Source organism: Mobula hypostoma, chromosome 6 (assembly GCF_963921235.1).
Source record: "Mobula hypostoma chromosome 6, sMobHyp1.1, whole genome shotgun sequence".
In the NCBI taxonomy this organism is placed as follows: Eukaryota; Metazoa; Chordata; class Chondrichthyes; order Myliobatiformes; family Myliobatidae; genus Mobula; species Mobula hypostoma.
Genome location: NC_086102.1, coordinates 92,755,591 through 92,827,679, shown reverse-complemented (window position 1 = coordinate 92,827,679; position 72,089 = coordinate 92,755,591). Strand labels below are relative to the sequence as shown.

The window sequence follows — 72,089 nt, the reverse complement described above, 5'->3', positions numbered from 1 at the left end:
TTCTTACTTCTTAACCTTAAAGCTCTTGCAATAGGTTTCAAAGATACATTTAATGTCAGAAATGTATACAATATACATCCTGAAATTCTTTTTCTTCACAAGTATCCACGAAAACAGAGGAGTGCCCCAAAGAATGAATGACAGTTAAATGTTAGAACCCTAAAGCCCCCCCCAGCTCCCCCCTTCCATACACAAGCAACTGCAAAGCAACGACACCCCCATCCACCAGCAAAAAAGCATCGGCACCCCCACTGAGCACTCAAGTGTGCAGCAAAGCATCAATAAAGACACAGAGTTGCAGTACCCCAAAGGCTACTTGTTCATTCAGTAATTTGACATACCACAGGCTTTCTCTCTCCCTAATAAGGGAAAAGGAGGTGTCCCCGTTTCAAAGCGAGAGGGGAGACATAACGAAACAACTCGCTGATTTATGGTGTTAAAAGTCTGTTGCGTCGCTTCCAAGTTCTGTGCCCAAAGAACTCGAGTTTCTGGGCACACAGCCAGCAGCCAGCTCACTACTTACGATTTTCCGTCTCTCACGACACATCACGCGGCGGCACCAGCCTCGAATCCGCCCGCCTCCAGAGCCACAAAAATCCGGCACCCTGAAGGCATGCTGGTCATCCAGGCCACATCCTTGGGAGGTCAAAAAGCAGCCAGTCGTGAAGCCCTGACAGCGAGTCCCACTTCCACAAAGAACCGAAGTCAGAGTGTAACTCCAGGTCAGGGTCTTCAAAAGAACCTTGAAAGGGAAAAATAGAGATATCAAAGGTAGAAATAGAGCTGCTTCCGAAGATGCGAACAAAGGAGTCACTGTTAGGCACCATCGTCCCCCTAAATTATCGTACATTTGCCTTGCTAATGCTTTCTCTGCCTGTATGATTATTCTGGAGACAGAAGAGATTGCAGATGCTGAAATCTGAAGCAACAAATAATCTGCTAGAGGAACTCAGTAGATCAAGGAGTATCTGTGGGAAGAAAGGAGCTGTTGTTCCAGATCAAAACATTTTGTATGAATAATAGATGAAGGCAGACAAAGAAAAAAAGGAGGGGCAGATGGAGCGAGGTGGGGGGGAGGGAGGTTGGTGAATGTTGGAAACAGCTGATGGAGGAAGATAACTGGGAACACAAAGGGCTATTGGTTCTGGAATCTGATAATAAATGATAATGGAAACCATTGGGGGAGTGATGGGTAGCAGATGGAATCAGAGGTTTCAACCTGAAACATCAATATCTCCTATTTTCCCACCAGATGCTTCTCAAACCTTTGAGTTCCGCCAACAGATTACTTGTTATGTGTTTACTTGCTCTGGCTAATAAATCGGTGTACCATCCTAAACATACAGATTTTGTATTCTGTATACCAAAGCACATAACCTTACATTCTCCCATATCAAGTGTGCATACACTTTGCATAATCATTCCATCTGTCTCTATCCGTTAATATTATTGCAGACTTCCACATCATCAACATCTCAGGGTCACTGAACATCTGAATACATTAAAATAAAGACATCATCTAAATGGTTAAGAGATATGGGGTAATTTATTAAGTACTTCAAAGGTCAGCCATTAGTCAGTTGCTGGCAACTTACTCTCTGAGTCAAAAGGTCGTCAATTATCAATTGACGGTTATCAATTTACATTGCGTTATCCTGCAACCTTGAAGATTTTTTTGCCTGGTGGAGAAAAAAGATTTTTTGATGACTACCGGAAAGCGGAGCAGTTTGTGCGAGATTCTCTGAATATTCACCAGATACAAGAACAAATCCAGGGGAGTGAGATAGATTGAAGATGAAGATTGGGTCAAAGAAAGGACTTGTTGGATTTTTGAAGGTGGATGAATGTATAAATATATTATTAATTATATGGGGGGGTAAGAAAGATTAAAATTGGAGTAATATTAGTTGGGAATAGTAACATTAATTTTGTCTATATATATATAATTTTTTTTTGTTACGGGGGAGCTGGAAGAAGCACTGATCAATTGCTACGCTAGTCATGTGTGCAAGCGTGGCTTTTGCCACGACCCGTACAATGGAGGGGGGTAGTGTTGTGTATCTTTTCATTCACAACATTAGTGGGGGGGTATTTTGTTTTTTCTTTTTTTGTATCCTTTCTATCTTTTTTTTTCTTTTTGCCTGGAGGGTTGGGAGGGAAACACATAGCAACATGGTGAAGTTCAAAGAGATTCCCCAAGGCTATGAGAGTTGAGAAGATAAGTAATGTTTTAGATTGGAGTAACTTTGTTAAGAATAATGACTAATTTTTTGAATTTTTTGAGTTTTAATGTTAACGGGCTTAATGGACCAGTGAAAAGAAAAAGAGTCTTAACACCTATTAAAAAAATGAAGATAGATTTAGATTTTTTACAGGAAACGTATTTAACAGAAACAGAACATCAGAAACTAAAGAGAGATTGGGTGGGTAGTGTTGTTGCGGCTTCATTTAATTCAAAAGTGAGGGGAGTAGCAATTTTGATCAATAAAACATTACCAATTAGAATACAAAATGTAATAACTGATTCTGCGGGGAGATACGTGATTATACATTGTCAACTTTTCTCTGAATTATGGACTTTTATGAATATTTATGCACCAAATGAAAACGATGCAAAATTCATACAAGAAGCTTTTCTGAATTTGGCGGATGCACATGAAAAAATATTAATTGGAGGAGACTTTAATTTTTGCTTAGACCCAGTCTTAGATAGATCAACCAAGGTTGTTATAAAATCGAAGGTAGTAAATTTAACTTTATCATTGATGAAAGATTTAAATTTGATTGATATGTGGAGAAGAATCAATCCTAAAGAAAGAGACTATTCGTTCTATTCTCATAGACATAAAACTTACTCAAGGATAGATTTTTTCTATTATCAATGCATATTCAACATAAAGTGAAAAATATGGAATATAAAGCAAGAATATTATCAGATCATTCTCCTTTATTAATGACAATAATAATGGCTGATAAGGAAGAAGTGGCTTATAGATGGAGATTTAATTCAACATTATTAAAACGTCAAGATTTTTGTGATTTTATGAAAAAGCAGATTCAATTGTTTTTGGATACAAATTTTCATTCAGTGGATGATAAATTTATATTATGGGATGCGATGAAAGCATATCTTAGGGGCCAGATAATAAGTTATACGTCTAAAATTAAGAAAGAATATATGGCAGAACTAGATCAATTGGAAAAAGAGATTACAAAATTAGAGAAAGAATCTCAAAGATATATGTCAGAAGAAAAACGAAGGCAACTTGTCAATAAGAAGTTACAATATAATACGCTTCAGACATATAGAATGGAAAAAGCAATTATAAGAACTAAACAAAGGTATTATGAGTTAGGTGAGAGAGCACATAAAATTCTTGCCTGACAGTTGAAAACAGAACAAGCTTCCAAACCAATAAATGCAATTAGAACAAGGGCAAATAAAATATCTTATAAACCTCTTGAAATAAATGAAACTTTTAAAAGTTTCTATTCTGAATTATATCAATCAGAATCACAAAATGATGTTAATGTGATAGAAAGGTTTTTATCACAAGTATCTCTTCCAAAATTGAATTTGGAAGAACAGAAGGGATTAGATATGCCTTTTACATTAAAAGAAGTTGAAGAAGCTTTAGGATCACTCCAAAGTAATAAATCTCCAGGAGAAGATGGTTTTCCACCTGAATTTTATAAAAAATTTAAAGATTTATTATTTCCTCTCTTTATGGAACTAATACGTCAAGCAGAAAAAACACATAAACTCCCAGAATCTTTTTCAACAGCGATTGTAATAGTATTGCCAAAAAAAGACAGAGACCCTATGAAACCAACATCATATAGGCCTATTTCTTTATTGAATACGGATTATAAAATAATAGCAAAAATTTTATCGAATAGATTATCTAAATATTTACCAAAATTAATACATATGGATCAAACAGGATTTACTAAAAATAGACAATTGGCAGATAATGTAACTCGGCTACTCAGTATAATTCATTTGGCACAAAAAAGGGACGAGGAGAGTATAGTAGTAGCCTTGGATGCAGAAAAAGCATTTGATAGATTAGAATGGGATTTTTTATTTAAAGTATTAGAAAAATATGGGTTAGGAACATCTTTTATAAATTGGATTAAAACTTCAAATTCTAATCCTAAGGCTAAAGTAGTGACAAGCTCTCAAATTTCAACACCATTCCAGTTAAAAAGGTCAACTAGACAAGGTTGTCCATTATCACCTGCTTTATTTGTACTGGCGATAGAGCCATTAGCAGAACTAATCAGAATTGATCCAGATATTATGGGTTTTAGAGTTAATCAGGAGGAATATAAAATTAATCTTTTTGCCGATGATGTTTTGATCTACTTAACAAACCCACAACATTTATTACATAAATTATCTTCTAGATTGGATGAATATGGGAAGGTATCAGGTTACAAAATAAATTGGGATAAAAGTGAAATTTTACCTCTTACTAAAGGAGACTATAGTCAATGTCGATTAGTAACCCAATTTAGATGGTCGGTAAATGGTATAAACTATTTAGGTATAAGACTTGATAATGATGTAAAGAATTTATATAAATTTAATTATTTACCACTATTGAAAAAAATTCAAGAAGATCTTGACAAATGGATGATACTACCAATAACATTAGTAGGTAGAGTCAATGTTGTAAAAATGAATATATTTCCTAGATTACAGTATTTGTTTCAAACATTACCAATACAACTGCCACAGAAATTTTTTCAAGACTTAAATAAATGTGTGAGAAAATTTCTTTGGAAAGGTAAAATGTCAAGAATATCATTGAAAAAATTGACATGTAAATTTGGGTTAGGAGGGTTACAACTTCCAAACTTTAAAAACTATTATAAAGCAAATCAACTTAGGTTTATTGCATCTTTCTTCGATGATCGAAAACCAGCATGGATTAGAATAGAATTAGACAAGATAGGAGAAAATAGACCTGAAGATTTTATATATAAATGGGAATCTAAATGGATACGGGAAAAGAAAGAATCTCCTATATTAACACATTTGATAGATCTATGGAATAAGATAAATGTTGATAATGAAATACAGAAATCTCTATTAGCAAGGAGACCTTTGTTCCAACAGACTTATTCCTTTTACAATGGACAATCAACTTTTATATAATTGGTACCAAAAAGCGATTAAATTTATAGGAGATTGTTATGAATGAGGTATATTGATGTCATTTGAACAATTAAAGGATAAATATAAAATATCAAATAATACTTTCTTTTAACAACATACATTAAAGTTGCTGGTGAACGCAGCAGGCCAAGCAGCATCTATAGGAAGAGGTGCAGTCGACGTTTCAGGCTGAGACCCTTCGTCAGGACTAACTTTTGTTACTTTCAATTAAGGGCTTACTTAAAAGGTAAACTGGGTCAAACAATGTTTTTGCCAAAACCTAATGAAATTGAAATTTTAATTCAAAAAGGGAAAATTAAAAAATTTATTTCTTGCATGTATAATTTGATTCAAGAACAGACAATTAAACAAGTAACCCATAAGTCAAAGCAAAAATGGGAAACAGATCTGAATATTAATATTGATGAAACAAATTGGTCAAGACTCTGTCTTGACAGTATGACAAATACAATAAATGTTCGACTTAAATTAGTACAATATAATTTTTTACACCAATTATATATTACACAACAAAAAATAAATAGATTAAATTCAAATCTATCCGATAAATGCTTTCGGTGTAATCAAGAAATTGGTACTTTTTTACATTCTACTTGGTCTTGTTTTAAAATTCGACCCTTTTGGATAAATTTAAGAGTGTTATTGGAACAAATTACTGGAACTCAACTTCCACATAACCCTGTATTATTTCTATTAGGTGATATTGAAGGGATAAAACCGAAACTTAAATTGAATAAATATCAGAAAGAATTTATAAAAATTGCATTGGCAGTAGCTAAGAAGACTATAGCAGTTACTTGGAAATCGGATTCGTATTTAAGTATGGATCGTTGGAATAATGAAATGGCTAGTTCTATTCCACTCGAAAAAATTACTTATAATTTAAGAGATAAATATGTAACATTTTTGAATATTTGGCGCCCTTATTTACAAAAGGTAGGATGGCATATTTAAATGCTCCGATAAAGATCTTAGTCCCTTGGGGAAAGTAACGAATAATTATACCAAATTTATTTTGAATCCCATGGAGCATGTGGAAACCTTCCAATACCCAGGCGGCTCTTTTTTTTTCTCTTCTTCCTTTTAGGTAGGACTATATATGGTGGGGGAGGAGGGTTAAGGGGAGTGGGGAGGGTAGATTTTATCTTTCATGTATTCTTTTTGAAAACTCAATAAAAATTATATTATAAAAAAAAAAGGTCGTCAGTTTCATTCTGGAAATTTGATTTCATAATTGAGGCATTTCAATGTAATATTCAATGAAACTAAGATCAGTTAAGCCTGTCCTCAGGACAGTCAGGAGATGGACCAACGAGTCAAAGCTGGAACTTCAGGCCTGTTTCGACTGCACGGATTGAAGTGTCTTTGAGGCTGCAGCTACAAATCTTCATGATCTGTCTGACATCGTGACCTCGTACATCAGTTTTTGTGAAGACATGTGCATTCCAACAAAAACCTTCTGCACAACAACAACAACAAGCCCTGGTTCACATCACAACTCGGGCAGCTTCGTCGGGAGAAGGAGGAGGTGTACAGAAGAGGGGACAGGATTCTGTACGAGCGAGCCAGGAACACACTGACAAGGGAGAATAAGGCAGCGAAGAAGCGCTACGTTGGAAAACTGCAAAACAGGTTTTCAGACAACCACCCAGTGTCAGTGTGGAAGGGGCTCCAAGAGATCACCAACTACAAGAAACGATTCCCCCAGGCTGTGGAGAACCATCAACTGGCTGACGATCTGAATAAGTTTTATTGTAGATTCGACACCTTCATTCCCCCCAGCCAAAACACAGAACTACCTGCAACCCCCATCATCCATCACCCCGACATCTCAGTATCTGTTTTCTCACCCCACATTACAAAAACTGCTCCCCTTACCCCGCTTCACTTCAACCCTCTTGTACCTGCACTCAGGATCTGTGAGAGGGAGGTGAGTCAGCTGATCCGGAGGTAGAAGACCAGGAAAGCGCCAGGCCCAGACGACGTGTCGCCCTCCTGCCTGAAGACCTGCGCTGATCAGCTGGCCCCCATCCACACACGGATCTTCAATAGATCACTGGAGTTGTGTGAGGTCTCTCATTGCTTCAAGCACTCCATTATCATTCCAGTCCCTAAGAAACTCACTATCAAGGGACTAAATGACTACAGGCCTGTTGCCTTGACATCTGTGGTCATGAAGTCCTTTGAGACACGAGTGTTGGGAGTTTGCTTATCGGGCAAATAGGTCAGTGGATGATGCCATCAACATGGGACTGCATTACATACTACAACACCTCGACAACCCAGGAACTTCTGCGAGGGTCCTGTTTGTTGATTTCAGCTTGGCGTTCAACACCATCGTCCCAGAAATTCTCCACTCCAAACTCACCCAGCTCACTGTCTCCCCCGCCATCTGTCAGTGGATCACAAGCTCCCTGACTGACAGGGTGCAGCAGGTGAGGCTGGGGAGCATCATTTCTAGCACCCAGACAATCAGTACTGGTGCCCCCCAGGGATGTGTGCTCTCCCCACTGCTCTTCTCCCTTTATACTAATGACTGCACCTCACAGGATCCATCTGTTAAACTCCTGAAGTTTGCAGACGACACAACTGTCATTGGCCTTATCCAAGACGGTGATGAGTCTGCATACAGACGGGTGGTGGAATGGCCGGCCCTCTGGTGTGGTCAGAACAATCTGGAGCTAAATACGCTCAAGACTGTGGAGTTCAGGAGGAGCCCCCCAATACTCCCCCCACTCACTATACGCAACAGTATTGTGTCTGCTGTGGAGACCTTCAGGTTTCTGAGTGGCACAATCTCCCAGGACCTGAAGTAGACGCCCAACGCAGACACTCTTATCAAAAAGGCTCAGCAGGGGTTGTATTGAGGAAGTACAACCTGCCTCAGGAGCTGCTGATTCAATTCCATTCAGGAATAATTCAGTCTGTTCTCTGTTCGTCCATCACTGTCTGGTTTGGGTCAGCTACCAAACAAGACAAGAACAGACTCCAAAGAACCGTCAGGGCTGCGGAAAGGATTATTAGTGTGAAGCTGCCCTCGATCTAGGACTTATGTGCATCTAGAGTCAGGAAGCGAGCAAGCAGCATCATTGTAGACCCATCACACCCTGGACATCACCTGTTCCAACTCTTTCCTTCTGGTAGGCGCTTTAGATCACTGTATGCCAGGACAAATAGGTAAAAGAATAGTTTCTTTCCGTATGCCATCAGTCTTATGAACACTTGAATTTTAGTCTATTATAAACCAAGTCCACCTGTACATACACAGGTATACCTCATTGTATATAGTTCACGATTATTTGCACTATTGTTTTGTTTGCTTTTTGATTCTGTACAGCGAGAGCTCAGGGAAACCGGCATCAAATTCCCTGTATGTGTCCACGTACTTGGCGATAATAAAGGATTCTGATTCTGAATCTGATATTGAGGAAATGTTGCACTTTCAGTTCAGACATTAACCCAAGGCCCTTAGTGGGTGCTATCTATTGATTTATTTGTTTAATCACAAACAAGAGAAAATCTGCAGATGCTGGAAATCCAAGCAACACACATAAAATGCTGGAGGATCTCAGCAGGCCAGGCAACATCTATGGAAAAGAGTAAACAATCGACGCTTCAGGCCAAGACCCTTCATCAGGACTGTTTGTTTGTTTGTTTGTTTATTGAGATTCAGTACAGAACAGGCCCTTTTGTCCCTTCAAATCACACTACCCAGAAAAGATCTCTTCAAGCAGTTGCAGAACATTGTCATGAAGGAAATCGCTGTACACATTGAGACCAATACCATAGACAGAAAAAGCTATGAGGTCCTGCAGACTGAATGTAGGGATTAGATAGAAGAATAAAAAGCAGGACCTCAAGTTTCGTAGTCTTTGGATTACCGCTGGTGCTCGTGAGAGTAGGAACAGGAAGATAGGACAAGCAAATATCTGGCTAAGGAGCTGGTGCAGAAGAAAGGGGTTCAGTTTCTTGTAACATTGGGAACTCTTCTGGGGCATGAGGGACCCACACAAGAGTGTCCAGGTTCAACTTGAACTGGAGAAGAACCAATGTCCCAGTAGGGGAATTTACTGGAGTTACTCTGAACGGTTTAAACTAGTCTGGTAGGGGTGGCGGTTGAGAGAGCTGAGGCAAATGTAGAAGTTAAACAAGCCAAGTTCAGTAGGCAGAACAGAAAGGAACAGGTCAGGAAGCAAGGTAGGTCTGACAGACCAACCTGTATTTATTTTAATGCAAAAAGCCTTACAGGTAAAGTAGGTGAACTTAGGGCACGCATAGGTATTTGGAACTAGGATACTATAGCTATGAAAGTCACCGTAATTCTAGTAGTTTTAAAATAGTTATGGAAAATAGTATAACAATTCCAAAGGTTAAAGACTAATTTTGACGGCATTGGACATGAACTTTCAAAGATTGATTGGGGGAGGCTGTTTGCATTTAAAGGGATGTCTGGCAATTGTGATGCTTTTAAAATTGAGATAGGAAGAGATCAGGGACAGTATGTTTCTGTTACAGTGAAGGACAAGGCTGGCAGGATTATGAAATCGTGGTTGATGAGGGATATTGAGGCTCTGGTCAGAAAAAGAAGGGGTATTTGCAGCTGGGATCAAGTAAGTCCTTTGAGGAATTAAAAAGAATGCTGGAGTATGCGGGAAGGAAATCATTATGGCAAAAACAGACATAAAATAGCTTTGACAGATATGACAAAGGAGAATCTAAAGAGATTCTAGAAGTATTTTAAGATCAAAAGGATAATGAGGGAGAGAATAAGGATCATTTTATTCCCATTTCCCAAATATGTATGGGTAGGGTTGGTAGGCTAATTGCCCCTAATGGGACAGTGAGTGGTAGAATCTGGGGAAATTCGTGAGAATGGAGAAGAATAAAAATTGGGATTAGTGTAGTTGAGCAGATGATGATCAGTATGTATGTGATGGGCTGAAGGGCATGTTTCCATACTGTATCTCTCCATGACTTTAATCCCAAACACTAAATTCATCTCTTGCTACATAGAGGGAGATAATAAACCATCAAAATATAGGTGCTAAGTCACTGTTTGCATTTAATGAACGAGAAGACCATGTCATACTGAAGCATAATACTGATTATTTAATTTTGGAATATTTCAATGCATGCACAAAGTTAGCTAATCTTAGATGTTAGGTCTCAGGATATTGTAATATTGATCTCTCTCTGCAGGACTTCTCACATGTATACTTGCAGAGATCCAGTAACAAATTTTACTTCATGTCAGACAACAGAAATTGAAATTTCAGCCTGCTGAGTGCAGCCAGTCAAAGTATCTACAAAATTTCATGTACTGTTGTGGTACCCACTGGCAGCTGGAGAATGCACAGCAGGTCTGGTGCCAGGTAATACTCCCTACCCTCCAATATTCATGCAAGGGGACAATTTGCCCTGAGAGATGCCCGGCAGTTCTGACTGCCTTTCACTGAAGCTGCCAGGGTCTCAGGTCACCCAGCATTGACCACGTAGGAGTTACTTTCTTGGCTGACTACAATCTGAAAGTCGAAACAGAGGACCTTTCAACTCAAAGAACTCCGGCTACTAATCGGTGCAGCACATAATGTGCTGTCTGATAGCCTTCAGCTGTTTGGGTTCAATCATGACCACCACTGCCCTCTCTGTAAGGTTTGCATGTGACCACGTTGGTGCCTCCATTACTCCTCTGGGGACTCCAGTCTCCTACTACATCCCAAAGAGAGGCTAGATGGAAGATTAATTGGCCACGGTATAGGTACAGTAGTTACAAGAGAATCCGGGATAGTTGGGGTGGGGGGGTGGCAGGTTGGTGTTGGATCTGACGAGCATGTGAGGAAGTAAATCGGGGATTGGGACTGATGGTATTGCTCTTGACAAGACAAGTAGCCTCCTTTTTGAGCTGTAAAAAATATATATGAAACGCTGAGGGGGAGCGTGAACCTCGAACTTTGAGACTGAGGTCATTGAATCATTGAAACATTGCTGGAATTACAGTGCCTATAAAAAAGTATTCCCCCCCTCTTGGAGGTTTTCATGTTTTGTTGTTTTACAATATTGAATCCCAGTGGATTTAATTTGCCTTTTTTGACACTGATCAACAGAAAAAGACTCTTCAGTGTCAAAGTGAAAATAGATCTCTACAAAGAAATCTAAATTAATTACAAATATAAAACACAAAATAATTGATTGCATAAGTATTCACTTCCCTTAATATGAGCCACGAAATCATCACTGGTGCAGCCAATTGGTTTAGAAGTCACATAATTAGTTAAATGGAGATCACCTGTGTACAGTCAAGGTGTTTCAATTGGTTGTAGTAAAAATACACCTGGATCTGGAAGGTCCAACTGCTGGTGAGTCAGTATCCCGGCAAAAACTACACCATGAAGGCAAAAAGAACATGCCAAGCAACTCTGTGAAAAGGTTATTGAAAAGCACAATACAGGGAATGGATACAAGAAATTTTCAAAATCACTGAATATCCCTTTGAGTACAGTTAAGTCAATCATCAAGAAATGGAAAGAATATAGCACAGCTGTAAATCTGCCCAGAACAGGTTGTCCTCAAGAACTGAGTGACTGTGCAAGAAGGGGACTAGTGAGGGAGGCCACCAAGAGACCTATGACAACTCTGGAGGAGTTGTGTGCTTCAGTGGCTGAGATGGGAGAGACTGTGCATACAACAACTGTTGCCCGGGTGCTTCACCAGTTGCAGCTTAATGGGAGAGTGGCAAAGGGAAAGCCACTGTCGAAAAAGCTCTCATGAAATCTTGGCTAGATTTTGCCAGAAGGCATGTGGGAGACTTGAAGTCAGCTGGAAGAAGGTTCTATGGTCTGAAGAAACCAAAATTGAGCTTTTTGGCCATCAGACTAAGCACAGTTTGGCATAAGCCAAGCACTGCATATCATCAAAAACACCCATCCTGACCATACAGCATGGTGGTGGCTGCATCATGCTGTGGGGATGCTTCACTGCAGCAGGCCCTGGAAGGCTTATGAAGGTAGAGGGTAAAATGAATGCAGCTAAATACAGGGAAATCCTGGAGGAAAACCTGATGCAGTCTGCAAAGGAGCTGTAACTTGGGAGAAGATTTGGAGTGCACACTGGAGTGTGCCAAGACAGAAACTAATTATGAATTTGTGGCTGGACTTGAAAAGGGCTGTTCACTCACAATTCCCATGCAATCTAACAGAGCTTGAGCAGTTTTGTAAAGAAGAATTGGGGGAAATTGCAGTGTCCAGATGTGCAAAGCTGATAGTCCTATCCATACAGACTCAATTACTGCCAAAGGTGCATCTACCAAATGCTGACTTGAAGGGGTGAGTAATTATCCAATCAATTATTTAATAATTAGTTTAATAATTTTAGACTAAATTGTACAAATTTGTTTTCACTTTGACACGCAAGTCTTTTCTGTTTATCAATGTCAAAAAAGCCAAATTAAATCCACTATGATTCAGTGTTGTAAAGCAATAAAACATGAAAACTTCCAGGGGAGGGGTGAATACTTTTTATAGGCACCGTATTTTGAAATTTTGATTCTGTTCTTAATGATGTATAGTATGACCCCAGCTGTGAACTGACCATATAAAACCTTTTTTCTTGTTTACATTTGCTCTGTGCCACGTATTTATCATGGGGAAAGGGCTCCAATCAAGGTTGCCAGATTAGAATTTTCACCTTCTGTCAGAATCAAAATTCAAACCAGAGTGCAAGATGACAGGGAGAAAGGTGAAGTCTTTCAGATATGGCTTGCCTGTTGAGTAGTGAGTTCAGGGTGAACGTTGGCATCGATTGGTCGCAGATTGGAAGCTGAGACAGAACACCAATGACAATGAGTTACTTGTAGCAAATTAACATGCTGGTGATTGTGGGCATTGCCTCATTGCTATCCATTAACAGTTCATGTTCCTTGCAGAATCAAATTTCCTTCTGCCTCTGGATCCCCTCTACAGTCAAATCCTTGCCCTCGCATTCACTCTCTGCCCTCTCCTCTACACATTTCCCTCTTCCTTCCTCCTTTTACACCCCTCAGTCCTTCACCATCCACTCTACAACCCTCGATCCTGTTTCTCTGAATCTGCTGCAGTTCAACCCCTTCAAAGTTTCACTCCCTCTAATCACCCTCAGAACTCCTCTAAGCTTCTTCTCCTCCCATTGTGCACTGTGCCCCGGACTCTACTTCCTTTCCTCATCTTTCCCACACCGTCCTCCCCTCACGAACACTCTCCACTCACGTATCTCACAAGGTTTTCCTTGGCCTTGCCTCCGTCCACCCCAGCTTGCCCTTGCGGTACACCTCTACTCCAGTCACCCCCTTTCAATTTCCCATTCCCCACCTCTCATATTCCCTTCTGCCTTCACCTCTCCCCTTGCATTGCTCTTTCTGTTTCTCCCTCCTGTCGAGTTCCTCTCTCCGCTCTCCTCTCCCCTGGTGTTCCTCTTTTCTTTCACATTGCTCTGCAGGTCCCCTCTCTCTGCTTGGACACCTCCAGCCCGGTTCTCACTCCTGTTTCAATCTTGCCCTGAGTTTGCCGCTCTTGCTCTCTCCAGGTTGCACCATCACTGACTGTAGTGAGTGGTGCATACATGAAAGGAAATCTGCCTTTATCCTCACCAACGGCAGATGCATCTCCTCCTGCCAACATTGCTTGCCAAGACCACCACACAGTCCTCATGGAGACTAATTCCCTGAAATGGTGAACTGCCCTGAGATACAATTGTACAAAATTGGATAAATTCGGAACATGAGGCTCTGTAGACCCTCAGCTACAGAAATGTACACCAGCACAATCTGTAATCTGAAATACAATGAGGTTCTGCAGCTGCTGGAAATCCAGGGCAACACAGACAAAATGCTGGAGGAACTCAGCAGGTCAGGCAGCATCGAAGGAGGGGAATAAACGGTCATTGGCACTGGAAAGGAAGGGGGAAGAAGACAGAATAAGAAGGTGGTGGGGGAAGGGGAAAGGTCACTAACTGGCAGGTGATTGGTGAAACCATGGCCGGTGGGGAGGTGTTTGGGTGGGTGTGGAAGAAAATTCTGAATAAAGGATTAAAATATCTGAGTCATTAACATCCTGCACCTTCCTTTAACAAACCATCTACCTAGTGCTAGCCTTAGTGTATAACACACTGTGTAAACAAGATGAAGACGGTGAAGGTCCTAATTTGTGGGGCGGACGCTGGACTGTCAAGTCTCTGACCATTAAGGGCTGTCCTGGTTTTCCTTTACATATCAGGTACTAACACGTAAAACAAATTATATCTTTGTACCTTAAAGAACTTACTGGATTTAAGGATTTAATGACGTTTCTATAATTATCATAAATAAAGATTCACCATTTGGCCTTGGGTTCTCAGCAAGCTTAGTTTCAAGGATGAATAACAACTTGTCTCTGAGTATAGATTGTGGAACAAGACAGGTTGTCTCTAACATTTTGTGGAATGCAATTAAATTACATAGGATTGATCTTTTATTTGAATTTGGCTGATGTAATTGGGAGAGGGGAGGAGAAGATGGCGGTGTGACACAGTGCGCGCGGCTGCTCCAAAATGATATCGTATTTGTAAGTAGGGTACTGTGCACGATCCTGATTTGATGGAGACAGACGTGAGAAGCATGGAGGAACATCTGGAGAAACTTCTGAAATGTCCGCTTCGCTGCCGCTGCTACTGTGTGATTGAGAATCTCCGGAGGGGAAGGCCCCAAATCCTCGGCTTTGCCTATTGCCTGTTGCCAGGGCCGCGGTCGAAGCGCCCTGCAGAGATGGTGATTGGTGCCGGAGGGCTGGCCGGAGGCTCGAAGTTTTCAGACGGACTGAGAGTCGACTGTGGTCGGGTGCTTCCAGGATACTGCATCGGCAAGTTTGCGGCGCTGGAAGCTCATGGCAGGGAGAGTTTTTCTTCCTCCTACCATCTGCGTGAGATGATGGGACTTTCGAGAGACTTTGAGACTTTTTTTTACTGTGCCCATGGTCTGTTCTTAACAAATTACGGCATTGCTTTGCACTGTTGTAACTATATGTTATAATTATGTGGTTTTTGTCAGTTTTTCAGTCTTGGTTTGTCTTGTGTTTCTGTGATATCATTCTGGAGGAACATTGTATCATTTCTTAATGCATGCATTACTAAATGACAATAAAGGAGGACTGCGTGTCTTCATAATCTAATTGACTTTGTGAGCATGTATTTAAAAAAGGCTATGACTATTGCTTTTTGGAAGACCAGGCGACTGCACTGTTAAGAAGCCCCTCTTCCCTTCTTGAATAAAGGTATTCTCTAGCCACTTTGAAAGTCCCTGTCCACTTTAATGGTGACTAACTTTAATTGAATTTTCTTTGCAAAGGGACAGGGAGGGGATGAAGTGAAAAGCTAGGAAGTGATTGGTGGAAGAGGCGAACGGCTGAATAAGAAGGTATTTGATAGGAGAGGTCAGCGGACCATGGAAGAAAGTGAAGGGGGGGCCTCCAGTAGGAGGTGATGGGCAGGGAAGGAGAAGAAAAAGGGGTAAGAGGGGAGCCAGAATGGGGAATGAAAATAGAGAGAAAGGGGAGGGGGAAGAAATCACCAGATGTTAGAGAAATCAATGTCCTTGCCATCATGTTGGAAGCTAGCTAAACAGAATGAGGTTTTGCACCTCCAACCTGAAGGTGGCCTCATCATGACCATAGAGGAGACCAAGACTGACATATCAGAAAGGGAATGAGCGGCCACCAGGAAATCCCGTCTTCTGTGCGGGTGGAATGCAAGTGCTCAACGAAGCAGATCCCCCATCTACATTGGGTCTCCACCAGCACCAGATACAGTAGATGACTCTGACAGACACTCGGTGAAGTGTTCTCTCACCTGGCTGGACTGGTTTGGAGCCCGAAATGATGGAGGTGGTGGAGAGGCAGATGTAGCATTGGACACAATGTGTTGGAGGAGCTCAGCAGGTCAGGCAGCATCTACTGCCATGATGAGGCCAAACTCAGGTTGGAGGAGCAATACCTCATATACCTTCCGGGTAGTCTCTAGCCCCTTGGCATGAACATTGCATTTTCCAACTTCTGGTAATTCCCTTCCCCCATCCCAGTTTCACTCTGCCCCCTCGTCCAGCTGCCTATCACCTCCCTCATGGTTCCCCCTCTTTCTATTACCCATTGTATTTTCCCCTATTCCTTCACATTTCCTGCCTATCACCTCCCCCACTCCTTTATCTTTCCCCTTACTGGTTTTTCGCCTGGCAACTACCAGCCTTCTCCTTCCCACCCTCCCCCCACCTTCTTTATAGGGCCTCTGCCCCTTCCCCCTACAGTCCTGATGAAGGGTTCCGGCCCGAAACGTTGACTGTTCACTTCCACAGATGCTGCCCGACCTGCTGAGTTCCTCCAGCGTGTTGCTTTGCCCCCAGCATCTGCAGAGTATTTTGTGTTCTCCTACCTATCTCATTGGAACGATACAGACCACATCCTTTGGTTGTGTTGCCTCTCTTTGCAGAATGTCCTGTACCTGTTGTGAGACATCCTTGACCCTGGTGTCAGGGAGGCAACATACCATCCTGAAGTCTCGAATGCCGCCACAGAAATGTCTGTTTGCGCCCCTTACCATTGGGGGGGGGGGGAGAAAATTACCTGTGGTCTTACTGCTGACCCTACGGTCATAATTCTTCTTACTTGCGATTAAGGTCTTTCCTCAAATACAGTTCCTGGAACTGAAGGCATTATTGGACTGGAAGCCTTTAGTTCCAAGAGATCAGGGTGACAAGAGGCTGAGATACTGCATATGGGCAGCATTGTTTGGTTGATCTTGGGTTTACACAGGGGGTGGGGGGGAGGGGAGCAGTGGGATGGTCAGATTTCTCGCAAAAGATTTTATTGAGCTGAGTTACATGGAAATGCTACCGATGCATAAATAATCAGTCTTAGCGATGAGGGCATAAGGAAGCAGTGCCTTGGCTCAAGTTCAAATACATTACAACTGTTCCCACCTGTTCCAACTTTTAAAATACTAAAGTAAGTTTGCCGTGTCATCCGCTACAACAGTTTACTGTTTCTAAGGTAGCACTTATCCAGAGTTCCGATCTGCTAACTGTTGATCAACGATGACAGTTCACTTCAGGGGGCTGTAGGTTGAAGTGCTGCCCCCTTATTGGAGTTGGGGGCTTTTGCATGATGTTACTCCAAGGCCCATCAGCTCTGTGTGGTGCATCTATAAGATTCCACAGCATAAACTCAGAGGAACACAATATTTCTCCTTTTATTTGTTATCCATCAGAACAGGTTAGTGCAGGGGAGTTGATCTGGCATTTGAAAATAGCTGGGACAAATGCACATGCATAACTTTGCATTTTATCCTTTAAGTGATTGCTGGTGGAGCCTTGACCAACCCAACCACCTCTCCATGTATGCATCATACCATTTACTCAGTCTTCATGGTACAGAAGGTGAAGAAACAAGAGACTAGATGCTGGAGTCTAGAGCAACAATCTTCTGGGGAAACTCAGCAGGTCAAGCAGCATCTGTGGGGGCAAAATAAATGAAATTTTGAGTTGAAACCTGCATCAGGATTGAGAGTGGAAAAGGGACATGGGCCAGTATAATGAGGAGAAGGAGAGACGGAGGTTAGAACTGATTTGTAGACTGAGGGAGGAGGGGTTGTTGATGGATGGTGGACAGATCAAGGCAGGTGGGGATGAGCATGAAAGAAGGAAGTAGACAAAACAAAAATGGAGGAGGATGGAGCCAGAAGGGAGAGGGGAGGGCTGGTGGAAACAGCTGCTGCAGGGTGATAAGCAGGAAGACACAGGGCTTCCATTGCTGTAATCCGATGAGTACAGATGCTGATAATAAGAACCATTAGGGTAGATGGAACCTGGACCACCCAAAGTTAGAGGAGTGGAGTGTGCGGGAGGGGGAAGAGCCTGTTTCCTCTCTCCACTCAGTTTTGACCTGAAGCATCAACATTATTGACAATTCTTTCCTCCACAGATGCTGCTCAACTCTCCAAGTTCTTCCTGCCAACCGTTTGTTGATCAAGTGATGTCGCTAACACGATCAAGCAGCGCACATTTGTCTCCAATGTTCAGTTTGAGTTTCAACAGAGTACCAATGACCCCTGTTTCCAACCAGGGGATCAGTGTGGACATGGTGGAGGATTACAAATACCTGGGGATACGAATTGACAATAAACTGGACTGGTCAAAGAACACTGAGGCTGTCTACAAGAAGGGTCAGAGCCGTCTCTATTTCCTGAGGAGACTGAGGTCCTTTAACATCTGCCGGACGATGCTGAGGATGTTCTACGAGTCTGTGGTGGCCAGTGCTATCATGTTTGCTGTTGTGTGCTGGGGCAGCGGGCTGAGGGTAACAGACACCAACAGAATCAACAAACTCATTCGTAAGGCCAGTGATGTTGTGGGGATGGAACTGGACTCTCTCACGGTGGTGTCTGAAAAGAGGATGCTGTCCAAGTTGCATGCCATCTTGGTCAATGTCTCCCATCCACTACATAATGTACTGGGTGGGCACAGGAGTACATTCAGCCAGAAACTCATTCCACCGAGATGCAACACAGAGTGTCATAGGAAGTCATTCCTGTCTGTGGCCATCAAACTTTACAAATCCTCCCTTGGAGGGTTAGACATTCTGAGCCAATAGGCTGGTGCTGGACTTATTTCATAATTTACTGGCATAATTTACATATTACTATTTAACTATTTATGGTTCTATTACTATTTTTTATGGAGCAACTGTAATGAAAACCAATTTCCCCCGGGATCAATTAAGTATGATTATGACTATAACATGACTGTTCTGTCGCAGATATTGGGACCAAAGGACAAAATTCCAAGATGACTGTCCTGATATCAAACAGGGCAGCCAGCCAATTGATGTCAATTAAGTCAGTATTGGACTGAGCATGGCATTGAAAGGTCTGGTGCAGCTGAGGTCAATGGATATCAAGAAAAGTGATGGCAATTGTTTGAGTCATATGGCGCACAAAGGTCATTCGCCCCCCCCAGCCCCTTCATCCCAGGGCATCATTGTAGGAGATCCTCCGAGCAGCATGCTAGTCCTGACAAGCTCACTGCTTTATTAACGAGATACTCATTGATGACTGTATGATATTTAGTTCCATTTTATATATGTAATATATTTGCACTAATTTTAACTGTTTAATATACATATGTACTTATTGTAGTTTTTTCATCAAATTGCATTGTACTGCTGCTGCAAAGTTAACAACTTTCACGACGTATGTCAGTGATATTAAGCCTTATTCTGATAAGTGACAGTACCACTTGCAGCATAAAAGTGCAAGGTAAAGTAAATCAGAATGAGACATCAACCTGAAACATGTCACTATCCATTTCCCTCCGTAGAAGTTGCCTGGCCCACAGCGTTCCTCCAGATCCTTTATTAACTGTAATGTAAATACCATTTCAAATAAAAGCGAGCGTTAACTTCCAGTCCCTCATAAAAGTTATCAAATCCCAAACTATTAATATTCTGGAGGTCATCATATACCAGACTGGAACTATTATGTAAATATAGTGGCGAAAATAGCTGCTCACGGGCTTGGCATCCTGCAGTGAGTGACTTCTGCCGTCCCGAATACTTGTCACACGGTACGCAGGGTTTACAAGGCACAAGTTGGGTGGGGGGGCGTAACCTCTCCTCGTTCGTGAGAACAAAGCAGCCCACTTGTTTGGTATCCCATCCACCATCATTCTGTATGATAGCACTGAGTGTCATCTACAAAAGATGTAAAAAAAATTTTTAAACTGGCTGGCTTTTTATTACGTTTTTCTAATCGATGCATTGCAAACAGGGTCATCCCTAGCTCTGTCCTGGATGATAGGTCGCGGTTATTGAATGCATCATCCAGGCAAGCTGCGAGTCTTCCCGCAGAACGCTGGTTTTGCGTTGCATAGGTGGGCTGTAGAGTTTTCACAGTCAGTTGCCCGGTTCCTCGGCACTTCCAGCCCCGGATCTCTCCGGGTGATTGGCAGCTGACGCCCCGCCCCCCCGTGACGTAATCAGTCACATGAGTGCGTGGTGGCCCGGCTGGCATCAGGCTGTCTGTCTGTCTGAGAGGGGAGAGGGATTTTCATTCCGACGCCATGAGTCCTGTCGTCCACTATCGCCTCTTGACGCCTCTGCTCCTGCTCGGTAAGACACGCAGGCGCTGGAGGCCGCTTTTCGGCTTCGTGTAGACGGCAGGCCGCGTTATCGGCGATGCCTGCGGTATTGGAGGAAGGCGACCACTCGCTGGGGGAGGGGACGGAGGATGGCCGGGAGCCGGGGGGGGGGGGGTTAGAGAGAACAGAGAAAGAAAGAGGGAGAGGGGAGGGGTGGGGGAGAAAGAGGGGAGGGGAAATTTTTTTAAGTCACGTGTGCGTCCATCACGTGAGGCGTGGAATGATCGAGAACTGTGAGGGAACAATGACGTCATTTGAGGTCGGGGGGTGGGTAAAGGGTGGCAATGTTATGAGAAGGGGTGATGGACCCCGGATCATGGAGGGAGGGGTCAGGATCTTCCACACTCTTCCTTTGTCATGAAAGGAGGAGTACAGTACACCCCGTCCCCCATGCGCCTCATGGAGGGAGGGCTACAGAACACCCTCAAACTGTGTTATGAAGGAAAGAGTAGAAGTCAGACACCACCCTTGTCATGCAGGGAGGGGTAGAGAACACCTACCTCATGGAAGGAAGAACTGGATCTCCCTGCCCCTGTGTCTTGGAAGGAGGGGCTGGATTCTTTTCACCCCCGTCCACTCTAGTTCCCAGTGTCATGCAGGGATAACATGTGATGTTAGGAGGGACATAGTCCCTGGCACAACAACCTGCCCCCCTCCCTCCAAGTGTTGTGGAAGGAGAGAGCAGAACAGCTATAATGAATTCCCAACTTTTAAACTCTGCTTTCACCAGTGAAGGCAAGCATGCTACATGCATTTTCTGTCACCCTCCATTTGTGTTGCCTCCTTTGTCTGCATATATCATTTTTCATAAGGATTCTGCCATTTACTATGTATCTTCCTCTTGCATTGACCTCCCAAATTATACCACCTTACACTTGTCCAGATTAAACTTGCTATTTCTTTGCTCAAATTTCCAACAGATCTATATCTTGCTTTGTACTTTGAAAACCTTCTGCAATATGAGTAACTCCTCCAATCCTTGTGTCACTTGGTAATCAGAGCAGTGCATTTCATCCATTAGGATTCATTCCAAATAAGAGTTCCTTGTGCAGATCCTTGTAGAACATCACTAGTCACAGTCCTCCTGTCAAATAAATATACTTTTATCACTACTGTAGTCTATAAAATAGCCAATATTGGATCTAGTTTACCATTTCAATGTAGATTCCTCATGATTTAGTCTTCTGTAGCAGTTTATAGTGAGGGACCTGTCACTGCTTTCCTAAAGTCTGTGTAAACATCCATTGTCATACCTTCAATTATCTCCGTCACTTCCTGAAAAAAAACACAAATTTGAGAGACAGGACTTCCACGAATTTCAAAATGTAAGTGTCCCTAAATAAAATTCTCAGTGATTTCCGTACCTTTCAGTTGTAAGGCTCACTGTCCTGTAGTTTCTTGGTAATAAGGGAAAACCCAAAGGAACAGTATTTGTTATTCTTAGTCTTCTGGCACCTTGCCTAAAAAAAAGGTCTTTGTCAAGGCCATAGCTGTCTCTTTCTTTACTTCTCTCAGCATCCTGATAAATTCGATCAATCACTGAGGACTTAGCACCTTAATGTTTTTTGGGAGGAAAAGCAATATCACCGTTTCCTTAATTTCAACATGACCTGGAATATCAACATAATCATCCATGTCCTTTGCTTTGGTGAACATTGTTGGAAGATTCTCATAAGGGCCTCACCTACTTCACCAGGCTCCAGACATAAATTCTCTCCTTTGTCTTTAAATGGATTGCCCCTTTCTCTAGATACCCCCATGCTCCTAATAAACATATAAAATGTTTTGGGATTCTCCTTAGTCCTACTTTTCATGGCCCCTTTTAGCCCACTAACTTTCTTATTCAATTTCTCACCTCCTTCATAGATATTTCAGCTTCTTAACCCTTGTATATGCTCTCCTTTAATTAAGGTTCTTGAGCCTTACCTTTCATCCTCATATTCTTAATCAATTGACCTTTAAAAGACTAGTATACCAGACAAGCTGACCCAAATCTACTTTCTCTAGTTTTTGCTTAAAAAAATTAATAATTAGTTAATAATAGCCTTTCCCCAAATTTAGTGTTTTCATCCAACAACCAGTCTTACCCTTAGTGATCTGAAAACTTGGGAGAATTGTGCTCACTGTTTTCATAAAGTTCCCCTACTGAAACTTGGATCAACTAGCAAGGTTCATTTCCCAACATAAGATCTAGTATATCCTCTTCCCTAGTTGGTCCATCAGCGTATTGTTTCAAGAAGCACTCCTAGGTGTGCCTAACAAATTCCACTTCCTCTAAGCACGTGACTACAAGGCAGTATTGATCTGTTCTGAATGACAGTCTGCATAGCTTTCTGGGGTCAAGAATTCATTTTCTCTGCATCTAGCTGGTAAAGCCTTTGCTGGATTTTGTATATTTCAATGAGATGGTTCATTTTTCTAAACATCCTACAATATAAAGTCTCATTACGCACCAAAAACTGGCCTAGAATTAGTTTGGCAGATTGTTTTCGTCTAAGTGAACCCTTAAAAGAAGGGAATCCATCAGGGAGGAGGTAAAGAAACCTGAAGACCCATGCTTAACATTTTAGGAACAGGTTCTTTCTCCTTCTATCGGAACTCTGAAAGATCCATGAACCCATGCACACTATCTTGCTTATTCCTATTTTGCACAATCATAAGTTTTGTCTTGCACCATACTACTGCCATAAAACAACAAATTTCAAAACGTATTTCTGTAATAATAGGCCTGATTCTGATTTCAGAAGAGTTCTTTTTAACCTGTTGCCATCTGAGCCTGAGAGGAAGTGAAGGTAAACAACAGTGGTGATCTGAGCTGGGCCATATGATACTCCAGCTCTTATTCCTCATACCCCACCATTTCCCTCCTCCTCTACCTTTTTTGACTGTCTTGGTCAAAATTAATTTCATTTACAAGATCTGATATTAGCAAAACTATTGTTAATGACACCTTAGTGAAATGCACAACTGTTGACTTGAGGCAAAGTTAGTCTTGGCCAATCTTGAGTGAAAATTTTGTTGTAGAACAAAACATAGCATAAAGGTCATGTGTGAGAGATGTTTAGCCTCACACCCGTGTATCTAAAAGATCCTGATGCTGTTATTAAGATTGGATTTCCGCAAAATGTGAACTTGCAGAACAATAATAATAAAACTGTAAAATTTAAAAATTCTTCTGAGTACTATGTTTTGTGATTGCTTTAAAAAAAGTATTGATATGAACATGTAAAGTTGATAAATTAAAATTGTAACGCTTATGGAGAAATTGCTAAATAATGTGCAGGCCCATTGGGACATATTGTAAAGTTTACTTCAGCAATACCATCAAAATAAATCTCCCGTTTAAATTTGGATACATTTAATTTCTGCTAGTGTTATAAATGCTTCCATTTATTATTAAATATTAATACTAGACTATCTTCAGCATCCCGTATACCTGTTTAGGTGCTGGTAGGGTGGATCAGTGCACTTCTAAACTAAGATTTTATTCATTTTTTAAAAAATTTAACTTTTAATAGTTCTGCATACATCACTTTGGAAAAGTTCAATATTCAGATTTACCTTGATGCAATTTATTTGAGTGTTTCAGTTCTCTTGTTGAAGTGAGACTTGTTTACCAAATAGTCATTTTAGGAGTGAAGTTCCTGTTGCCTTTTGTAATCCTGTACAAAATTTACAGAGTATCATCTCGTATTTTGTAAAACTTGATCTCAAGTAGAGGTTAACTGCATGAATCTGAAGTCCATTTTCTTTGATCTGAAATGTTTACTCTGTTTCTCTTTCCATATGTACTGCCTGACTGTTAAATGTTTCAATTTCATTTTCTGTTTTTATTTCAAATTTCCAGTGTCTGTTGTGTTTTTTTTTTGGATTTACATTTATTACAATAGTCTAACATGCAGTGACTCAGCTGTACATGCTATCTTACTAACCAGTAAGACTTGCCTTGTAACTGGTATTACAGTGCTGGCTAGCTCAGTCCATGTTCAAGTTTAATTATCATTCACCATATATGAATAAGGCCAAACGAATCCAGGGCCAAGGTACAAAACACGTTATCGACAACACACAGCACACTGCACGTACACAAATAGATTTCTGAAAAACAGTCACAAAGAAAAATATATATAGCCCAAGTCCCTGAGTGCCCAGCTTGTTCTTCCACCAAGTGAGGGCAGCACTGACCGGACGGGTCAGCCCCCAACCCAGAATATATTCTAGCACACCTGCAGAGGCCTCTCCCACATCACCTTAGTGTCTCCACCTCTGGGCGAGCGCAACGGGCAACCCCACGCCCTAGGCCTAGTCCTGGTGCCAAATGTCCAACATGGTCTTGCGATCACAATAAAAACATCCAAGACGTTTATATGAGACACCACACCTCGACAGAATCTCCTTTGACATAATCAGATGATGTGAGTGGAGGCAAGTATGGGTAGTGGTCTAGAAGAAACCTGGGCTTCAAAAAAAAGCAACACGCTAAGCCAGCACGATGTTTAGCAAGTTTTTTTTTATTATTATTAGAGATTTAGCATGGTAACCGGCCCTTCCAGCCCTGCGAGCCCACACTACCTAATTATACCCATGTGAGCAATTAACCTAACCGGTACATAGAAGTCATACCGTAGAAACTACAGCACAGAAACAGGCCTTTTGGCCCTTCTTGGCTGTGCCGAACCATTTTCTGCCTAGTCCCACTGACCTGCACACGGACCATATCCCTCCATACACCTCCCATCCATGTATCTGTCCAATTTATTCTTAAATGTTAAAAAAGAACCCGCATTTACCACCTCATCTGGCAGCTCATTCCATACTCCCACCACTCTCTGTGTGAAGAAGCCCCCGCTAATGTTCCCTTTAAACTTTTCCCCCCTCACCCTTAACCCATGTCCTCTGGTTTTTTTCTCCCCTTGCCTCAGTGGAAAAAGCCTGCTTGCATTCACTCTATCTATACCCATCATAATTTTGTATACCTCCATCAAATCTCCCCTCATCCTTCTACACTCCAGGGAATAAAGTCCTAACCTATTCAACCTTTCTCTGTAACTGAGTTTCTCAAGTCCCGGCATCCTTGTAAACCTTCTCTGCACTCTTTCAACCTTACTTACATCTATAGAATGTGGGAGGAAACCCATATGGTTCCAGGAAGAACATACAAACTCCTTACAGACGGCAGTGGAATTGAACCTGGATCTTTGGTGCTGTAATAGCGTGATACTAACTGCTAAACTATTGTGCCGTGCATTTGAGAAAATATTCAGAAAGTTAATACAGTGGACCCCGGTTAATTGGGACACAACGGGACCAGAAAATTTTGGCCCTGTTAAGCATCTGCTCCAATTAGCTGAAGCTTCATGGAAATAGTTAAAAATGTATTAAAAAAAAGACAAACTACCATTTAACTGAGTAGCAAATTATGTATTTAAATGAATTACTGAACAAATTAGAACACAATCAATATTACTACATTACTATAAAACTGTGTATTTGTTTGTAATAGTTACCAGCGGAGGAGTTCTTCAAGAATTAGCAAAATCAGGGCAGCTTCCTAGTGCAGATAATGGATTGCCTTCCTGCATGAAGTCGTAATCCAACAATAAATTTCCTGACATCCTGTGTAATCACTAGCTCAGGTTCAGTTGTGTTATCCTCATTATTTTCCTCACCTTAAAATTCCCCACCTTGGTGTTTTGATGCAGTGCTTTCAACAATTGCATCCCTCAGATCTTCATTTTCATTGTAACATTCAAGATTGTCAATACCTTAAAAGTCCTCGTAGTTTCTAACTTGTCAAAGTTGTGAAGTTGCTTCATTTTCACTGCTGACCATTTCCAGTATCTCCAAGCTTGAATGCATGAAACCGCAGTGAGCAAAACAGTTCTGAATTATCTTGCTGCTTGTATCTCGCCATCTATCACTGACAAACTGTAAAAGGTTAACCCTTGCACTCACTTCCTTGGCTGTTGAAAATGGTGTCAGTTGATTTTTTTTATTGTTTCAAGATAATGGTTCACCATCTTTCTGCGATACAATGTCTTTGAACTTTTTATGATTCCCTTATCCATTGGCTTCACCAAGGATATTGTATTGGCAGGAAGAAGTTCCCTCAAACATTCTACATCAGGATGTGCTGCACAATTGTCAACAAACAGAAGAATTTTGCTTGATTTCTGCTGTACCTCCATATCCTAACCCTAAGTCATCCGTGCATTTTTATTAGCATAGTATTCAATGGGTAAACTATGCATTCTTAACCCTTAAAACCATTGAGGTTTAATGCTTTTCCCAATAACCAATAATTTCTTCTTTTTTATCAGTTCCGGATCCAGTGCTTTTTTTGAACTTGATAGTGTGTGTGTGTAGCAAAGGGAACTGTCTGGAGTGGCACAATAAAAAAAGGCCTGTTGTATGGACATTGTAGTTATCTGCAGATTTTTGAAGCAAGCCAGGGGTCTTGTATAATTCCATGTTTCTGCACTACCTTTCTAGCAGTGTGTTTTCCTGAATTTAATGTGGTGCCTACATTTCCATTGAGACAACCAACCACCTGTTGTTTTAAAATCTTCATGACCCAGCTTCTTAGCTATCTCCTGACTTGTTTTTTTAACATTGGTCCACAGACACGTGCACCTCATCCAGTTAAATGGTAAACCATCGATTGAGGATCTCTTCAACATCTGAAATCTTACCTTCACGCTTTTGTTTTTGTGATGTTCCCTGATGACGATGAGTGATGTTAGGCACCTGGCTTTTAGTTCAGTCCAGTAGGGTAATTTTTTCAGCTAGTGTCACATCGTTTCATGGCTTCTTGGCAAGAGTTCAAAAATATTTTAAAATAAAAATGAAAAAAAAACAAAATTATCAGAAGTCACTGCTCTTTGAGTCAGTGTCCATTAGCCCATACGGATAACATAGCACAAGCGCACACAACTGGCACAACTATTCGCTCTAAGCACGATGTAGTGTCTAACAGCCACACAATTGCATGTGACTGACCGTTTGCAACCCCCAATTAAGTTGCATAGCGTCACAAGTAAATGAAGGCAATTTGGGCTATTTTTGTGATTTGTTTTTGTTATTTAAGAGTTGACCCAATTAAATAGCTGTCTCAATTAACCGGAATGCACTGTATTTAAAAAAAAAATTTAAGCTTAAACATTTTAATAATAGAGTATTTAAATACATGAGTAATTTAAACATTAAGCAGTGTCTTGTAGCTGTTTCCATCCATTGAAATGAACAGTTTCTACCACCCTTGCGGTCTGACACTACAAGTGATAAGGAACTGGGACAATTTTATTCTCCCAGTGGAATAGTGTCAAAACATATTCTTGGAACAGGGGTGAACCACTGACTGCACCTTTGGCAAGATTGATTGTGCTGAGTTGCTTATAGTTGCACAAGCAAGTACAAGTGTTTTCCAATCAAAAGCCAGGCTAATGAATGTTCTTCAAGCTCTAAATTTAGGAAAACATCAGTAGTGTAGTTCTTCAAAAAAGGACATAGAGTTAAATACAGGTTGACTGAATTTTTAACCAGTCTAAAGCTTGTATGTTCTGGAGAAAACATGATCCTATCTATCACAAGACTGCGTGTTTATCTGCTTTATCTAGTACTTTGGTGTTGTAACACTCATCTGTGGAATTGTAACCACCAGGCTTTTATGGTGCCTTGCATACTTACTTTCTGACCACTACCAGAGACAAACTGGAGTTCACAAAAAAGTGTTGTCTAGTTCTTAGTTACCAAAATTCTATTTGACTATTACTCCCCCTGATAAACCCAATAGATTCTGCAGGTGCTGGAAATCTTGAACAACACACAAAATGCTGGAGTCAGACAGTGTCTACAGACGGAAATAGACATTTTAGACTGAGACTTTTCCTTGGGACTGGAAAGGGAAGGGCCAAAAGCCAGAATAAGAAACTGGGAGAGGGAAGAGTACACATTTGCAGATGATGTGTAAAATTAGGTGAGGTGGAAGAGGTGAAGTAAGAAGCTGGAAGGTGATAGGTGGAAGGAGGTACAGGGCTGAAGAAGAAGGAATCTGATAGGAGAGTGGACTATAAAAGGAGGGACACCGGAGGGAGTTGTTGCCCAGGTGAGAAGAAAAGGGATGAGAGAGGAACCAGAATGGGGAAATGGAAAAAGGGGTGGGGGTGGGAATAAAATTACCAAAAGTTAGAGAAATCAATGTTCAGGCCATCAGGTTGGAGACTACCCCCATCCCTCTGTTAATCAGTGCTCTGATGTAAAATCCTCAAACTGCTACAAATTCTCCTGGATCCTATATGTTGGAGCTAATTCAATGCATATCCTAACATTTCCTGTTCTGTTGCTGCACAAATAACCACCCCAGTCTTGCAACAACTTTTTGAGCCCATAGTTTTCTTTCTCCTCTACTTATAAAGTCTTCAAAACTGATGAAAACTGGGTAAAATTCCGCCACTGTCTTTAAGGAATTTGTACGTTCTCCCTGTGACCATGGGTTGCCCCCAACATCCAAGGTTGTACTGGTTGGTAGGTTAATTCATCATTGTAAGTTGTCCTATGATTAGGTTTGGGTTAAATCGGGGGCTGCTTGGCAGTGTGGCTGGAAGGACCTGTTCTTCGCTGCACCTGAATAAGCTTCAAGGCCTGGGCCTCAGTACCTCCTTGTGCAATTGGATCCTTGATTTCCTCACTTGCAGACCCCAGTCAATTTGGATTGGCAACAGCATTTTTCTTATGATCTCCATCAGCACAGGTGCTGTGTGCTTAGCCCCTATTCTGCTTGCTTTTCACTTGTAACTGCTGGCTGAGCACAGCTCCAGTGTCATATTTAAGTTTGCTGATAACACCACTCATTGACTGAATCAAAGTTGGTAACAAATCAGCATGAAGGAGGAAGGATAGTGCCACAGCAACCTCTTATTCAATATTGGCAAGACCAAGAGCTGATTATTGACTTCAGGAGGAGGAAACTGAAGTCTATGAGCCAGTCCTCATCAGGGGATGGAAGGTGTAGAGGGTCAGCAACTTTAAATTCCTCAGTGTTATCATTTTTGGGGGCCTGTCCTGGGCCCAGCATGAAAATGCAATTACAAAGGAAGCACAGCAGTGCCAGCTTCTGTACAAGTTTGACAAACTTCTCTAGATGTGTGGTGGAGAGTATATTGATCAGTTGCATCACAGCCTGGTATAACACACTAATGTTCTAGAACAAAAAAAAAGTCCTACAAAAAGTGGTGGATATGGCCATGTCCATCATGGGTAAAGCCCTCCCCACCATTGAGTATATCTGCACAGAGTGCTGTCACAGAAAAGCAGCAACCATCATCAGGGACCCCCACCACCCAGGTCATGCTGACACCTTGCTGCTATCATCAGGAAGAAGGTACAGGAGCCTCAGGACTCTCGCCACCAGGTTCAGGAACAGTTACTACCCCTCAACCATTATACTTTTGAATAGTGGGGATAACTTCACTTGCTTCATCACCGAACTGTTCCCACAACCTATAGACTCACTTACAAGGACTCTTCAGCCAATTTTCTCAATATTCATTGCTTTTTGTATTTGCACATGTACCTTGAGAATTTACTTTGAACTTGATATATTTAATTAATTTTAATAAAAATTCCCTTGACATCTATATGGGTACTACACATGTAGTTAGTTATTTTGTGGAAATTATTGTTTTCTTTAAAAGATAACCTACCTTTTATTGTATCATTCATTTTCCATTAGATTTTAAGGCATTGTTGAGTATTCCATTGTATTAATTTCTATACAGCAATGCTAGAAGTATTTTCTTCTGGTGGCTAATATTGATCTGTTGAAATATGGAGAGAGTGCTGGAAATACTAGGAAGCGTATGTGGAGAAAGGAATAATCATTCAGATCAATGACCTTTCATCAGAGCTTCAACCTGAAGTATTAACTTCGGTTCCCTCTGCCTGAGAAACATCCCAATGAACTTTACGAAGAGGCCACTTTTTTAGATGCAGTACAAGTCCTGATCAAGGTTGTTTACATCCAAAGCATTCCTCCCTTCCCAAGGCCATTTTGGCTACTTATGTAAAAAGCCAATGTCCAGTAACCGTTTCATTTTCAGTTTTCATTACAAGCATTGGCAGGCTTTTTGAATCTGTGTGGGCAGTGTGTTTTTGGAAGGCTTCAGAATTTTCAAGGAGGCTTAAAATTAGTATTTTCTTTGAATTTGTTCACAGAATATGGGTATTCTGAAAAAGGCTGGTATTTATTCTGCATTTATAATTAACCCTGAAGCATGGTGGTGAACAAACTGTTTTCTTGAACATTTATATTCCATTTATTGAAAGTTCTCCACGATGCCATTGAGCTAAAGTATTCTAGTAAAACTACAGCAGCATTAAGAATACCGGTGACAGTATTTCTATTTCTATGCCATGGTGCATCTTGTAAGTGATGCAAAATGTAGTCATGGTGCTAACAGTGAAAGGAAGGAACCTTTAAAGTGATGGTTGGGGGTGTGATCAAATGGCTGTTTTGTCCTGGAATGTTGTTTATGGCATGCTGTTCTGTGGTCTTGATTTCCTACTTTTATGATTAGAGTGAGAAATCAGTTCAGATTCATCTGCTGTTGATGACCCACATTCTGAAATAAGAGGAGATGATCATTCAGGACAATTGACTAATGCTTTTCGTTTGCTGTGAAATAAGCTCAGTATTTCTTATCATGCCTTCTGAAACATCCTTTATTTCACTTGTTAAAAATGCACATACCTGATTTAATTCACAATGGATATTGTTGGATTAACGAAGAAGGCTTCTTTTAAAATGCAGCCTTCTAATACTCCTGAAAATTAAGTGTTCATGGAAGTAATGACATGCAGTATTTACTGTCCCTTGGTTTCAAACTTCACTTTTTAATTAAATAACTTTCTTTATACAGGTTTTGTACAGGTAATATTGACAAAGAGATTTATGGTGAAAGATGCATCAAAAACATGTTTGCTGGCTGAATTCTCAGCTAAATTTTCAGTCAGATTTGACAACGTCGCTAAAAAGCAGGTAAATAATGTTATTTCTAAGTTTTGTCCCTTGTTTATGTTGGTCTTCAGGAAAGACTATTGAACAACTTTCCTGCCATAGAACACCTATATTGATGTAGCAAAATATTACTTGGGGATCAGTGAAAAAAAATCTTGACATTTTGAGATAACCAGATAGTGACATTGTTGATATTTCAAAAGTACTAGGTAATAATTAACATTGAATCAAGCATTTGGTGTACAGAACTGAAGTATCTTTGAGCCCACTGGACTGTTTATCTTTACAACACATTAGCTGAGTTCAACAGTTACTTAGCATTTCCAGGAAAATATTGACAAGAGAATCATGTGTTTAATATTACATTTATAAAATGTAATCAACACAGATTGGGGGGGAGGTATTCTTGACTAACTCATCAATGGTTGGTAGTGTTGTTAACTGCCTTACATCTATGGTAAGCAAGGTCTGGGTAGTTTTCAGGAATGGAGTGAGAATTGGTTAACATAACTAAGCAGAGTCAATAAATGGGGCATTCCCAATTGGTAGGCTATGGCCGGTGGGTTATTGCAGGGATTCATGTTTGCTACCTAGCTTATTACAATTTACATCACTGATGTTGCTAAGGGGAGCAAATAACAACTATCCAAGTTTACTGATTATACAAAACAAGGAATCCTGAAGAAGGGTCTTGGGACAAGATGTCAACTGTTTCCTCTTTTCCATAGATGCTGCCTGGCCTACTGAGTTCCTCCAACATTTTGTGTGTGGTGCAAAGTGATAGTGAGAAGTGAGGAGGTAAAAGAGGCTTTAAGAGAATGTAGGCCATCGATGAGAATGTGTGAGAACATATAGGAAATAAAATGTGGAAAATTGTGAAGTCATACACTTCAGTGCATAAGGCAATATTTTCGATCATCATCTGGACTCAATTCGTTCTAGTTGGATAGGTGCAACTAGAGTTTGTATTATTCACTTGATTGTGATTGAAACTTCGTCTGTGAGTCTGTTGGGGTCAGCTACTGCGTCTGGTGCTCCCAATGCGGCCTGCTGTATATCGGTGAGACCCAGCGTAGAACGGGAGATTGCTTCGCCGAGCACCTGCACACTGTCCACCAGAAAAGGCGGAATCTCCCAGTGGCCACCCATTTTAATTCCACTTCCCATTCCCATTCTGACATGTCAGTCCATGGCCTCCTCTACTGTTGCGATGAGGCCATACTCAGGTTGGAGGAGCAACGCCTTGTATTCCGTCTGGGTAGCCTCCAACCTGATGGTATGAACGATTTCTCGAACTTCCAGTAATCACCCTCCCCCCCAACTCCCCACACTCCTTTACGATTCCCCATCCCCTTTTCCCTCTCACTTTATCTCCTTACCTGCTCACCCCCCTTTTCCTTCTTCCATGGCATTATGTTCTCTCCTATCAGATTCCTCATTCTCTCAGCCCTGTATTTCTTTCACCAATCAACTTCCCAGATCTTTACTTCACCCCTCCCCCCACCTTCTAACTGACCCCTGTCTTTTTTCTCCAGTCCTGATGAAGGGTCTCAGTCCAAAACATTGACTGTACTCTTTTCCATAGATGCTGCCTGGCCTGCTGAGTTTCTCCAGCATTTTGTGTGTGTTGCAGGGACAAGACTCCACTCTGTAGTTGCCTGAATAAAATCTGCACATTATCTGGAAGCAGGGCTATTGCTTTAATTAGTTTTATAAGAATCAGATTCAGTTTTATTATCCTGACATAGATGGTGAATTTTATTGTTTTACATCAGTGATGCAGTGCAAGAAATACAAATTACTTTTAACTTACAAAGATATAGAAATAGTGCAAAGGATGATAGTGTTCATGGAGTCATGGAATGTTCAGAAATCTGAGGAGGAAGAATCTGTTCCTAAAACGTTGAGTGTGGATCTTCAGATTCCTGTTCATCCTTCCTGATGGTAATAGAGCGAAGAAAGGATGTCCAGATTGGTGAGGGTCTTTAGTGAGGCACTGCCTCTTGAAGATGTTCTCAGTGATGGAGAAGGTTGTGCCCATGATGGAACTGGCTGAATCTACAACTCTCTACAGCTTCTTGAGATCCTGTACTTTTGAAATTTGGTGGTGCAACCAGTTAGAACGTTCTCCATTTGTAGGAGTCTTTGGTCCTAAATCTCCTCAAACTCCTAATGAAGTAGAGCCACTGGTATGCCTTCTTTGTAGTTGCATTGATGTGTTGGGCTCTGGATAAATATTCTGACTAAAATGTAGTCAGAATATTCTGACTAAAATCAAGTCACACCGGATAAGGAGCTTTGAAATTATAAAAGGTTTAGATCGAGTAATACAGAGCGAATATTTGCACTTGGGATGATGAGACAATCATTATTAGATAGCTGAAAAATCTATTCGCAAACTAGCAGAAATTTCTTTATCCAAACTGAAGTGCAAAACTTGTTAGTACAGAAGTGGTTGAAATATTTAGTAAAGATGCATTTAATAGGCAGCTGGGCAAGCACATGATGGAGATTGGAATAATGGATTGCTCTGATAAATTTAGATGAAGAAAGACTAGAGGTTGAAGTGGAGCCTAAAGGTTGGCTTGGACTGCAGAAATCAAATGGCCTGCTAATGTGGCTTTTATGTTTTATATAATGCAATATGATGAGCCACTTCACCCTTTTTGGAACTCCATAAAGAACATTTGGAAAAATCTCTGTTAGCTTGTCACAAGTTGTCCTTTCTCTCTTATCACTGAGAGCTCACAGGTAGCACACTATCACTATATCTATATATACATCTTGAGGGGATAGGGTAAGTGATTTAGTAATGAAATAGCAGATAAAGTATTTGCATATTTTAAGTGTGGTATCATCCACTTGGTAGAAAAAAAGAAGAATTTTATTTTTGAAAAAGCTGAGAGATTGAAAGATAGCCTGGATAGTCTAGATTGAAAGGTAGTCTCAGAGAGTCTAGATGTACTTATGTGTGAATCACATGAAATTTAACCTGGAGCTGCAGCAAGCAATTAAGAAGGGAAATAGATTGTGGCTTTTATTAAGCAATTATTTAAGAACAAGAGTATTCCTCTTACTCCAGTTATATAGGGCTCTTGTGAAACTGCATTTGGGACATTGTACGGGTCTAATCTCCCTATCAACAATGTATTCACACTAGAGGGGTCTATTCATCATATTAATATCTGGAGTGGCAGGTTTGTTGTTCAAAGTGAGGCTAGATAAACAGAGTCTATACTGTGAGATTAGAATAAAATGAGGTATCATCTTAACAAACAAAATGCTTAAAGGCTTAACTGCATAGGTGAAAAATTTGTGTTTCCCCTGACTAGAGTATTCAGCACCCTCAAAATAAGGTTCAGTTAAGTGGTACAGAGATAATCAGAAATTTCATTCACTGAGAAAATGACATACTGTATTGTGCAAAAGTCTTAAGCGCCCAAGATTTTTAATATAAATTTTGTTATAGTATTTTTTCCTTCTGCATTAGTGTATCAGTAAAGAGTAATTTTTAGATTTCCAAGCACTCATTTTCCAAACAATTAAATGTTAGAGAATTTTTTGTGTTTCATTAAAGAAAGCAACATAGTAAGTAATAGATCATTTTTTCAAATAAAAACTTGATTACTTTGTAGGTATATAGCCCAATGCATAATTAAACAAAATAACAAGTGCTAATGGTCAATGGCATAATGAATTGATTGAACTAAGCTGAGCAACTGAAACAGATGAGGGCATAGAAGGAATCAAACTAGGCAAAGGACAAAGGTGAGGGTATGGCAGAAGTAACAGTTTAACCTCCAAATAATCAATTCTTACACCATGGCAAGGGTGAGCATAAGCAGTAAGACACAAGGTGCTCATCCTGCATGGGCAAGATTTAGGACCAGTAACACAGCGGTCAGCTGTGGAAACTGGGTGCAGCAGGTGAAAGAGGCATCAAATTGACATCTTTTCTAAATCAGAAGTCCTGCACTGCTATCAGCTCTGAACTAATAGAAACCACTGGAACCCAAGTACTCCCCTCAACAGTCCAGAGAAGTCTTGCCTGAAGTGGTCTTCATGAAAGAATAGCTGTCAAAAAGCCATTACTCTGAAGTGGAACCAAAGCCAAGAGAGTCGCCTATGCACAAAAACACAAGGACTGCAGTGCTGAACAATGCCAGCAAGTGCCCTGGATTGTCAAGTCAAAATTTGAAGTTTTTGGCTCAAATAGGCAGTTTGTCCGTGGAAGAGCTGAAGAGCACTACATGCATGAATGTCTGCAGCCAACAGTAAAGCATGGCAGAGGTTCTCTGCAAGTTTGGGGCTGCCTTTCTGCAAATTGAGTTGGTGATCTGATCAATTAATGTAATCCTCAATACTGAGAAGTAGAAACAAATCTTAATCCATTGTGCAATGCCATCAGGGAGGCATCTCATTTGGTTCCAACTTCATTCTGCAGCAGGACAATGACCCCAGACACAGCCAAGGTCATAAAGAACTATCTTCAGCAAAAAAAAGGAATTCTGGAGCAAGTGACATGGCTTCCTCAGAGCCCTGATCTCAATATCGTCATGGCTGTCTGGGACTACCTGGAGAGACAGAAGCAAGTGAGATCGCCAAAGTCTGCAGAGGAACCGTGGCAAGTTCTCCAAGATGCTTGGAACAACCTATCAGCTGATTTTCTTACAAAACTGCATGACATTACACCTAAATGAATTGATGCAGTTTTAAGTGGCCAAGGGTGGTCACATGGAATATTGATTTGATTTAGTTTTTTTACTATTTACTGCTTTGTGATAAATATTTTGATATTTAGAAACTTTCTTCCTTCACAGATTTTTTTACATGTGCCTAAGACTTTTGCACAGTATTTGGAACTTCTCAGTCCAAGAGAGCTGAGAAGCTTAAGTCACTCAATATATTCAGAGAAAAAGATGTTTAAATATTTTAGGATAAGGGATTTAATGCAGGAAAGTGGTGCTGAGGTAAAAGATGGACAGTGATCCTGGTGTATATTAGAGAAAGCACTGGGGTTTTAAAGGGTTGCTCTTATTAATGCCCAGATTGCAAGCTTTGAAAGACTTAGGAAGCAAAGCTTCAAACATGTCCTTGCCTGCAAACGGTCGACAGCTTCAGAGTAAACAGGCAGGGTAGTCTTCCCAAATGAAACTCTAATGGAAACATCCCAAGGAATCATGCGCGTAAAGTTTCTAGTGGGGAAAACAGCAAGGATTCATTTGTTAGGCTGGATTTACAAGGAATCAAGATGCAGTATTGAGAGGAAGATTACCAGAGCTTGTTTGCTTTTCTGTCACCTCTATCCCACACACACCCCACACACTTTCACCCTGCTTGCCTTGATTCCCACTTAATTTTTCCCATTATTTCCCTCTCAGATACCATTAATCTGTCTTTCCCTTTTTGCACTTCCCTTTTCTTACTCTAAAATAAATGTCTCTCTCCTCCCTAACCCTCCAACCACCCCTTCACCTCATTTCCATTATTATTCCCCTCTCAGTGCTTTCCACCCCTCCCCAGATTCTGTCAAGGTACTTTTATGTGCAATCCTAAACTCTGAACTTTGACACTGCGCAGGTAGGTTCTGACATTGTTCTCTTTATTGAGGCTGCAGGGAAAGGTGAAATGGATCTGGGTTTGCTAAGCAGTAAAGACGCCTCAGGACAGATAAGTGTTGGAATCAGATATCACTCCAGTTTTCAGCGCAACTAGGTAACCTCAGCTGGTTATGCAGCTTAGAGTTTGGAAAATTTTATCAAATTATACAAATTGAGATCTCAGCTTTGAAGTTCACTTGTTTCCACTATAGTACTGAGTTCTCTAGTAGCAGATGAGGCAGATGTGGAGCCTTCAGACTCTCCTATATTTGGGGCAGTGGTTCTTGATGGGGATGGTTAGCTGGTTTGCAAAGTAGTGTGCTGGTACAATAATTTGCACCAAGCTTCCACGTGTCTTTTATACTTGGACGATTTCCTTTAAAGTTATCTTGAACGTTCCAACATTTTGAAGTGGTTATGGGTCAAGGGTCCCCATGAATTGGTTCCATTTTTCCCAACTAGATTTTGAAGACATCCTGGAATTTTATCTCGATTCTATCCAGTAATATCTTGTCACAACAGAGCTTGGGATAGTGCCAGGCATGTGAACAATGCAATCAATTCACTGGGTCAAATGAGTGTCATCTGAGCCTTGATAGTGGAAATGTTGGTTGGGAGAGAATGATGATGCTTGTTTGATTATCCTGTCAAGGAATTTTTGGATTTCTGGATATATCATCAGTGCTACGACTAAATAGTCCCTATCTCAGAAGCATGCAATTGTCAGCAAGTAAAAATCCGATAACCTAACACTTAATTGCTCCGAAATCTTGATAATATAATGTCTGACTCGTTCATTAGTCCAGAATGTGAGCCAGGGTACAGAGTCCAAGTTGGCAGAGATCAGGTTCAGACTGTAGGTCAAGTATGTAGCTAGAGCCAGGGTCAGGAATGGCGGTAGGTTTGCAGCCAGAGCCAGGAGTGTTTGAATATTTCACACTCCCTTTTAAACTCACTGGGTTCATTGGAAAACTTATTATATTTTGTTATAATTATAAATAAAAATTACATGTTTGAGTAGTAGCAATAGTAACATTCTGTAGGCTGGGGAAATCTGCTGTTCCAGCATTACTCAAGCCCCAGGGATAATTTATTATTGAAATTTTACCATATTTATATCTGGGGAAGCAACGAATTAATCACACCTTAATCTGCCAAGGAGCATTAGCTGTAACCAAATGAGAATACTAATTCCACACATTAGCTGTGCATTGTCCCATGATCCTCTCATATCCCCTTTTGCCAATCACCTGTCCAGCTCTTGGCTCCATCCCCCCCCCTCCTGTCTCCTCCTATCATTTTGGATCTCCCCTCCCCCTCCCACTTTCAAATCCCTTACTCACTCTTCCTTCAGTTAGTCCTGACGAAGGGTCTCGGCCTGAAACGTCGACTGTACCTCTTCCTAGAGATGCTGCCTGGCCTGCTGCGTTCACCAGCAACTTTGATGTGTGTAGCTGTGCATTGTAACATTTTTCCCTAGTGTGCTAGCTGTTACAGGAATGATTTTTCTCTGTAGTTTGTCTTTTGCACATTGGTTGTTTATCAGTTTTTGTGTGTAGTTTTTCTTTGATTACTCTTGGATTTCTTTGTTCTACTGTGAATGCCTACAAGAAAATTAATCTCAAGGTAGTATATGGTGACATGTACATACTTTGAACTTTTGAATAATTGTACCACAGTGGATAAGAGCGATATCCTTATGATAAAAACTGAGTTGTGTTAAAAGTATGAAGTGGTTAATGTAAATGTGCCTACATAAGGTTGAATGCGTAAAACAAAATGTGCAAAAATAAATTTATATAGCTAAGTGAGTTTGGTATGGAGAATTAAATAAACATTTAAGAAGATTTATTTATTTATTTATTTGTCTGTTTACTTATTTATTGGAGCGCACGGTAGCATAGTAGTTAAAACAATGCTTTACAGACAATCTGGATTCAATCCCCACTGCTGCCTGTAAGGAGTTTATTCTCCCCGTGATTACGTGTGTTTCTTCTAGGTATTCCAGTTCCCTCACACAGTCTAAAGACATATCAGTTGGTAGGTTAATTGGTTATTGTAAATTGTCCTGTAATTAGGCTAGGATTAAGTCAGGTCTTCTGGGCAGTGAGGCTTGAATCGCTGGAAGGCCGAAACAGTGCTGTATCTCAATAAAAGAAGATTTATTGCTGAAAAGATCTAATCTTTCAAAAAATTGTCAAGTTGCTACAATTTTTCTCCCTTCATTTCAGGCTATAGCTGTGTTCTCTCTGCCAGAAGATGCAGAGCTAAGCCCAGAAAGCAATTGTAATAACATGATTGCACCGCTACTGGTAGTCAGCTTTAAGAATGGTTATTCTCTCAGCATGAACTTTTCAAGGAACAACGTATCATACAAAATGGAAGAGCTGGCTATTACTCTCAATATGAGTGACAGTGCACTGTTTCTTAATTCAAGTCAAAGCGGTAAGTTTTAGTTGGTAAGGTGGTATGTGCTTCAGACTTCTTGCTACTTAATTTCAACTATCAGGTTCCATTAGAAGCCTCACACATAAAAGTTGCTGGTGAACGCAGCAGGCCAGGCAGCATCTCTAGGAAGAGGTGCATTATCCTTCAGTTAGTCCTGACGAAGGGTCTCGGCCTGAAACGTCGACTGCACCTCTTCCTAGAGATGCTGCCTGGCCTGCTGCGTTCACCAGCAACTTTTATGTGTGTTGCTTGAATTTCCAGCATCTGCAGAATTCCTGTTGTTTCCGTTAGAAGCCTGCTTTATTTGGCCAAAAGATTAACTACTCTGCAGATTTATGTCCAGGAAATCTTGGCCTGTCAGATATACACTAGCCACCAGAACGTTCCCCTTTTTGTGCCTTTTGAGGATCCATATCAGTTTATAATTGTTTTTCAAAAATGTTATGCTGCCCTATATTTGACTGAAAGGTGTATAGAGATGAAAATGATAAAATTCTATACCTTGTCCCAATATATATAAAATAACAGGATTTAAGGAATGAAGTATGATTTTGTTACTATGATGTTGTTTGCTAATAGGACAATGCTCCAAAATTGCTCACCAGTCCTCAGATCTTTGTATCGAAGAACTTTGGGGTTAAAATAGAATTTCAAGTCCATTTGTCCTTAATTTGATAAATGGGTGCTTATAGCAAAACGTAAAATGCTTGAGAAAAATGAAATGGGACAGATATCTAAAAAATTATCTTGCAAATTTGCAGAATTATCTGAAGGAATTAATATTAATTTAGGGAAATGAAGTGGAATCTAATGGATTAAAAAACATTGAATAAAGTATGCTGAGGGCTTTATGAAAGATTTTGTTTTTTTATTGGCATGAGCTTTGAGGTAAATGTACTCCCGGAGCAGTAGGTCACTAAGTACTGAAGGCACTCCTTGGACGGCATAATACTACAGTGGTTAGAGCTATTGCCTCACCTCCAGTGCCTTTGGTTTAATGTTAACCTTGGATGCTTCTGTGCAGAGTTTGCATGTTCTCTGGGCACCTGTGAGTTTCCTCTAGGTAGTCCAGTGATATTCTTACACATTCCAAATGTTTTGGCAGGTTAATTGATTGTTGTAAATTGTCACTATTGCTTTGTGGGGGGGGGGGAGATGGGGGGGATAATAGGATTCATAGAAATGTTTTCAGCACCAGCATAGACTTAATGTGGCTTACTGTGTAAAAAGGAAATATGAATAAAATAGAAAGTTGAGCAACTTGCTGCATGGACTAAGTTACTTCAGCAGTACAGTGCTTTAACTGCTGTTCCAGCAAAGCTATTTTTATGTAGATAGAAATTTGTAGTTGATGAAGAAGCCTTGTAATATGGACCACTTCTAAGATTTTTAAAACTTAATTTGCTGTTTTTGAAATTCTGCCAGGTTTATTCAACACTTCAGCATCTTTGAACATCAGTGCAAAACTGAATACAACGTACACCTGCAAGAATGATTCCATCATATACATGGATAAAGTAAACGTAACACTGAGTAAGGTCCAGTGGGAAGCTCTACCACCTGCTGATGACTTCAGTAAAATTAGTAAGCTTTCTTTTTCAACATAATATGAAAGAATCTGCTGAATTGTTTTCTATTGTTACTGTAGGTGAAAACAGGATGCAGTATCCCAAGTTTAGATAACTTTCTTGCACTTTTTGACTGTTGCCTAGCAGTGGGACTTGGGAAGTTTACTGATTAATTTGAAATTTAATGGCAAAGTGCAAGATCAGGAATCATGTTCTTATTTATACTATATGTTAATTGCAAAATTTTGCCCCATGATCTGGAATTTTTTAAATGATTAAGAGTAGAAATAGGCGTGAAACTGCACCAAATATAGGGGCAGTAGAGGCAATTTTCCTTTGGAAAGGGGGAGAAAGAAATAAATTTGACGGATCTTGGTGTCTGGTTCATAGTATATGGCAGACAGGCCTGTAAGTACAGTAAACAATTGGATTGAAGGGATAAACCTATGAAAGAAAATTCAGGAAGCTATTGAGGGAGTGCAGCGGAGGTTCACGAGGTTAATTCCCAGGATGGCGGAACTGTCATATGTTGAAAGATTGGAGCGACTGGGCTTGGATACACTGGAATTTAGAAGGATGAGAGGGGATCTGATTGAAACATATAAGATTATTAAGGGATTGGACATGCTAGAGGCAGGAAACATGTTCCTGATGTTGGGGGGGTCCAGAACCAGAGGCCACAATTTGAGAATAAGGGGTAGGCCATTTAAAACAGAGTTGAGGAAAAACTTTTTCACCCAGAGAGTTGTGGATCTGTGGAATGCTCTGCCTCAGAAGGCTGTGGAGGCCAATTCTCTGGATGCTTTCAAGGAAGAGTTAGATAGAGCTCTTAATGATAGCAGAGTCAAGGGAAATGGGGAGAAGGCAGGAACGGGGTACTGATTGTGGATGATCAGCTATGATCACAGTGAATGGTGGTGCTGGCTCGAAGGCCGAATAGCCTACCCCTAGATCTATTGTCTATAAATGTTCAGATTGAACCTGCATCCACCATTTCCGCTGGCAGCTTATTCCACACTCTCACCACCTTGGAAGAAATTTCCCCTCATGTTCTTCTTAAACATTTCAGCTTTCACCCTTGACCCATGACCCTTAGTTCTAGTATCTAGCATCTTGCAATCTCAGTGGAAAAAGCCTGCTTGTACTTACCTTATCTTTTCCTCACATAATTTTGTATACTTCTATCAAACCTTTTCTCATTCTTGTACACTGTAGGGAAGTCATAGCCTATTCAACCTTTTGCTATAACACAGATACTCAAATTCTGGCAATATTCTGTAAATTTTCACTGCACTCTTTCAATCTTATTGATATCTTTCCTGTAGGTGACCAAAACAGCACACAATACTCCAAATTAGGCCTTACTAACATCCTATACAACTTCAACATTGTATCCCAAATCCTGTACTCAGTACTTTGATTTATAAAGGCCAGTGCACCAAAAGCTTTTTTTATGATACCACTTTCAATGAGCTATGGGCCTGTATTTCCAGATCCATCTGTTCTACCGCTCTTCGCAGTGCCCTACCACTCAGCATTTTAAGTCTTATCCTGATTTGTTCTCACAAAATGCAGACTTCTCTGCATTAAATTCCATCTGCCATTTTTAAAGCTGGTCCAGATCCCGTTGCAAGCTTTGATAGTCTTCCTCGCTGTCCGCTACACCCCCAATCTTGGTGTCATCTGCCAATTTGCTGATCCAGATTACCACATTATCAACCAGATCATTGGTATAGGTGATGAGCAACAATGGAGCAAACACTGATCACTGCAGCACAGCACTAGTCACAGGCCTCCAGTCAGAGAAGCAACCATCTACCACCATGTTCTGGCATCTCCCATGAAGTCATTGTCTAATTCAATTTACTAGCTCATCTTGAAAGCCAAGTGACTGAACCTCGACCAAACTCCCATCTGGGACCTTGTCTAAGGCCTTGCTCAAGTCCATCTAGGCAACATCTACTGTATTCCCTTCATCAACTTTCCTGGTAACTTTGAAAAACACTTAAAATTGGTTAGACATGACCTACTATACACAAAGCCATGTTGACTATCCCTAATCAGTCCATGTCTTTTGAGATACTATATATCCAGTCCCTTAGAATACATTCCAATAACTTGATCGCCATTGATGACGGGCTCACCGGACTATAATTTCCTGGCTTATTTTTGGATCCTTTCTTATATAGTAGAACAACATTAGCTATCTTCTAATCCTCTGGTATCTTACGTGTAACCAAGGATGTTTTAACTATCTCTGCTGGAGCCCCTGTAATTTCTGCACTTGTCTCCTACACGGGGAACATCTTGTCAGGCCCTGGGATCTATCCACCCCAATTTTGCCTCCAGGTAGCAAACACCACCTCCTCTGTAATCGGTATAGGGTCCATTAACTTGCTGCTGCTTGCCTCACTTTTATAGGCTCTGTGTCCATCTGCCCCATCTCTTTCGGCTCCACTCAGATGACCACTCTGATCTTCCAGAGGACCAAATTTGCCCCTTGCTATCCTTTTGCTCTTAACATATCTGTAGAATCCCTTAGGATTCTCCTTCACCTTCTCTGCTAGGGTAACCTCATACTGTCTTTTAGCCCTCCTGACCTTTGAAAGTCAAATCTCAAATAACTAATCATTGTCAACATTTTAAAGGGGATCAGAATTCTCAATGGAATGTTGACCCTGATTTTCAAGCTAGAGAAAAAATTAACAGGGCTCATGTGCTAAGTAAGAATAGAGAATGTGTGAGTATAGTTTAATATTCTGTGAAATATTTTTAAATATATTGTGTGCTTCTGATCAAATGAAAGATTGCTGCAAGATAAGCAGCTTGTTGAATGGAACTGCTTAGCTTGGATTCAGAATGTGTCCATCTAGGAGCTATGTCCGTTGAGGACAAAAATGAGACCTGTTTGAAGATGTAATTTTCTTGTTTAAAAGCTTACTTGCCTTGTCCTTCGTGTACTGACTTTTCTGACGCTTATCATGGGTATTTGCAATGAGGTTAATGATAATGTTCTCAAAACTGCCTGAGTGTACAAGACCAAACTGCTAGTAGATGACAGATGGATTTCTGTTAGTTTGTGTGGAAAACTGTATCTAGTGGGTTTATTCTGGATTTTATAAGTCCATGTTTACATCCAGAGCATTTTTATTTTAAGAAACAGAATGCTCTGCTGATCCGACTCCATCTTCACCTCCCACAACAACGGTCACCACTGTGGCTCCAACTACTGTAACACCTGAAATACGAAAACCTACTCAAGGAAGATATAATGTAACCAGTAACAATGGGACCTGCTTACTTGCAGAGATGGGACTACAGATTAATATTACACAGGTGACTGGCAGTAAGGTAATGAATTTGAATCTTTGCATTTGAAGGAAAGTAAAAGAATTTCAGGATGTATATTGTATACATTTCTCAGACATTAAATGTACCTATTGATAAAAATACACGTAATTTTGGATCAAGTACTCCATATCTGGACCAGATAAGTACAGGTGTGGAGGAACTGCAGGTGTCAGTTTCAAGCTGGCAAAATTTTGCACGGTAAATGGTGGAGAATGGTCTTCTCCTGCTACTTTTAACAGACAAATCCAGACTGTTCTACCTCCTCGTTTCACCATGTACTTTCTCTTCTTAAGAGGTGGAATGCTTAATGCATAGGAGACAGTCATTTCGAGCATTGAATCCATGCTAGCTTTGAGGTAATCCCATAAATGGTATTTACTTCCCTGTAACCTATTGTTTCTCATTTCTCCAACAACACCTGTTATTACCTAACTATTGCCTACCTAAACTAATGGCAACTTACAGTGCCAACTAACCTATTAAAGAACATCACTTTGGGATGTGGAAAGAAACCAGAAAACTACTGTGTAGATTAATTTAATGTGGACTAACTTTGAACAGATAGAAGGAGAAATCTGTGGCCAGGTTTACTGTATTTTATGCTTGTCATTTTGAAATGCACATATTATGTTGGGTCACAAACGAGAAAATCTGCAGATGCTGGAAATCCAAGCAACACTCATAAAATGCTGGAGAAACTCAGCAAGCCATGCAGCTTATATGGAAAAGAGTACAGTTGCTGTTCTGGGCCGAGACTCTTCATCAGAACTAGAGAAAAAAAGATGAGAAGTCAGAGTAAGAAGGTGGGGGGAGGGGAGAAAGAAATACAAGGTAGTAGCTGGTAGGTGAAACAGGGAGGGAGGAAGGGGAAAGTAAAGAGCTGGGAAGTTGATTGACAGAAATAAAGGTCTGGAGAAGGGGAAATCTGATAGGAGAGGACAAAAGGCCACGGAAGAAATAGAAGGAGGGGTGGGGACTGAGGGAGGTGATGGGCAGGTACAGTGGCATGCAAAAGTTTGGGCACCCTGACCAAGATTTCTGTTACTGTTAAGTAAGTTGAAGATGAACTGATCTCCAAAAGTCATAAAGTTAAAGATGAAACATTCTTTTCAACATTTTAAGCATGATTAGTGTATTATTTTTGTTCTGTACAATTTTAGAGTGGGGAAAAAAAGGAAAGGAGCATCATGCAAAAGTTTGGGCATCCCAAGAGATTTGACCAAGGTCTCAGACCTTAATTAGCTTGTTAGGGCAATGGCTTGTTCACAGTCATCGTTAGGAAAGGCCAGGTGATGCAAATTTAAAAGCTTTATAAATACCCTGACTCCTCAAACCTTGTCCCAACAATCAGCAGCTATGGGCTCCTCTAAGCAGCTGCCTAGCACTCTGGAAATTAAAATAATTGATGCCCAGAAAGCAGGAGAAGGCTATAAGAAGATAGCAAAACGTTTTCAGGTAGCCATTTCCTCAGTTCGTAATGTAGTTAAGAAATGGCGGTTAACAGGGACGGTGGATGTCAAGTTGAGGTCTGGAAGACCAAGAAAACTTTCTGAGAGAACTGCTCGTAGGATTGCTAGAAAGGCAAATCAAAACCCCCGTTTGACTGCAAAAGACCTTCAGGAAGATTTAGTAGACTCTGGAGTGGTGGTGCACTGTTCTACTATGCAGTGACACCTGCACAAATATGACCTTCATGGAAGAGTCAGCAGAAGAAAACCTTCCCTGCATCCTCACCACAAAATTCAGTGTCAGAAGTTTGCAAAGAAACATCTAAACAAGCCTGATGCATTTTGGGAACAGTTCCTGTGGACTGATGGAGTTAAAATAGAACTTTTTGGCTGCAATGAGCAAAGGTATGTTTGGAGAAAAAAGGGTGCAGAATTTCATGAAAAGAACCCCTCTCCAATTGTTAATTACGGGGGTGAATCGATCATGCTTTGGGCTTGTGTTGCAGCCAGTGGCACGGGGAACATTTCACTGCTAGAGGGAAGAATTAATTCAATTAAATACCAGCAAATTCTGGAAGCAAACATCACACCATCTGTAAAAAAAAGCTGAAGATGAAAAGAGGATGGCTTCTACAACAGGATAATGATCCTAAACACACCTCAAAATCCACAATGGACTACCTCAAGAGGCGCAAGCTGAAGGTTTTGCCATGGTCCTCACAGTCCCCTGACCATCATTGAGAATCTGTGGATAGACCTCAAAAGAGCAGTGCATGCAAGACGGCCTAAGAATCTCACAGAGCTAGAAGCCTTTTGCGAGGAAGAATGGGTGAAAATCCCCCAAACAAGAATCAAAAGACTCTTAGCTGGCTACAAAAATCGTTTACAAGTTGTGATACTTGTCAAAGGGGGTGTTACTAAGTACTGACCATGCAGGGTGCCAAAACTTTTGCTTCGGACCCTTTTCCTTTTTTGTTATTTTGAAACTGTAAAAGAAGGAAATAAAAAAGTAATCTTGCTTAAAATATTAAAGAAATGTGTCATCTTTAACTTTATGCCTTCTGAGAATCGGGTCATCTTTTACTTGCTTAGCTATTCATAGTAAGAGAAATTTTGACCAGGGTGCCCAAACCTTTGCATGCCACTGTAAGGAGATCAGGTGAGAGAGGGAAATGGGAATAGTGAAGGAGAATTGGGCATGTTTTTTTTTAATAACAATCTTACTTTTCCTAATTACTTGCTATATCTACACGTTAGCCTTTAGTGAATTGTGTGTAGAATTCCAAGAATCCCTCTGCATCTTGGAGCTGTGCAACCTCTCAATACTTGGATGATGTTTTTGTTCCAAACCAGGCAACGTAACGTTTTCTCCACATTTTCTATTTGCCAGATCTTTGCCAACTGACTTAACTTATCTATATCCCTTTTAGATTAGATTACGAGGACACTCAATCCTGGTTTATTGTCATTTAGAAATGCATGCATTAAAAAATGATACGATGTTCCTCCAGAGTGATATCACAGAAACACAAGACAGACCAAGACTAAAACTGACAAAACCACATAATTATGACATATAGTTACAACAGTGCAAAGCAATGCTGTAATTTGATAAAGAGCAGACCATGGGCACGATTAAAAAAAAGTCTCAAAGTCCCGATAGCCTCATCATCTCACGCAGACGGTAGAAGGGAGAAACTCTCGCTGCCATGAACCTCCAAGCGCAGCAAACTTGCTGATGCAGCACCATTGGAAGCACCCGACCGCAGCGGACTCTGGGTCCATCCGAAAACTTCGAGCCTCTGACCAACCCTCCGACCAGCCCTCTGACACCGAGCGCCATCCTCTGCCGAGTGCTTCAACCCTGCCCCGGCCGCCGAGCAACAAGCAAAGCCGAGGACTCGGGGCCTTCCCCTCCGGAGATTCTGGATCACACAGTAACAGCGGCACCGAAGCAGGCATTTCAGAAGTTTCACCAGATGTTCCTCCGTGCTGTCAAGTCTGTCTCCATCAAATCAGTATTGTGCACGGCACCCTACTTGACAGATAACAGATATCACCACCGGAGTGGCCACTGCGAGCTGCGTCGCGCTGCCACCTTCTCCTCCCGCCTTAATAATTCCGTCTGTCCTTTTTCACAACTTGTTTTCCAGTTTGTGTGACTTCAGAAAATTTTGTAGCCGTGTCTTTTGTGCCTCTGTCAAGGTATTTATATAAATTGCAAAAGGCAGTTGTCCCCAAAGTTTTCTAAACAGAAGTGTCTATTGATGGTCAATAGCAGTAATGTAGGAGAGAGCATTTTTTTAAGTCAATGTAAAGTGAAGCTACCTTGTGAATATTATTGATGCCGACCATGTGAAGCCTACTGCATTGCAAACTTTGTGAAATATAATGATTTTGAACTGATATCGGTTGGGGGTGGGAGGGCAGAGTCCATCTAAATCATTATATGCATTCCACCTGGCAAAATAGGTACCAGCAGATTAGAGAGAACCTTAAGATCAATTGTAAACCTGTCAAAGGTGGCAGCATTCTGAGCAATTAGAAATTAAGGCAGTCCTGGCACTGTAGATCATAGGGTTTTTAGTATGCAGGTGGATTGGTCCTTGTCAAGGTTTACTCCAAGCAGTCAGGTAACGGAGGTCTCTATGACCTACAGTGTTCCCAGAAATACCCACTGAGTCAAGCATCAACTGCTGTTGAAAGACACTTTGGTCTGCCCATTACTTGCTGATCTTCCATTTTAAGGAAATGTCTGCAATCCAATGCTGCAGGTTGCAATGTTTTGAAGTGCAGCCACTACAAAAGTTTTTTTGGATCCTTCCGCCGCTCGAATGAAGAGGTGGCTGTTGTTCAGTAGCCTCTCAAAAGAATTCATGGACGCATTAGTTTAAGGTCAAAACATGATAACTGACTGACATGTTATGAGAATGTATTGAATTGATAGTAATTAATATAGAGTTATATGTTTTGAATGTTTAAATGTATCTTTTACGAATAAAGTGTATTTCTGATATTTAGAAATGCCTGTACTGCAAAATGAGCTGCCAGCTATTTCAGAGTGGATTGCAGTTACTGTGTTTCATTACAATTCCTGGAAATGGATGCCTATTTGTCTGGCCATATTTGCATTATAATTCATGCTTGGACTGTTACATGTGATAAATACAGTATAACTATATCATGGTAGCCCCATCAAATGGCGTCACTGTGTAGAAGTTAGCGCTGCGCTATTACAGCTCGGGTCTTCAGAGTTCAATTCCAGCGCTGTCTGTAAGGAGTTTGTACGTTCCTCCCCCTGAACGTGTGGGTTTCCTACCACATTCCAAAGGCATGCCCGTCTGTAGGGTAATTGTGAGTTGTCCGGTAATTAGACTAGGCTGAGTTGTGACTCATTGGGCCAGAGGGGCATCTCTAACTAGTTGTCGACAGTTTAAATATTGGGGTTGTTTTCATTGCAATGCCACAGGCAGTTATATCGTTTGAATGGCATAAGTGTGGTCAGTGTTGCCACACATATATAATCAAACTAATTTAAAGGATTTAAAATTCTCTGTCCTTCGTGCAATGGTGACTTGGATTTGGATAGTATCTTTATATTTTAGAAAGAATCCTAAGAGCTCTGATTACAGACACAACAGTTGCACTTCACAGGGTGGAGACTCACACTGCTTGAAATTATTGGTTTAGTATATTTTTAAAATCAAAAAGCTCACATTGGTGGAAAGGGTATGAGGTTAAGAGCAGTATTCCAGAGGGTTCTATTGAAGAAAGATGTGAAAGAGGTTAATGGTTCTAAGGTCAAAGTGGATTTAAACTTGTAATGGTACAAAAGTGTGTACTTGATTCTGTGATTTGTAATTTTAATATGCTGGAAAACACATGAACCTAATTTGGAATATTAGGCATGTATAGCCATACTTTAAGGGTGCTTTGTGAAGTTTATTGATCTAATTGACATAGGTACAGGTGTTAGTTTTGCTAGCAAAGAAATTGAAATGGGAGATGTCAAGGTCTTAAGTAAGCAGTCATAAGATGGATGACATGCAGTGTTAAGGTTTGCATAGTCTTTAGCTTGTGCAGTTGTTAAAGTAAAAGATAGCATAGGCAAAAGTTGCCTTGACTTTGGATGTTTTCACTTGAGCTAAAGGCTGGAATCTGTAACTTAATGCTTTCTAGATTGTAAGGTGTGTTTGAATATAGAGTTGTAATTTTCAACGGAGATCTATCAGAAAAATATCAGGGAGGCAAAAAGGGGATCGATGTCCTGAATACATGCATTAATGTAAAATATGAATTGTGTTGCAGTGCTTAAAGAGAAAATTACTTGAGGCCAGCAGATTTGATTTTCAGCCTTAAAGCAATTTAAAATAACATTTGGTTCAGTGGGAAGCAAGCAATAATTCTCAATGGACAAGACTTTTAAACACATCAGAAATTAAGTTCAAAAGCAATTTCTTCTTAACAAATTGTACAAGCATCCACTGACATTTAATTTTAATTGCTTATGTTATGTAAACAAGTTTGTTTAATTGGAAACAGTACTGCAACATAGAAAGCTGCTTTTGTTTTTCAGACTACAATAAAAGTTTTTAACATTAATCCCAACCTAACCCAAGCAAGTGGAAACTGTAGCAAAGATCATGCATCCCTTCAACTGACAGATCCAAGGACCACTCTGATTTTTCATTTTGCTGTGGTGAGTTGACTATATGCAGAACGTAATGTCTTTTATTTAAAAGAAGATCCTTTTGAATTCCTCCTATACTGTTACTCAGCTTTGAGTTTACAATAAAATAGGTGATGCTACATTCAGATGCACTGCCTCTGATCTTTTCCCATAGATAGACACAACCAGCTGTTTGCTAAAGAGGCCTTAGAGCTCTGGTTACCAATAACCAGAGCTGATTCTGAAGGCACACAAGAAATATTTAAAAGAAATCAATAATGAAGTACCTTCTTCCTAACATGTTCTTGAGGCATTTGCTTTACTGCTGCACTCTAAATAACCCAACATCTCTGTAATGAGAGCCCATAGTCCATGTAGTCTACAGCAATATAAAATGTGTCACAAGGCTCAGTGGATCAGTGGGTAAAGTAGTCAGAATCACCTGATTCCAATTTTACATATCCTGGTCCAGTAATTGAGGACTTTTCAGTCTTTGTTTATATAGTGGACAACATGGAAATCAGATCTCAAATGTAGCCAGTTTCTTCAATACTTACAAAGTGAATTATCAGGTGACAATTTAAATTAGTCCAAAATTTATTTTGCCTTCAGAATAATGTCCACTAGCTATAAAGAATTATTCTTGTTACACAAATTTGACTGCATATATATATATTCAGCTTCTATTGTGAAACCTTGGTATCTTTTTATTCAGAATACTACTGTCAGCAATTTTTACCTGAAAGGGATCTCAATTTCAAGCCGTGTTCCATCACAAGGTAAGTTTCAAGTCTTGGAAACTATGATACTACGAATAAGTTTAGTTGAACTGTTACTCAGATCAATGTGGCTAAATGCACTACGGATTTGCAATACTCGGTCTCATGGAAGAATTACGTCAACATTAATTTGCTTGTAAATGGTATTTACACTAATAAATTACCTCTATAAGGAAGATCTTGAGATCACTCTTTTCCAGCAAATAGTCCTGCAATTGCATTGTGACCAAGGATTGTTGGGATTTCACAGCATGAAATAGGACTCATTGGTCTGAAGGGCCAGGATTACCTCTTGGTGCTATGAAAATTAGCAGTTTGGTGCTATGAAAATTAGCAGTTTTGGCAAAGCTAAGGAATACATGGGATGTGGCTAACAATATTGAATTCATAGAGCCTAGAGTAGTGCAGCCCTGGACAGACCATTTGGCCCACAATGTTGTGCTGTTCTTGATGGCAATTTTTACTAAATATCCCTCTGATGTCTGTTAGTGAGGTTGGGAATGTGCAGAGCTGAACAACAACATGGCTGCAGTTATTTTTCTGATCTGTGTTACGTAACCGGCAACAATGAATATTAATCGAGACAGATTTTATGAAAACAACCAAATGTTCATTAAACACATATAAGTGTTAAGGGGAAAAAAAAAGGAAAACTTAAACAGGTATGCAGCCGTTCATCACCTCCACTCGGCTCTGTTTCTTAAAGCGTTAAATGCGACAACAGTTCTTAAAGCAATACAGTCAGATATAGTTCTTAAAGCAATAACTTCGGAAGTCCAACAGTTTTACACATTCAACTGGGAGAGACTTCTGGAGAACGATTTCTTCACCGACGCACCTTTACTGCCGGTTCTGTCCACAGGATTCCCGATGCTGAAAATAAACAGTTTAAATCGACTGACTTTAAATTCCTTTTAGAGAGAGAGAGAGAGCCTTTGTGCATGAACTCATTGCGCTGTTGCAAAGTTATCTCAATGCAGGTTCTCTTCAACGAGGACTCAGTAAGGTTGATTCTTTATTAAACTGCCAACCGATGCCGACTTCTTTTGATCCTTCACTTTGATGAATTTTTCACTCTCCCTTCAGAACTGTTGGAATTGAGTAAATTGGCACTTCCAGCCACAAATTTCCAGTTCAAATGCAATATCTTGTAAGAGAACACACCTTCCGTTTTAAAAATGAAACTGCGTCACAGAAACAAACACGCAACAGAAACGGAGGCACAACACGTTCTACCTGGAAATCTACAAACTCAAAAACCCACTGCGTCACCTGAGTCGACCCTTATATAGTCACGGGGCACGTGTCATCACGTGACCTCACAACGGCGGGAAAATCACATCAGGTGACCTCCAAAAGACCATTACAGCATTCTCAAAAAAAACAGATCTCCTTGAGCATGTAACACATCCCTCCAAAAAAAAAAATTTTTTTGGTCTCTTGAAGAACAAAATTTGTACAACTTATACAAAAAAAATACAAAGGTATAAAATTTACAAAATACACAATATATACAATCTTATCTTTCAGCCCTTTACAAATTAATGTACAGTAGGAGTGTCACAAATGATAAAATATCACTCCCAAAAAAAATTTTCATTGTACATTTAACATCCAGACAAACAGTCAGCGATCACATTATCTTTACCCTTGATATGAGTGATCAAAATACTACACTCCTGTAACATTAAACTGGATTATTAAATTGGAGTTTAATTTCCTTAACAGTCACAGTAGCAACCACTCTCTCATAATACAGTATTATCTTGTTTATATGACACAACTGTGTTGTCTTTCTCCTATCTGGGGTTTTTACCACATAATCCACCTTATTTACTTTAGATTTAATCTTGTAAGGACCATGGAATTTTGCTTGTAATGGGTTCGTTTGCACTGGGAAAAGAACCAACACCTTATCTCCAGGCTTAAATGACCTCATCCTAGCTTCCTTATCACACCACGTCTTCATCTTCTCTTGAGCTAACTTTAAATTTTCCTTGGCCACACTACAAGCTTTATACAATCTGTCTTTAAATTTCAAAACATAATCTAACAAACTAGTGTGTGCTTCTTTATTAATCCACTGTTCCTTCAACAAAACCAAAGGTCCTCGAACTCCATGTCCAAACACAAGTTCAAAAGGACTAAAACCTAATGATTCCTGTACTGCCTCCCTGACTGCAAAAAGTAGTAAATGTATACCTTCATCCCAATCCTTTTCATTTTCTACACAATATGACCTAATCTTAGTTTTCAGTGTAGAATGAAATCTCTCCAAGGCTCCTTGTGATTCTGGATGATAGGCTGAGGAAATAATCTGCTTTGCTCCCAGTTTATAAACTATCTGCTGAAACAACCCAGACATAAAATTACTTCCTTGATCTGATCGTTATTTCCTTAGGCAACCCAAAATAAATGAAGAATTTTATAAGAGCTTTTGTCACAGTTTTGGCTGTTATATTCCTAAGAGGTACTGCCTCGAAACCTAGATGCTATGCACATAAATATTGATGTCCCAGTTTTAGTTTTTGGCAAAGGACCTACACAGTCTACAATGATTTTTGAAAACGGCTCACCAAATACAGGAATTGGTTGCAGTGGAGCCACTGGAGTAACCTGATTAGGTTTACCAACAATTTGACATGTATGACATGTTCTACAAAATGCCGCCACATCTTATCTTAAACTAGGCCAATAAAAATGTTTAGAAACTTTGTTCATAGTTTTCTTTACCCCTAAATGACCACCCAAAGGAATACTGTGAGCCATAGTCAAAATTTCATTTCGGTAAATTTTAGGAACAACAACCTGATGATTAACTTCCCATTCCTCACTAGCAGGAACTGTAGGCGATCTCCACTTCCTCATTAATACCCCCTTTTCAAAATAATATCCAACTGGTACTTTTCCAATTTCACTATCTGGAAGAGCTTGTTCTTTTAATTTAACTATCTCAGGATCCCTACCCTGCTCTGCTATCATCTCCTTCCGAGATAAAGGCAAATCTTCCTGATCAGACTTACTACCAAAATCCTGATCAAATAAGGTAGGTAAGAAAGTTTCTGATACATCCTCAAAACTCAAATCTTGATTTGAACTGTCATGGGTAACAACCACATCCTTTACATCAGTCTTTTTAGCCATAGCTCTTGTTACAACACAGGAAGAATGTGTTAGAATCCCTCTGTGGTTCCTCAGAATTTGAATTTATTGTCAAATGCATGTCAGGAAAAACTTGTCCACCTGCTAAATCATTCCCTAACAAAAGAGAAACATCATTCACGGGTAAACTGGATTGTAGCCCTACTTTAACAACCCCTGTAACTAACCCTGACCTTAAATTTGCTCTATGTAAATGTACTGGCATAAGGGCACTCTCTACTACGCTTCTATAATTTACCTCATCAGTGTCAGACTCATCACTAAACCTTAACACACTATCTAATATTAGTATCGTGAAGCTCCAGTATCTCTAAGAATCCTTATCAGTACTGCATTGGATCCTTCTTTCAAGGATACAAATCCTTCTGTTATAAAAGCTTCATATCCCTTCTTAACTTGGTCAGACTCTGACACATCTTCATTAATATTTTCTAAACCTTGTGGTTTTATAGGTTTTCCAATATGCTGCACACAAGCATCTGGGGCCACTTCTTTCTCTTTCCGTTTCAATTGGAAAGAGTTAGCCACTACATGTCCAGGTTTCTTACAGTAATTACAAATAGTACCAAAATGTCTTTCCTTCACAGGTCTCCCTTCATCCTTACTTTTCTCACTAACTTCAAATTTAATGTCTGATTTCCCTGACTCTCTGAGCTAGTTTTCCTTTTAAAAAATTTACCTGGAGAAAATTTATTCTTGCAAATTAAAACATACTCATCAGCCAATTTAGCAATCTCCTGCAATGTAGCAGTGTCCCGTTCATTTAAGTATGTTCTCCCTTCAACAGGAATGCTTCTTTTAAATTCCTCCTGCAAAATCAGCTCTTTCAATTTATTGTACTCCCCATTCACATTTTTAGAGGAAACCCATCTCTCAAAACACACAGATTTCTCATAGACAAATTCCACATAAGTTTTTTCCACCGATTTCTTTAAACTTCTAAATCTTTCTCTATACGCTTCCGGAACCATCTCGTATGCCTTTAATATATTCTTTTTATCAATATCATAATCCAGTGCATGCTCAGCATTTAAAGCTGTATAAACTTGTTGTGCCTTGCCTTTAATTACACTTTGTAACATCATTGGCCATTGGTCCTTTGCCCACTTTAAACTCAGAGCAACTGTTTCGAAATGCTGAAAATATGCATCCACATCAGCTTCATTAAATGGAGGAGCCAAAACAACCTCACGACTAGCAATAAATTGTTTTGTAGAACCAGAAGACTGATTCCCAGACCTTATTTTCTTCATCTCCAGCTCAAATTTCCTCTGGTTTTCAGCTTCTCTTTCTCTCATTTCCACTTTAAATCTTTCAAACTTTAACTGTTCAAGATGCAACTGCATTTCCAGATTACTCATTGGAAACTTCTCTAACACCTCTTCCTCAAAACATTCCAGATTAATATAATGTTCAACAATTTTCCTTTGTATGAAAGCCTTGGTAGAATTTCTCGTAATTCCTTTAATATCCAACTTCTTAGCAATCTCCAATACCACAGGTTTTCTCGCATTCTCTAAAAAACCCGAGTCAGGCGTCTTCAAAAACTCGTCAATACCCATTGTTGCTGAATACAACACACACACCAATCAAACCAAAAAAAAATCGGGTAGTCCCTTTTACCAAATCAAAATGGCAATTACCAGCACTTAAACTCAAAATCGGAACATATCCCACGAGCCTCCACAAAATTATGTTATGTAACCGGCAATAATGAATATTAATCGAGACAGGTTTTGTGAAAACAACCAAACGTTCATTAAACACATATAAGCAATAAGGGAAAAAAAACAAAGGAAAACTTTAACCGGAGGTTAAACAGGTACGCAGCCGTTCATCACCTCCACTCGGCTCTGGTTCTTAAAGCGTTAAATGCGAAAACAGTTCTTAAAGTGATACAGTCAGATATAGTTCTTAAAGCGATAACTTTGGAAATCCAACAGTTTTACACATTCAATTGGGAGACACTTCTTTGGAGAAAGATTTCTTCACCGACACACCTTTACTGCCGGTTCTGTCCACAGGATTCCCGATACCAAAAATAAACAGTTTAAATTGACTGACCTTAAATTCCTTTTAGAGAGAGAGAGAGCCTTTGTGCATGAACTCATTGCGCTGTTGCAAGAGTTCTCTCAATGCAGGTTCTCTTCAACGAAGACTCAATAAGGTCGATCCTTTATTAAACTGCCAACCGATGCCGACTTCTCTTGATCCTTCACTTCGATGAATTCTTCACTCTCCCTTCAAAACTGTCGGAATTGAGTAAATTGGCACTTCCAGCCACAAATTTCCAGTTCAAATGCAATATCTTGTAAGAGAACGCACCTTCCATTTTAAAAATGAAACTGCGTCACAGAAACAAACACACAACAGAAACGGAGGCACAACACGTTCTACCTGGAAATCTACAAACTCAAAAACCAACTGCGTCACCTGAGTCAACCCTTATATAGTCACGGGGCATGTCATCACGTGACCTCACAACGGCGGGAAAATCACATCAGGTGACCTCCAAAAGACCATTACAGCATTTCCACAAAAAAACAGTTCTCCTTGAGCATGTAACACCTGGTGTCCATTGTATCAATAATAAACATTGTTCCAGATTTTTTGTTGTAAAGTTCTGTTTATTTGCTCAAATCTTTTTTAATTACTAATTTTCAGTTTAAAATTGTGGCCTTTTTAAAGTTCTAAATTAAAACATGATCACAATGTGTTGGGATTCTGGATACACTCTCTGTCACCAATATCCTCAAGCAACAGCAGTTACAATCATCTGAAGAGGTAGTTGGCTAGAGTGAGCTGGGTAAATAAACTTAGGGATAAGTTAAGTGGATGGGCAGTGTAGATATTTAAATAGCTGGTTCATAGCACTTAGCAGAAATTTATCTGAATTAGAAAAGAGCAATACTAGGCAAAAGGTGATCCATTTGTGATTGAAAGTAGAGGTCAAGGAAAAGAGTAAGCTAAAGGTTAGCATATGAAATGGCAAGAGCTAGTGTTAGACAAAAAAACTAGTAATTTTATAAGAACAAACTAGAAACTAAAAGGTTATCAAGAAATTTTTTTAAATGATTGGAAAAATGAGAGTATTGTCAAAGTTTTTTAAGAGGTCATTTAGGGTAAGTTTAGGGTCCTTGGAACGTAGGATGGGGGAATTAAAATTAGAAATGAGGAAATTATAGATAATACTTTGTATAAATCTTCATGATATAAGTCACTGTAAATGTCGACAGGTTTCTGATGGGCTTGATTCAAATACTGTGGAAGAACTAGTAACAATTGTTATCACAAGGCACAAAATTTGAGAAAAATTAATGGGATAAAAAACAGCAAAGGGTAAAACTGGCTGAACGTGCAGTAAGTGGCGCACAAAATGCTGGAGGGATTTTGCAAGTCGGGCAGCATCTGTGAACGGGAGTAAACAGTTCATGTTTTGGGCCAAGATCCTTCGGATAGGGTTGTACAGAACAGAAGATGGCAGGTATCTTAAAAGCATTGATGTGTAAAGCATTCTTGGGATGCAAGTTCATAGTTTCCTGAAAATGGTGATATAGTAGTGAAGATAGCATTTAGCTTTCATAGGGAGGGATTGAGTACGAGTTGGAACATCTCATACTCAATGAAAAGACCAGGGACAATGCTCAAGGTCTTGAAGCACTGAGGTAGATTGAAGGATCAAGGTGAATGCGAAGAGGGTCAGCAATATCTCCCAACAGAGACGGTCAGCGGCCAGATCGGCGGCTCTTGGGCTCAGGTCGGTGGTCAATCTTTACAGAAGGACACTGAGTTAATGCAGCTGCTCTCCTCTCGTATGCAGACGAAAAGGTTTCTGATATTCTGAGATTTATGTGATTATTGGTCTGTACTTCATATTGGTTTCCTTCAGTTCTTCAGTGCTTAGTTTCTTGTGCCCAATTGGCAGCATGGTGCTCTGTTAATTTCCTGTGTGTAAAGGGAGTTTGGAGGGTTTGGTGCCATAGCGCTGTTTTTTTTTTGAGTGACGAGGTCAGAGACTATTACTGTTGCTATTTTTTGCTGCGAGGGAGGGGGGTTTTGGGGGGTCTGCTAGTTTTGTTTATTTTCTTTTTCATGCCGGGGGTGAGGAGTTGACGTCTTTTTTTTCATCAGCACCCACAGTCATTTTGTAGTTAATGGCTATGTGGAGTAGACAAATATCACTGTTGTATTGCACATGCATACTTTGACAGTAACATGAACCTTTGAACGTCATGTGCAGCTGTGCAGGACGGTAGTTAAAGCATGTGTAGCATGCTTGTAAAGTCATGTGAAGTCAAGAAGGGATATGTCGACCTTGCATATTTGGAACTTCTTAAGGTGTTACGTAGGGTTCCAAAGGTTGATGCACATGACATTAGCATGAATTGAAGATTAGTTATTACATAGAGGACAGTAGAAATAAGCTACTCCTTTTTTTGAGCTGGAAGGATAGAATTCGTACAGTGCCCCCAAGAATCAGTGCTTGGCCCTTAATTACTTACAATTTATAATTAACGTGGAAGAGAGGACAGAGTGTGAAGCATCCATTTTTGTATATAAGACAACATAGGTGGAAGGGCATGTTGTATTGGGGACCTAGAAGAAAAATCATTAACTTTTTCCAGATACAGTAAAATTCTATTGCTCAATATTTATAACATCACTTAAGAAGTAGCCAAACTTGAAGAAAACTTGAGAGAAAGGAAGATAGTGTTCAGTAACTTGCCTGATGGGAAGCTTTCTAAATGCATAGAAGGGTAAATGGTTTTAGTTGAGAATGTTTGGAAGTGGTGCTTCTTTGGATATTGTATTGAATCCACTTCATTTACAAAGAATATTGTACTAAAAGTCACACAATAATGGACAAGTTGAAATCAAATAGGACATAGATTAGTTCTTGAACTAGCCAGTTTAAGTGCAGGAGTGAGTTAATGTGATTTAGGAGGTAGAAAATCAGGTTATTCAACAACTTGCACTTGGTTCAATTCACAGATCTCTGGGTCTGCATTTGGTATTGTATTAGTTTTATTCCTGTCCTTATGAATCACTCTCTAAAATCCAACCTCACATCAAACTTTAGCTCATCTATATGTAATTGGGTGGTATTTTGCTTAATATTTTCATGAAGTAGCTTTCTGTGGGCTTGTGTGAATGCGTCTTACTGAAAACGAACACTAATTAATCTACTGAAATGACACGCCCAATATTGGCAAAAGCACTATTTTTAAAAGCGGAAGAACAAGATTAGGTAGAACATTTTCTCCGTCTACAAATGGCTGGGAAGAGAATAGTAATATGGTGGTCACTAACTTCAAAACTCTTGAAATGTAGAACTGAGGTATTTGAGTAGTTGATTCTGCAGAAAGAAACCCTGTTTAGAATGCAGCTCTTCTTCCTTCTGATAATTGCAGTATTTTAATATTCTAGCTTGAGTTAAGAATTTGCTGATGCTACTTAATACGATAAATCAAAGTCATTGTTACTTTGCATTTTTAATGTAGAAAACAAGTTTGAGGCTGAAAATACCAGTCTGCACTATTTGCAGACTTCTTTGGGCAAATCTTACATGTGCCAAGCTGAACAAGTTCTCCAAGTGACCCCAAACTTTTCCATCAATGCATTTGAGTTCCATGTGCAACCATTTGAAGTAAAGAATTCAAAATATGGAATGGGTAAGTTCTTGCCATTTTTCAAATGTTAAAACTTAATGCATCCTATGGATGTTGTGCTGTCTGCACTGGTTTTTTGTCTTCTGAAATTCCTTTAATGGGTATGTTTGAAGCAGAAATGTTTCTTTTCCTTTTAATTTTTTTAGGTGGTAAAGAAGCTGTATCTCCTAGGCACCTTGCCAATAGTACAATGCTTAACAATTATTTTAAGGCCTGTTTGTTTTTCTCTCATATGTGCACCCTGTAAATACCTGAGAGATTGGTAGGTATACACATGCCGAGCATTAAGTAAGTCACATCTCAATTAGTTCATGATTGTTGATACAGGTTGAATACCCCTTAACCAAAATCCAATTTTTTGAGCGCTGACTGTCATAACATCACAAATTGAAAATTCTACAAGATGTTGGGAATGTTCCCAGGTGATACGCAAGTCTTTGCGCAGCACAGACAGTTCTGAGAAGTGACCTCACATATGTAACAAGCAGAAGTTAATGAAAAATAAAAAAAACACCACATAAAGTGATTTAAAGATCTCAATCCTTTATCATCAGTGTCAGAGTGAATATATGCCACTTAACGGAATGCTGATCGTGAAACAGGCAAAGATCTATCACGGTGAACTGAAAATTGAAGGTAATTGTGAATATTCAGCAGGCTGGTTGCAGAAATTTAAGAAAATACACGGCATTAAGTTCTTAAAGTAGGTACTGATCACAAAAATCTAGCACCAGAACAAGTCTACAGTGCTGATTGTTTTTATACCTTACATAAAACTTTATTTTAAAAAAAGTAAAATGCAAATACAGTGTACTGTAAACTGTTATTCAAAACACAGCATTGTAGATGGAGAGTGAAAGTCTGCTGCTGTGCTTCTATTATGCTGCATACATTATTATATTTTCATTATACTGATGGTATGGAATAATATTTATTGTTAAAGTGCAACAAGTCTAAAACAAAGAATGCTTATTGGTAACACATAATTTCAGAATTGGAAATAATGGCGATCCCATGCTATCTCATTATATATTCCAAAGCTCTTTCTTTCTTTTCTTTTTAAATCTTTTTATTGAGTAAGTATACAAAAAAGGTAAGCCATATAAACATTAATACAATGTTAAAGTATAATAAAATTCCAAAAGATAACAATACCAAAAAGAAAATACTACAAACAATGTAATTTAAGCATAAGAAACCAAGATAACATAATAGTATACTAAATTTTATATATATCAATGGAAAAAAAAAGAAAAAAAAAAAACCCCAAAAAAAAAACCCACCGTGCAGCTAACTAAAAGCAAGGCAAAGCAATGGGCTAACTTGAAACCAAACAGAGTTAAACTTAAAATCACGTCCTCAATCCCGACCTCCATTAAAACAGTGAAAAAAAAACAAGAAGGGTAAATATTACATTAAATGAAAATATCGAATAAAAGGTCCCCAAATCTGTTCAAATTTAAATGAAGAATCATAAAGGTTACTTCTAATTTTCTCCAAATTCAAACATAAAATCGTCTGAGAAAACCAAAAAAAGGTAGTTGGAGCATTAAGCTCTTTCCAATGTTGTAAAATACATCTTTTCGCCATTAAAGTAAGAAATGCAATCATTCTACGGGCTGAAGGGGAAAGATTACTAGAAATTTTAGGTAGTCCAAAGATAGCAGTAATAGGGTGAGGAGAGATATCTATATTTAATACCTTAGAAATAATATTGAAAATATCTCTCCAAAAAGTTTCCAAAGTAGGGCAAGACCAAAACATATGAGTTAAAGAGGCTATCTGCCCCGAACATCTATCACAGAAAGGATTAATATGCGAGTAAAAACGCGCTAACTTATCTTTGGACATATGTGCTCTATGAACCACTTTAAATTGAATTAGGGAATGTTTAGCACAAATAGAGGAAGTATTAACTAATTGTAAAATCTGCCCCCAATCATCCACAGAAATGGTAAGCCCCAATTCCTGTTCCCAATCTACCCTAATCTTATCAAATGGAGCTTTCCTAAGTTTCATAATAATATTATAAATCATAGCCGATGCACCTTTCTGACATGGATTAAGGTTAATTATCGAATCTAAAATATATATAGGAGGAAGCATTGGAAAGGAAGAAAGTATAGTACTTAGGAAATTTCTAACTTGTAAATATCTAAAAAAATGTATTCTTGATAAGTTATATTTATTAGATAATTGTTCAAAAGACATAAGGGAACCATCTAAAAATAAATCCAAAAACCGTAAAATACCCTTAGTCTTCCAAGTTTGAAAAGCGCGATCCGTAAAAGAGGGAGGAAAAAATATGTTACCTAAAATAGGAATCGCTAACCCGAATTGATTAAGATCAAAAAATTTTCTGAATTGAAACCAAATGCGCAAAGCATATTTAACTATCGGGTTAGAGACCTGCTTAAGGCGTTTCGAATCAAAAGGAAGAGAGGAACCTAAAATAGAACCAAGTGTATAACCCTGAACAGATTGTAATTCCAATGCTACCCATTTAGGAATAGATAGTATGTCCCGGTCAAGTAACCAAAATTTCATATGTCGAATATTAATAGCCCAATAATAAAATCTAAAGTTAGGTAATGCTAAACCTCCATCTCTCTTAGCTTTCTGTAAATGTATTTTACCCAGTCTCGGATTCTTATTCTGCCAAATAAATGAAGAAATTTTAGAGTCAACTTTATCAAAAAAAGATTTAGGAACGAAAATTGGTAATGCCTGAAACACATATAAAAATTTTGGCAAAAAAAACATCTTAACTGCATTAATACGACCAATCAAAGTTAAATATAAGGGAAACCATTTAGATGAAAGTTGAGTAATATGGTCTATTAATGGTAAAAAGTTAGTCTTAAATAAATCTTTGTGTTTACAAGTAATTTTAATCCCAAGATATGAAAGGTAATTATTAATCAATTTAAATGGAAATTTATAATATAAGGGAAGATGTTTATTAATCGGAAAAAGTTCACTCTTACTAAGATTTAATTTATAACCTGAGAAAAGACCAAATTGTGCTAATAACTCTAAAACAGCAGGAATGGATCTCTCAGGATTAGAAATATATAAAAGTAAATCATCAGCATAGAGTGATAATTTATGGGACTTTAATCCCCGAGTTATCCCAGTAATATTTGAAGATTCTCGAATAGCAATTGCAAGAGGTTCTAATGCAATATCAAATAATAGGGGACTAAGAGGACAGCCTTGTCGAGTACCACGAAAGAGAGGAAAAAAAGGTGAGTTTAAAGAGTTAGTACGAACCGAGGCTACAGGGGAGTGATATAACAGTTTAATCCAGGATATAAATTTCAAGCTAAAATTAAACATTTCAAGCACCTTAAATAAATAAGGCCATTCTACTCTATCAAAAGCTTTCTCGGCATCTAAAGAAATAACACACTCAGGAACATTTTGTGAGGGAGTATAAACGATATTTAACAATGTACGAATATTATAAAAAGAGTAACGACCTTTAATAAAACCCGTTTGGTCTTCCGAAATAATAGAAGGAAGTACTTTTTCTAGTCTATTTGCTAATAACTTAGAAAAAACTTTAGAATCAACATTTAATAAAGATATTGGTCTATAAGATGCACATTGAGCAGGGTCTTTATCCTTCTTTAGTATTAAAGAAATTGATGCTTATTAAAAGATTCCGGAAGTTTACCAAGTTTCAAAGAAGCCTCAAAAACCTTATAGAGCCAAGGAATCAATAAAGAAGCAAAACATTTATAAAATTCAACGGTAAACCCATCAGGGCCAGGAGCTTTCCCCAGATTCATAGAAAAAATAACATTTTTAATCTCATCCATTGTAATGGAAGTATCTAATAAAGAAGACATATCCTGTGAAATCTGAGGGAAGTCTAACTTATCTAAAAAATCATTCATATATTTAGAATCTCGAGGAGACTCTGATTGATATAAAGAAGAATAAAAATCACAAAAGGTTTGATTAATCCCCACATGATCCAATATCAATCGATCATTTTGGTTATAAATCTGATTGATTTGAGATTTAACATAATTAGATTTCAATTGATTAGCCAGCAGCTTGCCAATTTTATCACTGTGAACATAAAAATCACTTCTTGTTTTCTTTAATTGGTTTACAATCGAGGACGAGAGTAATAAACTGTGTTCCATTTGAAGTTCAGTTCTTTGTATAGCTCCTCAGAAGGAGCCATAACATATTTCTTATCAATTTCTTTAATCTTGTCCACAATTGCCATCTCCTCCTGCTTCTGTTTCTTCCTCAAAGCAACGGAATACGAAATAATCTGACCCCGAATATAGGCTTTAAAAGTGTCCCAAAGAGTGTTAACCGAAATATCTTCTGTATGGTTAATTGTAAAAAAAAGCTCAATCTGTTCATTCATAAAATTAACAAAGTCCGAGTCCTGAAGCAACAGCGAATTAAAACGCCATTGTCTATTGTTTGGTATATTGGCCATAATTTTAATAGAAAGCTTAAGTGGAGCATGATCCGAAATGGTTATAGAATCATAATCACATTTAATCACTGAAGGAATGAGACGAGAATCAATGAAAAAATAATCAATTCTTGAATAAGAATGATGAACATGTGAAAAGAAGGAAAAATCTTTTTCCTGAGGATGCAGAAAACGCCAAATGTCCGTCGACCCAGAATCAGAAAGGAAAAAATTAATCAAATTTGCAGATTTATTAGGTAAAGTCCGTAAAGGAGCTGAACGGTCCAAAGCTGGAGATAAACAGGTATTAAGATCTCCGCCCCAAATCAATGAAAACTCGTTCAAATTCGGAAACTGATCAAACAATGATTTATAAAATTCCGGACAATCCATATTAGGAGCATAAACATTAACCAAAACTACTTTTTTATTAAATAGTAAACCACTAACCAATAAAAATCTACCATTCGGATCAGAGATAATATCCTGTTGTATAAAAGTAACTGAGGAATCTATAAAAATAGAGACGCCTCGAATCTTAGCATTGGAGTTCGAATGAAATTGTTGTCCCTTCCAGAATTTGAAAAAACGTAGTCTGTCCCCCCTCCGTACATGGGTCTCTTGTAAAAATAAAATTTGTGCTTTAAGTCTCCGGAACACTTTAAAAACTTTTTTCCTTTTAATAGGATGATTAAGACCATTAGTATTCCAGGAGACAAAATTAATAATAGACTCCATAAATCCTAAAGTCAACCCACAACAAGGAGGATTGACAATAGGCGCGACCCACAAACCCGGAGAGGAAACAGAACATACAAAAGATACCGGGGAAAAGGACGCAACCAGTACTTCAATAATGTATATAGCCCAAAGAGAAACAAACTAAAACGTGAAGCCCCTCCCACCACCCCGCACCCCAAGACCCCAAGGCAAAATCTAAAGCAGACCCGCCAGAAAGAAGCAAGCGCTAAAACTACCCCCATGACTTCCGGTATACGCTCCCTAAAAAAAAGGTATAAATATGAAAAGGATCAGCTAATTGTAAAACAGTAAAAAAATAAGTAAAAAAAAGTTAGCTCAATTAAAATACACACAGAACAGAACAAAAGCTGGAAAATATATATTAAAAAAAAACCACAATAAACCTCAAACTCATGAATAGACACAGCAACAAAAAAAATAGGATTATTAACATAAAGTGATTATAAAAAGCAAAACAGAATAAAATTTTAAAAAAACTACAAAATTTAAGGCCGCACAGGAAATACGTAAGATGACAAAAGGGAAGTAACCACCCAGAATCCCCTGGGAAAAGAAAGAAATGACGCAGTTAAAAAGAAAGTTTAGCAGCCATATTAAGAAATCAAAAGTAAACTTTTCTGCCCAAATAGGGCACAGAAAAGTTAAAACCAAGCAATTCACAGCCTCCGATCAACGGAGATAATTAAAAAAAGGCAATTAAGATGTTGAAGATGAAAGTTGATCCAGATAACTCTGGGCATCCGATGGAGAATCAAAAAAACGAAGGGCTCCATCTAACATGCGAATCCTTAGACGTGCAGGGTACAGCAGCGCTGGTCTTAAATCCATCTTATAGAATTCCGACATCACGGATCTGTAACGGACCCGTTGGTCCCAGATTGGTTTACTGAAATCTTCCACGAATCGGAACTTAAGATCCGAAAAATCAATGAAACCTTTAGATCGAGCGAATCGAAACAGTCTCTCCTTGTCTTGAAAATAATGAAAACGTAAAATAACATGCCTAGGTCTATCTGACCTAGACGAGTATGATGGGATTCTGTGAACACGATCCAGTAGCAGTGGTTGGTCAGGAAATACAGTAGGGAATGCATCTTTTAAAAGTTGAGAGAAATATTTCATGGGGTTGTTGGCTTCGACGGCTTCCCTCACGCCAATCATTCTTAAATTCTGCCGTCGCATTCTAGATTCCAAGTCAGAGTTTTTAAAAGTCAAAAAGTCAAGTTTCTTCTTCATTACATTAATTGTTTCTTCGATTTTCCCCATCTTAAGCTCACTTTGTTGCGCGAATTTTTGAAGATCAGATATAGCCGACTGATGTTCCGCAATACATGTTTGCATCTTATCAATTAAATCGGCAATTTTCTGGAAATTAGTTGAGATTTCCGTATGAATCAGGTCTTTAACAGAGCCTGCAATTTCCGTACGAATCATCTCCCTAACAGAGGTTGAAATTTCCCTCTGAATTAACTCCGATATCGCTTTCAAAGTCACCGGTGATTCAGTCGGGGGGAGATCCGTAGCTTTCGGTTTAACCGGAGGTTTACCATCCTTGCCGTTTTTCCCGTTCTTAGACATAGCAGATCTAAGTTCCATCCAATTGTCAGAGAATTCAGTTTAATTCAAAGTATTGTAAAAATTGATGCCTTAATGGTTAATTAAAGTATAGCTGACCATAGAGAAAAAAAACTCAGAGGTAATGGAGCGAGTCAAGAACGCGACTTCACTCCATGAGCGCTACCGGAAGTCTCCCAAAGCTCTAAATCCAAAATGCTTCCAGCCCTAAGCATTTCCGTTAAGGGATACTCAACCTGTATATGTTATGTGCACACATGTTGTTGCTCCACTAGGTATACTGAGTTTATCTGTTTTTAATTCCATCTAAACCAAATTTACTCTAAAATTAAATAAACTGAAATACAGTCAATTCAAGCTTTCAGGAACCAAGAAAAATTCTGAACAGAATTAGAAAGGGGGAAAAACCAAATTAAGTTTCTAAGTACTTCTGGAAGTTCTTATTTTGAGTATTAGCTTTCATGCAAAATCTTACAGGTTTCAATGATAAGATTTTGCATGAAGGTTAATAGAAAACTTTTACAGTAAAACATAAGCTAGAAGAGTAATGGCATCAGCTGGTTTTTGGAAATTTTTATTCTGTGAAAATAATCGGATCCCTTTTTATGTTTGGAAAAATATTCTATGTCATTCACGAGAGAGATTTTTAATACAAGCTCTACATAGCATCATTGTTTCTAATTGAAGAAATGTTCAGTCATAAAGTTGAAAAAAAAAGGTACAGCACAGAAACAGGCCCTTTGGCTCATCTAGTCAGTGCCAAATTTTTGATTCTATTCTTTGCTAACATTCCTCTGCAAGTTGGTTTCAATAAATAATTACTGCCTTATGGGGATGACTTTTTTTCTGTTATGAATCCATTATCTTGAATTCTACTTAACTATGGTTTCATGGGAGCACCTCTGGGAATACAGGTGATAGTTGACAATCTGGTTGTATTTTGTTCCCTTCGCTAGCTACGTCACTAAAATGAGTATTGAATTAGCTGAATATAAAATTTTGAGGGCTCTTTGTAGGGTAAAGGTCCTCCAGATCCTGGTCTCAATCCATTTTGCTATCAGCATTACCAAATGTTTTTTTTTTGGCCATCTATCTTATTAACATAGGGCCACACTTCATGCAGATTGTTCACTCTGTGTGACTAGACTACAGTAGTATTTCCATTCTTAGTAAATTGAAATCAAAAAGCTGCCAATGCTGGAAATCGAAATGAAAATAGTAAATGGTGGTAACTTTGAACAAGTTAATGTTTGGGTTGAAGACCCTCAGGCATTTTCTGATTTTGATACACTGTTAAAAGTATGTTATCACCTGTGATGCATTTTAAGTTCTGAAAAATGCTGCATGAATGTTGAGGTATTTGGGATAGACTAGAAAAGTGAAGCTGATTTAAGAAACATAGAAATCTACAGCACATTACAGGCCCTTCGGTCCACAGTGTTGTGCCAATCATTAAATCTACTCTAGGAACTGCCTAGAATTTCCCTACTGCATAGCCCTCTATTTTTCTAAGCTCCATGTACCTATCTAAGAGTCCCTTAAAAGACCCTATCGTATCCGCCTCTACCACCTTCGCTGGCAGTGCATTCTATGCACCCACCGCTCTGTGTGGAAAAACTTGGCCTCTGATATCCCCCTTGTACCTACTTCCAAGTACCTTAAAACTAAGAAGTGGGCCACAATCTCATTAAATGGAAAGTAGGCCTTGGAGGCTGTTAAATATTCTTAATAGCAGAAGTATTGATCTGCACTGAACAAGCACTATAATTTGTGTGATTGGTGTAGGAGGGAGGAATTTATCATGAAATTGAATGTTGGTGTTTATAATACCCTTCCCTGAAAGTTACGTCTGTTAAATTATAATTATGTGTGCTGAATTTTCAGATTGGCTTTAAGCAGTGAATTTTCAAATTTTAATTTTCTTTTGAACAGCTGAAGAATGCCAAATGGATAAAGATGACATGTTGATCCCAATCATAGTTGGTGCAGCTCTTGCTGGCCTTGTGCTGATTGTGTTGATTGCATATCTAATTGGAAGAAAGAGAAGCCACGCTGGATATCAGACCATCTAATCTTGTATAGATTTAGCTATTCCACCTCTTTAACTAATTCTATTTCAAAGAAATGCATACACATTCTCTCCTGGAATCTTGGGGATGGACCTGCATTAAAGGGAGTTAAGAGAAAAATGTTTACTGACAAATGGAATCCTCTGCCTGACAACTTGATTCTAATAGTATGTTTTTAACAGAATATGGTGAAATATTCCCCCATCCCTGCTATCCCTAGGTCTTGACGTGGGGTATGTCAATGCACTACATTGTATAACCATGGAGCTGGGAATAGTTAAATGGTGGCTACATGCAATGTGAAAGCTAAGGGCCACAGTGAATAAGAATGTAATATTGCCAGGAGGGGATTTACACATTTAATTCAGGTTGTGAGGGAGTGGCATCTGTACACCTACTTTCAATATTAATGTTTCTACATTTTTTTGGTCCTAAGTGGATGTGCAGTGGGTAAAATAGAGGTCAGGTTTATTTACACTATGGAGTGCAGCCAAACAAGGGAGGCCTGGTTTTCCATAAAGGCTATGCTGATATAGTGTAAGAGCACCTTAACAGGTCTGTTTGTGACTAAATTATAACATTTTCACATTCTACTGTGTAACCAGGAGTGTTAATTCTTACTTTACAATATTGTAATGGTGTGTTGTGCTAAAGTGGGTTTTTTTTTGTCCAATAAACTTCACAAGGATGTGTGTGTATGTATACATTAACACAATGTGCCTGTAAGTTGGGCTTCTTGCAGATTATGCGCCGATACCTCCTGTCCCTTGCCTATTTCCCTCCTCCAAAAAAAATTGATAAATTATAGCGACTGGCACATTACTAAGATTTTAGTTTGGTTTTGAGTATGATTTAATCATTAGAATGAGACCTTTAAAAATGAGCATAATCTACTCCTTGATGATTTTATTTCCGTAAAAATATTACCCCGAAGTGCAGATTGTGTTGCAGTGTTTGAACTTTCCAAAATAGCACAACACTGCTGTTGGGCTTTTTTAGCCTTTAACTAATGTTTCAAATTACACAATGATTATCTTTTATCCATTTAAAATGTATTGGGGTGAACAGCTTTATCTATAAAAATCCTGCAACAGCTTCAGTAATTGCTGATAAATTAACCTAGATAGATGCTGATTAAATTTTGAACTAACCGGTTTGGATGATAAGCACCTGGTGTGTGAACTGTAAACTCAAAAGATGTTGGTTGGAGTAAAGGTTGCTCTGAAGCATTTAACATGCACTATTTTTGCCAGTACTTAAAAGAGGTGCATAATTTGAGCTTAGGTTATATTAAAAATGTGTAAAAATCTGGTTTATGTATTTAAACATTTGGGTTGTTTGTAAGCTGTTGGTCAGGGATGTTAGGTGATGTATATTGAGTGCTTTGCAAATACTAGGAGCTGGCACTCTCCACTTTTTTTTTTCTCTCCAGTTCTTTTAATATCAATAAAACGGTGTGCATTTTTGTGACTGCACCTTTTAAGGCATGTCTTAGCGTATATATAAAAAAAATCCAGCCTGCTGGTTGGTTGTGCGTAAGAGCTTGTTTGGGATATTGACCGACACTTCGCACATAATGAGAATGCATTATCTTTTAACTGCTAATAAATATTTTATTTCTGAAAGGGCTATGTGCTTAGTTTCCCCTCTTCTATTAACGGCATTGGGCCACCTCTCCCAGTTGGATTACAAAGGGAATCTTAACTCTGACACATTAGAACAAAGAGCATTTTTTTTAGGGTGAAAACTGCAGTTTCTAAGATTGTAATTTTTTGCTTTCCCTCCTATTTCCCAATACATTCTTGACAGAGTAGTAGCATTAAGCTTGAGATTTGCTTGTATGATTTTCTACACCATATTGGGGCCTTTTTATTTCATGAGAAATGATTTCAAAGTTAAATTTGTCCTGTTTTCACGCTGTTCCATTCCTTTTTTTGTACTTTGCAATTTTGAGTTATTTTTGGTTCTGTAATTCAGATTGATGTTGGAGATTAAATTTTTTCTGACAACTTATGCACCAATAAAATTGTTTCTTTTGTCTGCCAGATATGTTTGTTTGCATTGAAGCATGGATGAAATTATTTAATAATTTGTCATCAGCTCTAATATCTTGTATGGTTTGGTGTAATGCTTTCCAGATAAAATCCACTGTAGAATCTATTGGGATGTATTGGTCTGCTACAGGAGCTATAAATATCATAGTAACATTTTGATGAATCTGATGCCTTGAGAAACTTAACTTAATTTCCACTGAAACCAAAATAATTCTCCTGTTTGCCCATTATTCCCAGTCTTATTTTCTAAATTCCTGTTTGTTTTTCTGATCATTTTGTGCATCACTGGCATATGTTGTGATATTTGTTTTGTGGCAGCAGAACAGTGAAATACATAAAAAGTTATACATTTTAATAAGAAATATATATATATATATATCCTGCTTTGAAAAGTCTTAACAGCAATTTAATAAAATTGTAATGTATGAGAATTGGACAGCGAGTGAATTTAGATGAGCTGATTTTAGCAATATGAATATTTCCAAATGTATTTGCAATGTATAGTCAAGTCACTTTTTATTGTCATTTTGACCATAAGCTGCTGGTACAGTACACAGTAAAAATGAAACAACCTTCCTCCAAGACCATGGTGCCGCAAGAAACAACACAAGGCTACAGTAGACTACGTAAGACAACACAAAAACTATACTAGACTACAGAGTTATAATCCAGTCAATTTAGATTTATATTCAAAGAACTTTGAGCTTTTGCAAAGTAAAGTATCACTGATCGTCTCTTATTGAAATAAAAGGCCATTTTAGTGGTAGAGCGTTGAAAGCATTGAACGCAATGAGTCTACACCAGATAGTTGAAGGTAGATTCATTTAGTTCAAATACCATGTCTGTTATCCATAGTCCTGAAGTTTTCAAATGTATTTTCAGTTCCCTTTTTGAAGGTTACTGTTGTAAATGTATTCATCACCTTGTTGGCAGTGCACATACTGTTTAGCTTATTTCATCTTATTCTGGTTCTTTTGGATAATAGTACAACCAGTAGAGTGGCTGCCTCTCAGTTCAAGCATCCTCATTTTAATCCTAACCCTTGTTGCTGTCTGTGTGGAGTTTGCACATAAGACCATAGATGTATAGAAGCAGAATTGGGCTA

General features: G+C 39.2%; 1 protein-coding gene and 1 long non-coding RNA gene across 3 annotated transcripts; one reads left to right on the top strand and one right to left on the bottom strand.

Moving 5' to 3' along the window:
• Window positions 1–17,427: 17,427 nt before the first annotated feature.
• Window positions 17,428–23,398, bottom strand: LOC134348204 (uncharacterized). The gene is made up of 3 exons (XR_010018374.1): window positions 20,873–23,398; window positions 19,746–19,926; window positions 17,428–17,690 (listed from the first exon to the last, which is right to left on the bottom strand). It is a non-coding gene; the product is annotated as an uncharacterized LOC134348204 (long non-coding RNA).
• Window positions 20,193–70,975, top strand: lamp1a (lysosomal associated membrane protein 1a). Of its 2 annotated transcripts, none has more exons than XM_063051222.1 (9): window positions 20,193–20,343; window positions 31,289–31,407; window positions 39,218–39,431; window positions 40,860–41,018; window positions 44,160–44,338; window positions 50,378–50,500; window positions 51,186–51,249; window positions 59,913–60,083; window positions 68,794–70,975. In XM_063051222.1, the coding sequence occupies exons 1-9, from the start codon at window positions 20,295–20,297 to the stop codon at window positions 68,931–68,933; spliced, it is 1,218 nt and encodes a 405-aa protein (XP_062907292.1). In that variant the 5' UTR covers window positions 20,193–20,294; the 3' UTR covers window positions 68,934–70,975. The 2 variants fall into 2 exon arrangements, with proteins under 2 accessions (XP_062907292.1, XP_062907291.1); XM_063051221.1 differs by having other exon boundaries at window positions 44,160–44,353.
• The last annotated feature ends 1,114 nt before the right edge of the window (window positions 70,976–72,089 follow it).

Coding starts and splice junctions, on each gene's coding strand:
- lamp1a (XM_063051221.1), top strand. CDS start 20,295: ATGAGTCCTGTCGTCCACTATCGCCTCTTGACGCCTCTGCTCCTGCTC. Junction 51,250..59,912: donor AAGCCGTGTTCCATCACAAG/GTAAGTTTCAAG, acceptor TTTTTAATGTAG/AAAACAAGTTTGAGGCTGAA. Junction 60,084..68,793: donor GAATTCAAAATATGGAATGG/GTAAGTTCTTGC, acceptor TCTTTTGAACAG/CTGAAGAATGCCAAATGGAT.